The sequence below is a fragment of the Quercus lobata genome, chromosome 10 (assembly GCF_001633185.2).
Source record: "Quercus lobata isolate SW786 chromosome 10, ValleyOak3.0 Primary Assembly, whole genome shotgun sequence".
Taxonomy (NCBI): domain Eukaryota; kingdom Viridiplantae; phylum Streptophyta; class Magnoliopsida; order Fagales; family Fagaceae; genus Quercus; species Quercus lobata.
This window is the reverse complement of record NC_044913.1, coordinates 28,010,329-28,071,276: the sequence shown is the minus strand read 5'-3', so window position 1 is coordinate 28,071,276 and position 60,948 is coordinate 28,010,329. Positions and strand designations below refer to the sequence as shown.

Genomic DNA, 60,948 nt, shown 5'->3' with positions numbered 1-60,948 from the left:
GTAGATGAGAATTGAGGGTGATGATAAATCAAATAATTCTAGCTTTTAAAATCGAAGACATGCAGAAGAAATATGCTATTATCAAGTTAAATAACGCATGGCTGATACCTTGAAGGTGATGGCTTCCTTGTTGTCCTCTACGCTTTTTGATAATGCATGGATATATATTAGCCACCAAGGCTTCGAACAAAACTGACTCAAATGAAAATTTAATTGACATTTTCATTGTCAGTCATCCCTCCTTACCTACCCTCCAGCGTCACGAAATCTGTCTTTACGTGAAAAGTATGAATCATGAATAATTGGTACGTTAAATACCAATAAAAAATTCACGGGAAACTGGAGAATCTCATAGTATATATAAGGGTAAGGATGCATGGGAGTTTTGTAAGTTATTAGCAACTTATTAGCAACTTATTATTCCTATAGCTAGAGAGTGTTCCATCTTGGTGCTAAAAATGGAGGGTTTGTGCCATCATTATAGGTTCTTAATAGTAACACTAGTGGTACTTTCTGGGCTTCGGCAATCTTATTCTTCAACAACCACTCGGAAATTTGAATTTAATGTAAGCTGATATTCAGAAACTCATCATATATCTTCCATCTCAACCAATATTGGCAAGTTTTTTAAGCATTATGGTTTTGTTTTTTTCAGATTGAGTGGAAGAAGGTAACACGTTTGTGCCACACAAAACCACTTCTAACAGTGAACGGGGAGTACCCAGGTCCAACCATTGCTGTCCATGAAGGTGACAATGTTGAAGTGAAGGTTACTAATCGCGTTTCCATGAACACTACCATCCATTGGTGAGCATACTGAATCTAATTATGTTGGGTTTAATTAAGAGCTTAAAAAATGTTACTATTTTTACTTCTTAGCATTAAGTGAGTTTGTTCATCATGAATATTTTCTATTTGAAATTGATTAATTTTATGGTTTAGATTGAATATTATAAACCTAAAGATTTATTTAATTTTAAATAATATAACATTTTATATATTACTAGAGTGCTGATTAAGCACTGATCAGCAGCTTCATGCTTTATTTAAAGGGTAGGTATCTAATTAGAATCTTTTTAATTTTAATTAAGAGTAATACTACATACAAACTATTTTACAATATTTTTATAAACTGCTGATGTGGTAAATTCTTACTAATTCTAATATGAGCTCATTACTAACATCATATTTTTACTTGTAATAGCTATTTAAAAGATACTAAAATCACATCTGCAATTTATAGAAATATTTTAAAATAGCTTATATCATTACTCTTTAATTAATTCTCTATGAACACCATATATTACAGTAATAAATTAAATACACATTCAAAGAAGAGAAAAAGAGAAAAAGGGTCGGGTCTGGTGATTGGTGGGTCTGCAAAGTTTTTTTGTTTTTTTCCCTTAGGTTAAAACTGAATTACAAAGTTTGAGATTAAAACTTAGTAATTGATATGGCTATTGCAAAAACAAAGAAAAGAAAAAAAAAAAAAGTAGCTGCCATGGCATCCTGTAGTTGTCACGTTAGTTTGTGGAAGTGTCGTGCGTACCTCTCTTATTATTTGTAAGGATGTGACTTATGAGGGACAGTCGCGTCTCTATCTCACAGCCTTATGTGTAATAGTGAGAGAGGCGTCAATGCTTCGGAGTACTCAATAACTTTCCTGAGACCCTAACTCACAAACACAATAGCAAGAAGAAAGTTTAGAGAGACAAAATTTGACACTTGCTAATAAGATGGATAATTAGGAAAAAAAAAAAAAAATTATGCCTGATATAGACCAGATGAAAACCAATGAAAACTTGACAACTTAATCAGTTTAAAATATTTGTCAATTTTTATTTTTATTTTTATGTATGTAGCATTGTTCAAAAGAAAGGACTTTGACTCTAAAAGTCTGTTTGGATACCGCTTATTTTACTGAAAACTTAAAATTTATTGCTGAGAACACTGTAGTAAAATAATTTTTAAATTATGAATAGTACCGCGAGACTCAGGATTTACTGCTTATACGCGTTTTTCACAAATTTAACTGGGTTATAAATAGTACCGTGAAACCCAACAAAAAACACAAAACGCAAAATAACTTTTAGACAAATGCACGCTAAGGCAACAAGTAAAAAGCATAGGACTAGTCTCCTTTTTTTTTTTTTTTTGGTCCTCATTCTCTCTTTTTTCTATAGCTTCCTCTTCTGGCAGATTGTATAGTCAAATATATTGTGCCTTCAATAGAAAGACATGTTATAGATTAATAAAGATTACAGAATGCTAACTCTTTACAATTATGTATTATTTATCCATTCTGTTTTTAATTTTAATTTTTTTTTCTATTTATGCACTACCTGTCGCGAATTTGAAATCGAGATATAAAATGATAAGATGGAAGAGCACTCTTATGGTAAATTAGACAATTACATACCCTGTTAGCCTTATCATGCAATATAAAATGGAACCTAGCTATTGCACGCTGACATATATATTGTTGAGTAATACTTCTATTTGTAGTTTTTTTTTTGGTCATGGACAACTTGGCAGAATATGAAAATCACTAAAAGAGAGGAAAAAAAAAGGTGGTAGTCTGAGTGTGATGTTATATAAAAGGTTCTTTCATTTTTATTTCTGTTTTTCTGTTTCTGGCCAGGTATTTAAGAAATAATATTTAGGTGCTCTTCATGTGCCTCTCTTATTTATTTATTTATTTAAGCTAGGCATGTGCTCACTAAAATGTATATATTTAAGTATGTTATAAGTTAATAAAGTTAGGTACACAACTTTTGTCATAACTCTAGCATGATTGATTATGAGTGATTAGCTTGACTCTTGTGTTATATAAAAGGTCCTTTCAATTTTTATTTCTATTTTTCCGTTTTTGGTTAGGTATATAAGAAATACTATTTTATTTAGATGCTCTTCATGTGCCTCCCTTATTTATTTATTTATTCTAAGCTATACATGTGCTCACTAAAATGGATATATTTAAGTATGTTATAAGTTAATAAAGTTAGGGACATAACTTTTGTCATAATTCTAACGTAAATAATTATAAGTGATGCAAAAAAAGTGATAGCCATATGAAAGTAATTGTTCATCACTTATGATGATAATTTCAATAAACTGTGACGAAAATTATTGTCTGAACTATAATAAGTTTAAATTGATTGAAAAAGACACAACACAAGAAATTTCTCTCTCTCTCTCTCTCTCGACTTGTTACTGAGATGATCTGTCTTGTTGCTAATAAAATAGGCATGGAATAAGGCAACTAAGAAGTGCATGGGCAGATGGACCAGCTTACATCACACAGTGCCCTATTAGAGGAGGGCAGTCCTACACATACAACTTCACTGTGATCGATCAAAGAGGCACCCTTCTATGGCATGCACATTATGGCTGGCAACGTGCTTCATTATATGGTGCCTTCATAATCTACCCTCGCATGCCATATCCATTCTCAGTTCCAACCCAATCTGAAGTCCCTATCATATTTGGTAATAATCCCACTAATCTCTTTGACCTCTCAATTAATTTCTTTCTTTCAATTTCATTTTTAGTTTTATAATTTGGATAAAATATGAAAGAATACTGTTAACATGTGCTAGGACGAGTGATATTTTTTATTTTTTATTTTATTTTATCGATATTATTGTTGTATTTTGTTGAATGCATGTATGTTGTCATTTGGTTGTTGACTTGACTTATTTCTTCATTTTGGCAAATCTCTTTTTTTGTATTTGTTATAATTATTAGTACTTTCTCTTCTCTCTCCCTCACATTTTTCTTTATGATTGACATGTGTTTGTCGGATTGACTACGTACAGGGGAATGGTGGAATGGAGATGTGGATGCTGTGGAAAATGAGATGATGTTGTATGGTGGTGGGCCTAATAGTTCAGATGCTTATACCATTAATGGCTTGCCTGGACCTCTTTATCCTTGCTCAAAGAAAGGTAATATTGATAATTGTGAAGCATTCTCGACTTTGGAAAGTAAAAAATTTAAAATTTTTGCATAAATTTTGTTACCAAAAAGATCAAAAGGCTATTTCAAAGCCAATGACCCAATTGGTTTGATGGCATCTCCATAGGTACTTAATACCTAAAGGTTAAGGGGAGGGGAGGAATTCGGGTAACCGAATAGATATTTCTAATCATTTTCGAAAAAATAAAGGCTCTTTAAAAAAAGAAAAGAAAAAAATCAAAACGTGAGATTAGTTTGAACGCCTTGTATGTTTTGTTATGGGATTTTAGGAAAGATGGAAAATATATAAAAAGAAAAAAAAATGAAGATTTTACCATTTATCATCCTTTGATGAGAAAGAAAATTATGTAGAGATAAAGTAGGTAGGGGACCATTTTCTCCTTGTGTCCACAATTTTGCTTTTTATTTTTCTTCACCTAAAATGTTGACAAGGAGATAGAAAATGGTAATGTACCCTTTTAACATTTATCCCTTAACTTGGGATGTTGTCGGCATAAAAAAAAAAAAATAGAGAAAGAAATTTAAAATAATATACAATTATTATGCATTGAATTTTATAATGTATCATGATAACTAATTCAATTATTATTTTTTAATGTAAAATGAATGGATAAAGCAAAAAAGTGTGATGAATTCATTTTTATAAGATGTTATTCTTATTAATTTAATTAACAATATTATTTTTGATATAATTATGGAAAAAAATTCATCATTACGTAATAGGGATGTAATAATAAATTCGCACTAAAATATTTTTTCTACCTTCCACTTTTCATCTCAATAAAAAAAAAAAAAAATCTATATTTATTTTTTATTATTCCACTTTTATATTCTCTCTACAAAATATACATGTTGAAAAACTAAAATTTCATCAAATTCTTCATTTTTTATTTTTTATTTTTATCTTTCCTATTTTTTCTATCCTCTTATATTTTCATCCTCCCAACCAACACAGCTTAGAACAACAAATAAGTACGAAATCATATATTGGAGAAGACATAACTTATGTCTGAAACAATTCATAGAGTTGAGGATGATCTTACATTACATGTTATGTTAAAATTGTGCAGATACTTTCATCCAGACAGTCGAGCGTGGAAAAACCTACTTGTTTAGAATCATCAATGCAGCACTTAATGATGAGCTCTTCTTTGCCATAGCTAATCACACATTGACTGTTGTTGAAGCTGATGCAGTTTATACCAAACCTTTCACAACTAGAGCCATAATGGTTGCTCCTGGACAAACCACTAATGTTTTGGTCACGGCAAATCAAGTTCCAGACTCATCGGGCATGTTTGTAATGGCAGCAAAGCCTTATGTCACTGCCGTTTTCCCCTTTGATAATTCCACCACAGCTGGCTTTCTAAAATACAAAAGTACAAGGACTGAAAAAATTGAGGCCCCAACTTTGCCTACCAACCTTGCATTTCACAATCTTCCTGAAATGAAAGACACAGTCTATGCCACAACATTTTCTAAAATGCTTCGTAGCCTTGCATCTCCTGAGTACCCTTGCAACGTGCCCAAAAAGATTGACAAGCGAGTTATAACAACTGTAAGCCTTAACCTTCAAGATTGTCCTGCAAACAAAACTTGCAAAGCTTTAGGCAAGAGATTCTTTGCTTCAATGAACAATCAATCATTTGTTCGGCCGTTTAAGTCAGTATTGGAAAGCCATTACAAGAACCTCACAAATGTTGAATTTTCGTATGATTTCCCCGAAGAGCCTCCTACTGCTTTTAATTATACCGGCGTAGACCCCCTCACCGAAAACATGAACACAGAGTTTGGTACAAAGCTTTTGGAAGTGCCTTACGGCACAAACATGGAAATTGTGCTGCAGGGTACAAGTTTTCTTAATAAAGAGAACCATCCCATTCATGTCCATGGTCACAATTTCTTTGTCGTTGGCAGTGGGTTTGGGAATTTCGATGTTGCTAAGGATCCAGCAAAATATAATCTTGTTGATCCTCCAGAGAGAAACACAGTGCCAGTTCCAACTGGGGGATGGGCTGCAATTAGACTCAAGGCTGACAATCCAGGAGTTTGGTTCATACATTGCCATCTTGAGGAACATACTTCCTGGGGTCTTGCTATGGTTTTCATTGTCAAAAATGGTATAGGCCAATCTCAGAGCTTGCTTCCTCCACCTAAAGATCTCCCACTCTGCTAAGATTACTATAACTATTAGTCTGGGAATCAGATGCCAAATTTTTGATGATCGAGTTTACAACTTCTCTTAGCTTATCACTATATGTAAATCATAAAAGCGTTTGTCAATCTTTAGTTTAATGGATTAGCATATGAGGTACGTGCAGTGTGTATAAGTGTTTCTTGTGGAATTTTATATATAGTTTGTGAACCTTTACAACTTTGTGTCAACTTAAATGGATAACTAGAATCGGTGAAAATTTTATCAACATTTTGGTGAAAATTTTATCAATGCCCTTTTATATATATATATATATATATATATATCGCAACAGATAGAGGAGGAATGACTCAATCACGTAGTTTGGACTCGTAGAATATAGCACCATTGGGCCGGACTTTCTATTTGATTGTATCTAAAGGCCCAATGAATTGGGATTTTCATGTTGGACTAGGTCATTCCGGACTCAAACCCAAATGGTTTCAACTGGAGTTCGGCCTTTTCTTTAACCAATAATTGGAAAAGGCCAGATCAAGTAATCTTTTTTCTTTTCTTTTTTTTTTTGGATTGCCAGATCAAGTTATCTGTTGCATAAATTCCTTGATGGCAAAATAATTCCCATCTACCATATTATGCTTCGTTTTTATTGTCTTGATATATAAATAATGATGTCTCACTCATGACTCATGATACGATTGAACAAAGATTCGACCAAAAAGAAATAAAGAAGAAAGATTGGACACATGTTTCCGATGATCTCAAGATCGATGGGTGGTTGACATTGACACAACTTGTGTTAACGTATTTCTTAAACTTTATATATGTAAAGCAAAGAACTCGGTGCAGGAGAACATGAGATTGTAGCATGTGACATATTCTTTGAGGAGAATTAAAATACTCTTAAACCACATTTGAGATAAGAACAAATTTAAAAATAGGGATTATTCTTTATTTCTTTTGGTTCAATATTTCAAAACTACGTTTTTAAGAGAATTGAAATACTCCTTATTTTCTTTGATTCAGTTTTTCAAGACTACTATTTGTTTCATTTGATTCAATATCTTCGAACTTTTCCTCTCTCTAATAGAAATCTCTTCACATTTTCATTCACCCTTTTCACTTCTACTCCTTTATATACACATGCCCACAATCCTTCATGCCATCCCATCTCCAATTTGCCCAAACCAAAAACAATGTTTTTTGTCTTCAACCTTTCAATAACACCTACATAACTCCAACAATGCCGTACCATTAGATTCTAATTTGTATGAGTAGGCTGTGACCAAGGAAGGGAGCTTGTGTTTTTTTATTTAGTGATGGTAGCTTACGGTTTTAATGTTGAAGTCAGGCATTATGGATTTTGTGAAGGTTGTAATTCGCTTTAAGTGTTTGGGTGTTTGAGATTTTGGTTTGGGAAAGTCATAAATGTATTTTGTTTTTGAACTAAAGAGAAAGAAAGAAAAAATCTTTTTTATTATTTATGAAGTTAGCTATTTTTTTTTTTTTTAAATTTTGTTTTAGAATTCATAATTTGTCAGTTTCTTTGTAGGTTTTTTACTACTATTTTTTGCGGTATGAGTCATAGTGATAAAAATAAAAATCGATGATGATTTCAAAGTGTTTTACATTTTTTTAAAGGATGTGAAAACCCAACTAAAGGAAATTAAATTTTGATAAATGGAAGTGTTTTTAGCCAATTTCTCTTTGTTTAATCACGTTCTCTTTATGTTGATACATACAAATGATTTCCTTAATTTCATCAAGATAATGAATTGGGTGTTTGAGATTGGGGTCTCTATATTTAGTTATGAGAATAGAGTGATTGATGAAATGTTTGGGAGGTTGCTTAAATTTATGTAATTTTAGGATATAAAAGTATTTTATGCTTTAAATGATTGTTTATAGATTTCAAAATCATTTAATTAGTTTAAAAAATAAAGTATACTTTTAACCGTAAATATAATAATATGTTATAGTGTTATACAATTTTTTTTTTTTAAATAAAATATGAATTAAGAAAATCAAGTTACATAGTATTCAACAATATTATGGGCAAACATAAATGTGGGGCCAGAAAATTTGTGATCCCGACCCACTTTACATTAGGGCCCAAGGCCCGCGTCGAGGAGAGACATCGCCGAAGACATGCAACGAAAATCCAAATGGCTTAGAGATGTAGCCGAGGACGATCCTGTCCTCGGCATCCCAAAACCTAGAAGGAAAGAACGGCACGCCATCAAAGGCAGCCCCCAGAGCGATCCCAGAAGAAAGGGCGAGTACAGTAGGATGCGCACGGGGGTACAGTGTAGGAGCGGTTCAAGAAAAAACTGTCTCCTCCGCATTGAATGCGCCAACAAACGTCCTGGCCGCATTAATGGGGAAATGACCCCTGAACAGTGTGGCTTCGATTACTGCAACTAACAGGAGGTGGGGAAAGGTGGCTGATGGGACAAGCACTCAAGTAGTTACCTGCCTGATCAACAGATGAAAGGTCAGGATCAACTGAGAATGGGTTATATAATGTAAGAATTCCTCCATGAAAAGGGAGGAGGAGAAAAGAAAAAAGAATGAGAGAGAGAGAGAGAGAGAGGTGAATAGCATTATGTATTGTCTCTAGGACCATTGTAACCTAGCATAAAAGAAATAAGAAGAACATTAAACTCCTCGAACGAGAGGCCCGAGGACGAAGTTTCTCGTTTTAGCCTGCGTATCTGTTATTCAACCCATTCATGACCATGTCCGATCGTTGCAGTCCTCGCTAAAACCTAGCTCTTGAACCTGCTTTCTACAAATTTATTGTATTGGACTAGTTGAGCTTGAATCCACTTCTACCACAAAAGAAGTGCGCGAACCCAGTCCCTACAATAAATATTATACAAAAAAATAAGTATTATATATATGTCTTAACATACATAAAAATGATTTCAAATGAAATTGTAAAATATCTACATATCGCACAAAACATCATCTAGTTAGGTTCAATTTCACAAGATGCCAAAAAAAAAAAAAAAATGCATGTGACTAATGATAATAAAGAGTATCTTTAGAAATACTATCTTTAGGTTTCTCAAAAAAAATAAAATAAAATAAAATCTATCTTTAGCATCTTTAGTCTAGAATAATTTAAAAAAAATGAAAAACAAAAAAGAAGAAGAAGTAAGGTGTTATCATTGTTAATTTATAAAAAGGATAAAGAAAAATGTTATCATGTGCTTTTATAGAGGCTTCTTTTTCTTTCTATGTCTTATTTTATCTGCAAGGTTTTAGTAATTTGTGAGTTCCAGTTAACTCAACAGGTAAAATCTCTAATGTTTGAATAAGAGATCTGGGGTTTAATCACCACTTACACAAAAAACTTATTAGTGTTTTGGTATGATAATATAGAGATATCATCAAGAACGAACGTTATAGATTAAAAATCTCAAAAAAAAAAAAAAAAGTTTTAGTAATTTGCCTATGAGATTTTCGGTTATGGACTTAGTTATCTTTAGGGAACATGTGGCTACTAGTTGGCACCCAAATTCGTTTAGTTTAATACTGCTGGGAAAAAAAGGAAGGTAATCATTTGTTGGCCATGATTTAACTTTATACAGCTCTTTACTCTTGTACCTTTTTCTTCTTTTCTTTTTAGGAGATGCCTAATCCTGCAGGTTCTTCTTTTAATAATGCCCGATTGATTATCTATGCATTCCTTTTCTAATGTCAAAAACGCCACGGGCCAATTTGATTTTGTATTCCTTTTTAGATAAATAAATTGTCAATATATGCATAAGCAGGGTTGCCAAATTCCATCATTGAGAGAAAGAAGCATGTTTAGGATAAAGTTTTCTTCCATAGGGATAAGGAGGAATTTATAACAATACACTATGTGGTGATTTATAAGATAATTCATATTATTTAAAAGATAAACTTATTAAAATAGTAATGTAATTAAACATACAAGTAAATAATCATTCTCTCCACATTTTCACAGTAGGTTTGAGGAATTTTCTGATTTAACGGTAGATTCTATCATTTACGAAATTATGTTACCACACAACCACAATACCTTGGTATTAAGCTAAAAAGTTTGGAAACTAACTGGAGAATTTATTTGGTTTATTGGTAATCTACGAGTACAAGGAGTTGTTACAGGCCAAGATGCATGTTAGGCCAGCCCAATCCAATTGAAAAATCTTGTTTGTGAATTGTGGTAGAGTACAGAGTTTCGGGCTTGGTGAATTTTCCTGGGTCAGGCCGAAATTTTGGGTGTTATTTACAACTTCTCTCTGGCTAAAGAAATTTCATATGGATTGTCTTTTAAAGAAACTTCATAGGCGTGGACTAGGCCTCGTCCTGACTGGCCCACTTCTCACCAAGGCTGGGCTCAGGTTGTTAGTTTCCTTGGGTCGGGCGTTCGTGTGAGATCTATTTTCCATTTGTATAACTCTAACAAACAAAAGATTTCAAAATTTGGAATCTAATAATGTGATGATAATACACAGAAACAAAGAATAGTAATAAGTGAATTAAACTAAAAACTTATAGCAAATCAGTCGAGAGTATTGTGGCTCAATGACATTATATAATCTTTTATATGAGGAGAATCATGATTTGAATTTCCTTTCTCCACTTGTAACAATTAAATAATAATAATAATAATAATAATAGAAGCAAAACTTATGCTAAACCCACACATCACTTTGGCCATTTTCAATACTGGCGCTTTCATGAAGAACAATATGTAATTTCCAGCAACCCAAAGCAAGTAGATATGGAATTAGGATTTCATCTTTGGGTGTCAAGACATGAATTAAAACTTTAACCATTCAGAAGAAATACACTAATAGTATATTCAATATTAACAAAGTATAAATATAAGAAACTATACAAAATAACAGTTTCTTAATACATTTCAAGCACATCTAAATCCTAAAAGTCATTTATGATTAATATTGATTTCGCAGTCGTTTCTCTTTTAATGTATAAAATTAAAGATTCCATTAGAAAAAAACATTTGATTTTATTGGAAACCTAGTTGTAAACTTCTAATAATACCATGTGTGTTTAGAGAATGATTATTAGTTTTTTGAAAGTAAGTTAGTTTTTAGCATTTTATCTCACATTATACAAATAATTTACTAAAAAAAAGCAATTCCCATTATCTATATTTAATCACGTAACTCATTAAATTTTCAGAGACATAACATGATTTATTTTCCAAAAGATTGGAAAGTCCTTAAAAGACTTAATTACCATGAAGATAATGGAAATAATTGGAATAAATTAATGCAACAATAAATATTAATTATAATATTAAACCAAGACATGACCAAAAAAAAAAAAAAAAAGATGTCTACTTACATACCAACATAAATCTGAGCGGTTGCCTTTTGTTGCATGATTGAAGACCATTCCACTTGCTTTGTTATATACTAATGATTTCTATAGGTTGTATTGGATTTCATAGACTCGACGTCCATTGAGACAATTATTGGATTAATTAATTTAATTGTGATTACCAAGTTTTCTTTTGCTACAAACGATTCTTCCTCCAATCAATTGATTCTATCTTTGTGAGGATGCCATTGTTATCTAATCACACCAATTACATCGAGCAATATTTGATGGTTGGAACTTTTTGATTCACCATAGAGTCTTAAGACTAAAATACACTTTTAGTTTGTAAAGTTTAAGATTATTTATATTTTGACGCTTCATGTTTGATTTCCTAATAAATTGTAAACCACATTCCTAAAATTTGGAGTCATTTTGATTTTGCTCCAATCCCTAACATTTCAAAATTTTGGCCCCAAGAGGGGTGGCCCAATGGTGTGAGATCCCGCGTGCATGCATGTGGTCCCTCGTTCGAGTCGTGGCGGGTACCATGTGGGGGGTGGGTTCCTAGCATGCATTGCGCCTCATCCGTTGGCTCTCTTAAGGTGCTAGGGTGAGGTTTGTGACACTCCGGTCACAGTAGTTATGACTCAATTCAATATTCCCTAATAGGGGGTGCCTCTATTAGGTCATGCCCTATGGGATAAGTCACATACGGTCGCCCCCCCTTCTTGTTCAAAAAAAGAAAAAAAAAAACATTTCAAAATTTTGATCCACTCCTCTAGCAATAGGTGTTCGTTTTGATTGGCAGCCCCTCTCGGTAGAAAAAAAAACTTAGTTGACCGTTAAGTGACACACAAGTCAGCCATGTGCTAATTGCTTCAATAAAATCGCAACACCTGAATTTTATGGTTGATGTAATTAAATAATCTAAAATATTTTAAAATTATAAAAAAAAAAATCCTAAAATTTATTATACAATTTTAATTTCCTTTTTTGTTTTCAACATTTTCTCAATTAACAGTGATGAACAAGCTTAATTGTTTTTCTTCCCTAAAAAAGTATACAAGTCTTCAAGGTTCAGAGACAATTTTTTTAGAAAAGCAACAAAAAAAGAAAATTTTCATTCATAAAAAGCACAAATATCAGGAGTAGAAAAAAAAAAAAAAAAATTCTTCAAAAATTTGTAAATCTTACTCTAATTTCACCACCTATAAGCTCTGATTCTCTTCCACACTTCCACCTCCACTAAAGGGTCACCAAATAGTCCACATCCTGGCCTAATAGTCTGCCAAAAATAATGTTTGACGCAAAATGAATTATTTTTCATTATGATTACATTTTGTATTTCCCAAACTCTACTGAAACCGAAGTAAGAGTCTGCAGAAGTATGTATGATTATTTTTTCCCCTGACTCAGAATGTATTTCTTTTTCACGAAAAAGTATTCAACTTTCAACCTAGTATTACATGCATTCAGGCTAGACCGCAAGAGCTTTCAACTTTCAAGTCAATGCTTTAAGCCTTTAAGGCTTAACCATGCTTGATGTAACTGATCATTTACGTGGGCCAACTCTCTCATGTGCATGAACACAGTCACAGAACAGTGGACCGACCTTCTTGACTATTGATATGTTCAAATTTATTTTATTAATAATAGTATATTAATTGAATTCACACCCATTGTTGAATGCTTCCAGTAGGACCAGTACTTCTTGTCAACTGAAAACTTGGCTCAGCACTAAACCAATTTAATTACCAATTATGACAGTATTAACACGAATTTATTATATATAATAAAGAATTTCACGTGTTTTACACAATTTATGCTGGCCTGGCTAGGAATTAAAAGTATCAGAGAAAGAGAGTGTGAGAGAGACAGGCTGGCTTTTCTTCAAGAGTGGCCGTAGGTCTTTTTATTTTTTATTTTTTGACAGAGTCGTAGGTCTTTTTGAACCAGTAGCAGCTTTAAAGACTGGAACGCGTGCAAAGCCATCCATAGCTCGAAGTTCGGCGCATATATATATATTGTTGCACTTGACAATTATTTATTTATTTATACCTTTTGTGTTGCGGGGTTAAAAAAAATCTTATATTTTATGGGTTTGTTTAAATACTACTTATTTATAAAAAATTAAAAATTTATTACTGAAAATACTATAGTAAAATATTTTTTATTGCGGAACAGTGCCATGGGAACAGTGCCACGCGTTTTTCATCACTTGGCTGGTCCATGAACAGTGTCATAGGACCAGCCAAGTGAAACGCAAACGCAAATGCATGTAGAAAATTAGCTACGCAAACGCACATTATATCTCAAGAGATTATATGTAACATAACATGCGTCTTATAATAATAGAATTTAATATTTCATATGGAAGTTCTATACAATACGTCTTAATATCATATGATTTTCTTGATTTACTTCTAAACTTATTATAGACTTTTATTTTGGTATTTATTCATAGCATAGATAGCTAAACACTCCTTATCGTGTTTTGGTATGATGATATAGAATCGCAATTCTATAAGATCCTATGATTTAGGTCACGATACTATTTCGATCTTGCATTACGAACAATCCTAGCATGATCTGGATCGATTTTAAGTTGAAGATAGTAGAATCTTACAATTTTGTGACCTTGGATTACTATCTTGACAACCATGCTTCTCATAGAAGTGCATATAGCAAAACTCTCTCTCTCTCTCTCTCTCTCTCTCTCTCTCTCTCTCTCTCTCTCTCTCTCTCAGATACACATACCCATAGTCCCTTATGCTATCCCCAATCTCATTTTCCCAGCCTTCCTCTCTTGGCCCTTCTCCCCAACTTTGTTCTCCTCTATTGCCCTCTCCTTTGATTCCCCTACCTCCACCACCGAGAAACTCCACTCCATGATTTGCCTCCTCGATTCTCAATTCCACCTTGATAGTTTCTCTCACCACAAAGACCTCCTTTCTCAACTCTTATTGCTTCACCATGCTGACATGGCACTCTCCACTCCTCTCTCCTTAAAGCCTAATCCGACTTCTCTGACTCACTCCAATCCATTTACTCTCAATCTCTCAAGCGCTCCAACCTCCACTCCACCTCTCACCTCCTCAGCCACTACCTATGTACTCTCTGCCTCTCAAAAAAGCCTTGTGACATTGCCTATGTCAAATGACCCTAAAAAGTGATTTTGGAAACTATGTGTAGGATTGTGTTTTATGCAAACATTAATTTGAAAGGTGTTGGTAGGAAATGCAAATGAATAGTGTGTAAGAATATTATGCTTTTGATCTAGTGCAAAATGAGATTTTTTTGAGCTAATCTTGCTAAACTAAAAAAAAAAAAAAAAGAAGTTAACAAGTGCCCTAAGGACATTGGTTTAAAAATTATTTTTAGAAACAATTTAAGGGAAAATAATAAAGCAATTAATTTTTCTTACAGTTTTTTATATTTCTCATGAAAGTGGTGTTAAAATTTTACTAATAAAGTTTATTAACAATTATCCTAAAGACATGTGTTAACATCAACCCTTAGAAAAAAAAAAATACACACACACACAAAGCAATGCCAGGATGACCTGTAGGGAATACCAGCCATAATACAAATGAGAGGCATGCGTCATCTGAAAGAGGCAATATAGGAGAAATTATAAGGTTCTCATGGTAAATAAGTGATGTAGTCCACCATTTTAGTAAAAGATTCACACTTGTTTAAGATTGTGGAATTTTAAATAAAAACTAAATACTGACTTAACAATTTTAAATAATTAGGTATCTTTTACTGAAATGGTAGATAAATAACGTAGTCCATCCCAAAGACGGTATAATTTCTAGAGCCCATCAAAATAAGATAAAGATTCACTTCCAAATTCCAATAGCTGTCAAGTCCTTTTGTCAACTTTGTTGTTAATTACAATACGCATCTTCCCTAACTTTGTTGTTAATTGTACGCATCTTCCCTAACTTTGTTGTTAATTACAATACGCATCTTCCCTTTTTTAAAAAAAAAAAAAATTTATAACACGCATATATATATATATATATTCAGGTAATAATATTATTATATCAATTATGCATTAAAAAAAAAATTATGCAAAAAGTCCCTTGCATATATAAACTAAAAGATTGGGTAAATGGGGAGTGAGCCTGGAGAACAGTCAAAAAGTGATATGTATACTTTCTAATTTCTACGCATCAAAGTTTCAACACTCACCACAAATTGTTAGTGGGACCCATTACCAAGGAATACAAAAGAAACTCCATAGCATAATTTAAAATATACTATATGAATTTGGAATTTTAAGATCTTTATTAAAATAAATAAATATAAAAAGCCTAACATATATCTTATACAGTTATACTCTCACAGCGTTGAATTCAATAATTCATACCTCGAGAGGGTGATTTCTTTCTTCAACTTCGAGATCCAGAGGGACTGAGCCCGCACAACAGTCAAAAAGTGACATGTCTAACACTGAATGCCTAGTCCCTCTTTTGCCCCAAAAAAATATGCCTGGGAGGTTTTCAAATCACAGAACATTCATATCAGTTTTTTAAAAATATTTAGTTAAATTAATTTAAAAAACTTTATTTTTACTAGTTTAATTATTTATTATTTATATATATATTAACCTTAATATTTTATCAATATTAAAATTTAATATATTAAAGATAGAGGTTCATTCCATGTAAAGATGAGACTATTTTAAAAAAGAAATTTAGTTAATTTAGTAAGCTTGATACATGTTTATTTTAGTTGAATTTAGATAAATTTTTACTAAAATATTAAATTGGTAAAATTGATGTAATTAACCCATTAAAAACTTAGTTTGTTGGCTAATGGGTATAGATGAGAATGACATGACCTCGATGTCTGCCATTGGCTACTTTAATTTCCCGGCATGGCATGGTATAGGTAGCTAAGCCCTCTAATTTTAACAATTATTCATCTCCGGTACTGGTAAGCAGAATTAGCTGGCTCACAAGAGAGCATGTCACATTATATTTCTTGCCAGCCAACTAACTAATATTAATATCGTCATCTGCCAAGAGCTTTAAGCAAAAGAGAATGTTATTGAATGCCCATAAAAGTATTTGTTAATAAATTATTTTAAGAAAAGTTTTAAAATAAGATAAAAAAAATGTAATTAATATTTTGATATATTTTTTTTAGGGATAAAATCATTTTTCGTCCTTACATTTTTACGCGATTTCCACTTTGATTCCTAACCTTTTTTTTTCACCGTTTTTAGTCTCTATCCTGAAAAACGCATCTCATTTTTATCCCTGCCGTTACATCAAAGACGGAAATTACACAGGTGGCAAATGGCAAAGTTAAGATCATTAAAATAATAATAAATTTTTTTATTTTAACATTAAAAAATGCCACATCAGCATTTAAGTAAAAAAAATTAATTTATTAATTTTAACTAAATAAAAAAATTAAAAACAAAAATAAAAACAAAAAATTACATTAATTGAGATCTGAAAGTGACTTGAATAAGAACAATAAGAACATAAATCCAAATGTAAGAACACACAATTAAAATCCAAAAATCACAAACCCAAAAACAAAAACACAAAAACAAAAACAACAGATCTTCCTTGTCAACCAAACACAAAAGCAACAAACACAAAACACAAACCCAGCCTGGTTCGGCACAAAACACAAACACAAAACACTCTTGAACCACCTGAGGCCGCTCGTTGATCTGCTTGGCCAGCTTAAACACAAATCATGGAAGCAGCAGCAGCAAACATCAACTAAGCGCAAATCGAAACCACCAACAACACCCACAGCGACATCGGCACCACCGACAAAGATTGTTTTGGTGGCGAAGAGGAAACCACCAACCGACGTAGTCGCCGCCGCAGCCGATTCTAACAACAATAACAGCATCGTTGTCTATGGCGTCGATAGCAGCAACCAGAATGGCAACGACAATGGCGAATCGGGTGGCAGGCCGCGGAAGAGGAAGTCGCGATGGGCTGACGATAAGCCCAAGCCCCTGCCAACTTCACTGCCGATTCAGCTCCCTGATTTCATGAAAGAACTCACTGATGTGAGGGATTACTTAGTGCCTCAGAGCTTGGCCCCTATCCTCGAAAGCTTGTTTGACGAATATGGGGATGTGGGTGCTGAGACCAATTTATCTTCTAGGGTAAAGATGAATTGGCGGGATTGCTGGGTTTGTGTTTGTATTCTTAGTGATTTTTGGGTTTGTGTTTGTTGTTTTTGTGTTTGGTTGACAAGAAAAATCAGTTGCTGGGTTTGTGTTTTGTGTTTGTTGCTTTTGTGTTTGGTTGACAAGGAAGATCTGTTGTTTTTGTTTTTGTGTTTGTGTTTCTGGGTTTGTGATTTTTGAATTTTAATTTTGTGTTCTTAGATCTGAGTTTATGTTCTTATTGTTCTTGTCCAAGCCACCCTCAGATCTCAATTAATGTAATTTTTTGTTTTTATTTATGTTTTTAATTTTTTTATTTAGTTAAAATTAATAAATTAATTTTTTTTATTTAAATGCTGACGTGGCATTTTTTAATGTTAAAATAAAAAAATTTATTATTATTTTAATGATCTTAACTTTGCCATTTGCCACCTGTGCAATTTCTTTCTCTGATGTAACGGCAGAGACAAAAACGAGACGCGTTTTTCAGGATAGAGACTAAAAGCGGTGAAAAAAAAGTTAGGGACCAAAATGAGAATTGCGTGAAAATATAGGGACGAAAAAGGGTTTTATTCCTTTTTTTTATTTCTTATTAAAGTGATGTTAATTTTTTTTTTTAAATTTATAAATGGTTTATTAACAAAAGTCAAGTTAACATGTGTTTTTGGGATAATTATTAATAAATTTAACACAATTTTTATGGAAAATATAAAAAAATGTTAGAATAATTAATTGTTTTATCATTTTCCCATAAAATGTTTCTAAAAATAGTTCTAAACCAACACCCTTAGGGCATTCGTTAACATTTTCCTATTAACAATTGTTTTAAGGAAACCCGTTAACCGTACCAACAAAGCAAATCACATTTCTCCAATTATGTGTGTGTATATATGCACACATTATTGCGCACCCTTAATACGAGAGTCACTTTACAAATATAAGTACTTGTAGGGTACTGAGGATAAGAGTTGAGGTGTGTATAGTTAAGCCATGATTGATACTATAATGATTTCATGATTTTACAATGCTTCTTTCATGGGGAGGAGTTCGCCATTCAGATCAATATGAAGTCTCTTTTCAGCAAGTGTGGTTTATCATTATTATTATTATTATTATTATCTTCTGCAACTCTGCTTGAATAAACGATTAAATGATTGGAGTCTAGAGGAGATAATAAAACTAAATAGAATTTTGTGTAATACAAGAGCAAGTTTATTTTAACACAATTTTACAACAAATCTTAGATAGTTAATTGTTATTGATTCTAATTTGAACCTACCATTGAATTTTTTTGTTTTTGTTTTTTTGTTCACTAATAACAGCTAATAAAAACCTGTCAATTCGAATTTGTTATAAAAATATTATGAACATAACATTTCTCAATAAATAAACTTAACATGAAGTAAACAATCTCTTTTATGGGTAATCTATACTACTATTTAAAGGGCGTCCAAGCTGTTTACGCCGTGAACTCTAAGTTTTGGATATCTCAAAATATCTCTTCCATGTGCTCGCTTATAGACTTTTAATTAAATGGAATAATTCAAAAAATAAAAACTCACAATTTAAAACCTCCCACTAAACCCAAGTTCTTTGTAGTTTACAATCTCCTTATCTTTTATCCTTTTTAAAATTTAAAAAGATGCACCCTATTTTCCTCTTCATCTCTTATCATTTTTTAAATTTAAATAGACAAACTATTTGTTTTCTTGCTTCTTCTATGTTCTCTTTTATTTTGAACAACAAAATCTCTAGGCATTCAGCAAACTTAAATTCGCCACAAATTTTTAGTACACGAAAAGAGATAAATGAATGGAAAATTATGATACTAAACAAAAAAAAGGCCCTATTGCACTCGCAAAACGCATGTGATGAAGCTAGTTTAACATTAAAAATATTAATATGAGATGCATTTTATTGTCTGATTTTGTTAAAAGAATTTATTGTCTGAATTGATCTAGGGTATGATATATGTGTATTATGTGTATACACAATACATGTGTAGTTACCTATGTTTATATATATATATATATATATATATATTTGTCCCCTCAACTCAAATCTTGGCTTTGCCACTCAATGCAGTTTTCTCTATATGGTTCCAAGGGACACGATGATTACTCTACAAGTATAAGTACTTGTAGGGTGTAAAGGGTAAGAGTTGAGGTGTGTATAGTTAAGCGATGATTGATACTACAATGATTTCATGATTTTACGATGCTTCTTTCATGGGGAGGAGTTTGCCATTCAGATCAATATGAAGTCTCTTTTCAGCAAGTGTGGTTTATTATTATTATTATTATTATTATCATCATCATCATCTGCAACTATGCTTGAATAAATGATTAAATGATTGGAGTTTAGAGGAGATAATAAAACTTCATAGAATTTTGTGTAATACAAGAGCAAGTTTATTTTAACTATGAAATTCTATTAAGTTTTATTATCTCCTCTAAACTCCAATCATTTAATCGTCTATTCAAGTATAGTTGTAGATAATAATAATAATAATGATAAACCACACTTGCTGAAAAGAGACTTCATATTGATCTGAATGGTGAACTCCTCCCCATGAAAGAAGCATCGTAAAATCATGAAATCATTATAGTATCAATCATGGCTTAACTATACACACCTCAATCATTGCCTTCTACACCCTACAAGTACTTATACTTGTAAAGTGACTATCGCGTCAAGAGAATGATATAGAGAAGATTGCATCGAGTGGCAAAGCCAAGATTTGAGTTGGGGGGACATATATATATATATAAACATAGGTAACTACACATGTATTGTATATATACATAATACACACCCAAGATCAATTCAGACAATAAATTCTTTAAAAAAAACATCAGACAATAAAATGCCACTCATATTAATATTTTTAATGTTAAACTAGCTCATCACATGCATTTCGCGAGTGCGATGAGGCCTTTTTTTTTTTTTTTTGTTGATTTAGTATCATAATTTTCCATTCATTTATCTCTTTTCGTGTACTGAAAATCTGTGGCAAATTTAATTTTGCTGAATGCCTAGAGATTTTGTTGTTCAAAATAAAAGAGAACATAGAAGAAGCAAGAAAACAAATAGCTTGTCTATTTAAATTTAAAAAATGATAAGAGATGAAGAGGAAAATAGAGTGCATCTATTTAAATTTTAAAAAGGATAAAAGATAAGGAGATTGTAAGCTACAGAGAACTTGTGTTTAGTGGGAGGTTTTAAATTGTGAGCTTTTATTTTATGAATTATCCCATTTAATTGAAAAATCTATAAGTGAGCAGGGAGGAGATATTTTGAGATATCCAAAACTTAGAGTTCATGGTGTAAATGGCTTGGATGCCCTTTAAATAGTAGTATAGATTGCCCATAAAAGAGATCGTTTACTTTATGTTGAGTGTATTTATTAAGAAATATTATGTTCACAATATTTTTATAACAAATTCTAATTGACAGGTTTTTATTGGTTTGTTATTAGTGGGCAAAAAAAAAAAAAAAATCAATGGTTAGTTCAAATTAAAACCAATACCGATTAAATACCTAAGATTTTTTGTAAAAATGCATTGTAAAAATGTTGTTGACGTAACACTTTTTTTATTTATTAAAATATTTTATATATGAATAAACCGAGTTATATTTTTTCATATTCAAAATTCCACTTATAATTCTCATGTAATGCTTTTCACCAATATAGACTCTCTGGTCCTTTTTTTCTCCTTCACAATTTTTTCTTCTTAAACTTTTTTTTTTTTTTTTTTTGTCTTTACTTATCTGCCAAGAAAAAAAAAAAGGAAAAGTAAAGGAATGGTAGAATACTGAAACTTTATCACTTTCATAGTCCAATATAGTTAACATGTTGGAGAAGAAAAAAAAGGTGAAACAATCCAAACAGACCTTTCCCCTAATACAGAAGAGTGGAGTGTTAATTATTTTTAGAATTTGGCAACATTTTCATTTTCAGAAAAATCGAGTATAACAAATTTGGTTATGTGTACTAACTAACTACATTGCACAAAGTATGACAATATAGTAGAGTGAAGGAAATAAAAGAGAATGCAAGCAAATCTCACCAAACACCAATGGAAACACCACTAATAGAGATTGGATTTGAATGTGGCTTCTCAAGTTTCCATAAACTTTCTCTCACTCACAAGGTCTATGTTTATGGGTGAAGAAAGTGTTTACAAACTCTCAATCAAAACAATGAAGGAGATGGAAAAGAGAGGATAGATTGGTTTTCTCAAAACAAAGGTTCTTTCTTTTCCTACACTCAAAGATGAGTCTTTTGGATATCTCTCTTATGATTTCTAGGGTTTGTATCACCCTTATCAGAAGCCTTTTCCATGCGTCACAGCCATGTGCTAGCAAATGTGCATTGAACAAGTGCAGTCTAGAATTTGTAATTTTTTTTTCACAAAATAGTCGCTTTTAAGTACAAAATGTGGTCATTATATGTATTAATTTTAGTAGTGATTTGATGGATGATTTCACTTCGTAGATTAGGGGTGAGGTTTTGGAAATGCCTTTTAAGAGGACTTTTTGTAGAAAATGCAACTAACAATAAAAGAAATAAGTAAAGAAAATTTAAAGTCATCAAGTATATATCAGGGCTAAATTCCAAATTATGTTCAATGCCATTGGATCTCAAGAAAGCAAATTAGATTGCAAACAAATTAATTCAAAGCCTAATTCATATAAACAGTTAATGGTTCGGAAGTTCACAGTAAATAGATTTAAGGGGTAATTACATTAAACTCACCTGTGGTTTGGCCCAAAATCACTTTGTCTACCCGTGATTTAAAAAATGTTACTTTACCCACCTGAGGTATGTTCTGTTTATTTTCCGTAACCCTCCTTTATTAAAATCAAGGGTAAATAGGTATTTTTGCTCAAATTTTATGTCTCTCTCCTCCCAAAAAAAAAAAAAAAGCATAAAAATGCAAGAGAAACAAGATCAAAAGGGAGGGTTTTGTGAAAATTAATATTTGATTTGGTGGGTTCACTTTGCAAATTTCTCCTCTCTTCGCCTTTGCAGTGGCGGGTTCACAGTGGTTTGGGGGTTTTAGTTAGGATCGGTGTTAGAGGATTTCGGTTTTGTTGTGGGTCGACTTTGGAGGTTTATGGGTTTTGGTTCTGTGGCTTTTGTTTTGAATCACTAGTTCCAGGTTTGGTTTTGGCTTGAATCACTGGTTTTAGGTTTTGGTTTGAATCACTGGGGGTTTTGGTTTGAATCACTGATTCTAGGTTTATTGGTGGCGGATGGTTACAAAGTTCTGGGTTTGTGTATTGATAAAGATGCTGTTGTTTTGTTGATGGGTTTGCGGCTTTTGTTGATGGTCCGTGGTCAGTGGTCTGTGGATAGTGGTTCTGGGTTTGTGGATTTTACTGATGGTCAATCATCTGTGATTGTTTTTCATTGGGTTTAATTCAAATTTTTTTTTTTTTTTTTTTTTTTCAGTGAGCAAAGTCGTGTTCTTCATTTTTTTTTTTTAAATCTTCTTCTAATCCGAATCAAAGAAAGCCAGAAGAGGAAGAGAGAGACTCAGGGAAAGGGATGAGTGACTATAGGGACGGAGTCAGAACTTTGAATTAGGGGGCGGTTTTACTATTGGTTGTATGCAGCGGTTTTACTGTTGGTTGTGTGCGACGGTTTCAATCTCTGATTCTGCTACTTAGTTGCTGAGAATTTTTTTTTTTTTTTTTTTTTTTTTTGTGGGTAAGACCAAAATTATTTTTGTTTAGAATTTTTTTAAAGGCAGGGTTATTTATTTTGGATAAAAATAGTTAATTTTTAGTTTTACTGGTAATTTTATTGTTGAACTATTTTTTTAAGGCTTGTACATTTTGTTTTAGATTTTAGATCTATAAATTTTTTTATGGTCATTAAAATGAGGAAAATGCTAGAGCTACAAGATTTTTTTTTTTTTTTTTTAAATTACTAATGTGATAAATGATTACTAGTAAGTAAAAAAATGATGTGAGTGGTGTGCCCGTATGCAAACCAATAAGAATTTGCTACCATAACAGTTTGTAAAGATGTTATAAAAAAGTTTGTGAGTATAACATTACTCTTAAAAGAATCAATGATATTGCTAAAGGGAAACAAAATGTAATTTTATAGAACAAAATTGCTAAAATTAGTACACACACATATATAATAATATTTAAAAAAAAAAAAAATTAGGGGGGCAAACCCCCACAGTCCAAGTGTGGTTTCGTCCCTATGTCCCTGAGTGAATAGAATATCACCACTGTTGCTTTCGATTGCCTTTTCTCACCTCCATCATCATCAATGTATTCAAAACTATGATGTACTACGCTTCTTCGTTCAATAGAGCTTAGTACAGCTTTCCATTTGATTTATGAATTTCATCAATATTGTATTGTTCAGTTATTTGTGTAAGTTGATTTGGGTTTTATTTTTTTGGGTATGTTCTTCATGTTCAAGATTTATGTGAATTGAGAGACAGACCAATGCCATTTTTTTATTTTGTTTATTTATTTATTTTTTTTTGCATTTTTGTGCTAGTTTTTGTTTTGGGAGGAGAGAGGCATAAAATTTGAGCAAAAATACCTATTTACCCCTGATTTTAACATAGGTGGGTTACGGAAAACAAACGGAACATATCTCAGGTGGATAAAGTAATACTTTTTAAATCACGGGTAGACAAAGTGATTTCGGGCCAAACCACAAGTGTGTTTAGTGTAATTAGCCCTAGATTTAATCTTAGATTATCACACTAACATCAAATTGGTTCAAATAAACATATTCCAAATCAAATGAGCTCAACAACGGAGAACTTGAATCAAATTTCAATAAATTTGTACAAACAAGATTAAAGTGTGTAGCAGGATTACAAGCAAACACATATAAGCATGAACACCTCTTAAAACTCTAACAATTATGAGATAATCTACTAAGTAAGTACTATTACTACAATAGAATGATTTCTAAGTATGTTAGTAGTGAGTATTGTCTTCTCTTGAAAGTGAGCCTTCTATTTATACTTTAGACTCAATAGTTTTAACGGTTGTTCCTTACATGTATCTTCCTTTCCTTGAGTTTCCACGATTACTAATTAGTTTTTTTTTTTTTTTTGGGTTTCACGTGTCTCTCCCTCCTTGGGCTTGAATGCCACTTATCACAAGGTCAGATAATGATCTGTAAGTGCATAAACTTGCTTCGAACCCACATCTCTTTGTGTGCTCTTTTTAGTTTTTAATATCATGGGTTAATAACTACTATGGACAATTGCGATATATGCTCCCACATCACTTTCAATGTTCCTGTGTTTCTACCATTTTAATTCTCCTATCCCTATCTTGTCACTTGTCACGTTTATAACAACAAAAATAAAAATTAATAATGCAAACAGTCATACCACGAGAGTTATAGTGTAATTTGCCCTCCTGCTTTCAACTAAGTAAAAATAATTTTTAACTCAAATGCATTATTTTGTAACCATTTTCCTATTGAATCTACCGAAAAACTTAGCTTGCACGCGAAAAGGAACCAGAATTGAGAAAGGCACCTGTAAATTACTTGCATTTTATGCATCGTAAACAAAACTTTAATTTCCCCATGAATGATTTGTTCATGATACTATTACAGTATTACTAATCCCCAACAACTTTAGAGGTACCACAATAAACCTTTAGATCTAACCAGCACTGTAACTAGCTAGAATACAGCCAAAGTCACCCAGCCCCACCACTCTTTTTGGCCCCTTTGCTCCGATTCCAGCACCCACAAGGTCACCACTACCAACACCTTTATATCACACCCTCACACAACATCATAAAAGTAAAAGCAAAAGCAATAACCCACACACAACATACCGCAGTTTCCTCTCTCTCTTTCTCACGCTAACACAACAAACAAAGATCCTTCCTTTGTACCAAAAAAATAATGTCCTCCAACCCACCTTTCTTTACTTTCTTCTTAGTTTTCTTCCTCTCAATTCTCTTGCCCACTTTTCTGGGTCTTCCCAACCCGGACCCGGCTTCAATCCAATCATTCCTCCCAAACCCATCTCCACAAGCAACAATTCCTGCATTCCCTGAACAATCCAATGTAGTTGGGTGCCCATTAGACCTCCCAGATGAGCTTTTCCATGGCATAAACACTGCTTGTAGTGCCACCGATGGTCAGCTCCATCATAGCCGATGCTGTCCTGTACTTGCTGCTTGGCTCTACTCAGCTTACTCTTCCACAGCCCTTGGAAGAGCAAGTAGAGTTAGCAGCACAGCCAATAGCACCACCCCATCCTATGACATGCCACTTCTGCCTGATGATTCAGAAACATGTGTGGAGGACTTGGGAAAAGCACTCAAGGGGAGAGGGATTGAGTTAACAAGACCCAATGAGACTTGTGACTTGGTGTACTGTTATTGTGGAATAAGGTTACACCCATTGAGTTGTCCTGAAGCTTTTTCAGTGAACCAGCAAGGGAAGCTTGTTGGGGATGAGAATGTGAAGAGGTTAGAGAAAGATTGCTTGAGTAGTAGCACCAATGTGAATGAATTCCCAGGTCTTGGTGGGTGCTCCAAGTGCTTGAATAGTCTCTATCTGGTAAGTGCTTCTTTTCTCTAATTGGTTAGTTGTTTCATAACATTCTCTCTTTTTCTTTTTCTTTTTTTTGGTTCCATCTTGTTTGTTTTGATTTGTACTTCAATGGCTGAAGAGAATGAACTCTTTTTCTGGGTTAGGACTTAGGAGTCTTTCTCAATGTTTGGTATTTGGGAAAGTTTGTCCTGCTTTTTCTTCATTTTGATTACTGTGTCAAACTCTAGCCTTTAGGTGTAATTATTCAAGACGCGCCATGAGAGCGAGTCTATTGCTTGTCGGGCTCGGTAACAAAAAGAAGAATTTGATGATGGACCAATACTACCTTATCTAAAACCTAGGAGCTGCCAAAATAGATTAATTTTATAAGATAAAGAAAGAGAATCAAAGTTTGGCCTATATTTCTATATCTAGAATATAGAAATAATAAATACCTCAAATTATAGTCTCATAAAATATAACCCCGAATTGTTTTGTATCTCATTTCATTTTCAATGTAATTTCCTATTAAAAAAAAAAAAAAAAAAAATCACAATGTGATGAGAAAACAAAAGTATGAAAAAAGAGTAGTTTTTTACACGCGCTAAAACGCGAGTAGGAATGCATCTATAATTTAGGCCTACTGTTATTTTAACCGTTGTTTATCGGATTACCCGCGAGTTTCTCACTTTTTGTTTTTTTTGTTTTTTTCATAATCAAAAACTGTAGACAGTAACGCTGGACACAACTCGTACGCCTCAATCACATTGTGGCATTTTATATGTCCATAGACACGCATGCATCAATTATCTTTTTTTTTGGTTGAAACATGTTTCAATAATTATACATTGGATACTATGTTTAATGGTTTTAATTGGTCCAAAACCAGTTTAAACTTCATTCATTATAAATAACATGTTCTGTGCAATCTTAACAGTGTGTATCCTTGTACGATTTTATTTTTAACAGTTTATTTGTACAGTGCATCATTTGTCATACCAAATATGGACTTTGGAACTAAAGGCAAACTCATGAGATCTTATCCACAACATATGTCGTAGCCTATTACACATCTTTTTCACTGTTTTGCTGACAGTAGGTGACAAAAACGTTGCAATCTAGTGTTTGATTTGTACTTCTAATGGTTTTATTTATTTATTTTTAAAATTTTTAATTGGCAAATTAATCTGGTTGTTAATTACAAGTTCACTAAGCTTTTCAATATGCATTTTGTTTATTTATCCTGTCAATTTTTTTTTTTTTTAAAATTAATCTAATTGTTTGTTAGTTTAATCATTTTTAATTATTAGTTTGAATTGCAAGATAGATTTGTACATAATTAAGAAATTCCCAATTTCTAATTGTTTCTAATCAATTTTTGGCATATTGCAATGACATTGTTAAAAATTTTTAGCTAGTTTCTACAATTTAATCCTGGTCTCCAAAGTACAGCATCAACATTCTTAGTTTCTTACATACTCATTGTTTTTTCTGTTCTTAAATACTTGTTGGTTAGATGACTTAATTCACTGTAAGAATAGGCTTTTATAAAGAACTGAATCTGCAGCTTTAAAATAGATTGTGATGTTGCACCTACTAAATTTTGGTCATTTAGAACTTCATTCACCAAACATCTGTTTGTCCAATCAGTGGTCATAAATGATGTTTTCTAATTAAAACAATAATTTTATGTAGCTTAACAAGAAGAAAACTTTCAATTCAAGCAAATCAGAGGACAGGACCACCAAAATGCACAACAAAGATTGTCAACTAATGGGTATGACATGGCTCCTTGCCAAGAATCGAACGGCATACATTCACACAGTTTCAGCAGTCTTACGAGCTATCATGTTGAGCAAAGATGGTTCCGATCCCCAGTCGTGCACTCTCAACAGCGATGGAATGCCTCTAGCCGTTGATTCGTATGAAATCTCCAGTCATTCATCATCAAACACCCTTAGAGCACCCATTTTCAGCATGTTATCACTTTGTTTGCTATATATGTTTTGCATTGTATTGTCCACCCATTTTTACTAGAGCTGTAGATTAGAAGCTTCCACTGGAAAGTTTTAACTGCTACATTTTGTAGTTCTTGTACTCTATTCTGTTCCTGGTAATTAATATGACATGCCCAGTTTCTACTTTGTGTCTGTTGGTGTAATGTAGTGTAGGTAAATTGGAATGTGTTGGTTTTTGTTTTGGGGTTTTCTGAGGATAGAAGATAAGGCTTTCCGTCCATATTTGAAAGAAAATCTTGAAGTGGGCCTCCAATAACATGTGCTATAGAGACTACTGCTTTGCTTTGGAGAGACCAATTGTTCGTAAATGGTTAACTTGTTTGGTGTCATTATTTTGGGACAGTTGTGTGTCACGGGAAAATTTATGGAATGTCAACGTCTCCCATACAAATACAAGTCACAACAACGGACGGATCTTTATCTTCTAAGGTTTTTATATGCAGAAGATGAAGGATTGGGTTATTGGCAAATTGGCTGCCAACTGGCCAGGACAAACAAAAATGTTCTATATCATAAGAAGTTTAAAACGATGTTCTATATCATTCGAATTTTTCACGCATGTTACGGTAGAGTGATACCATAATCTATAGGATTATTTATTTATTTTATTTTTTTAAATTTATTTATTTATTTATAGATACGGTAGAATTTAAACTAATGACGTTCACTTCATGATAACTTCTCTTATTATCAGGTTAAGACACTTACCACCTGCTTCCAACTTTTCTCCACCAAAGAAAAAAAGAGAACAATTTTTTTTTTAATATTTTTAATTCTTGTCTAATTTTGTATCATGTGTCAAGGGTAGTAAATGAATCAAGTTTTGTTGAGTATTAAATGTTTAAGCTCAGCTCGACAATAAATATAAAATGTTCAAGTTTGGCTTGAGCTTGAACCAAGCTTATAAACTATGTTTGAGTTTGAACTTGTCAAAAAGTCTAAAAGCTTGAGCTTGGTTTAATTCATTAATCAAGTTGAGCTCAAGCTCGAACTCAAACTACATATCAAGCTTTGAGTTGAAGATCCAATATAGGTATATTATCAAGCTCATTTGGTTTGAAAATGTGATCTCTACTCCCAATTAATTAAATGCTTAGTAAAATATGAGTTTATTTTTCAAGATCAAATCAAATTTATTACCAAGCCTATAAAGCAGTTTAAGCTCGTATTATTATTTTTATTGAGCTCTATTGTTCACAACATTGTTAATGAAGGTTTTTTTTTTTATTTTTTTTTTTTTTTGCTATTGTTGTTGTTGTTCTCCTAAAATTAAGGCTCAAGCTTGACTCATATATAAACAAACAAACAAACATGAATGAGTTTTTATCGAGTCAAATCCGATTTTTTTACAAACAACTTGATTCATTTATAACCCTAACCCGTCCAATTTATTTTTCTTAACTATGGTGTTAAGTGACCTATTTATAATTTTCAGCATGAAAGCCAACACAATAACCTCACTCACCTAGGTAAGACTACTTCATCATTATTACCACTGTTGAATATTTTTGTGGAAATATGGAATACAAATTTAATTTATATAATCTAAAAGCTAAAGTGTAGTATTTAATATTGCTACGTTCCTGTTGAGCCACACTAGTAGACATCATTACCATTCTTTTTCCTGAATTTCTCATATAATTTTAAAATACTTTTCCTAAATTTTAAAATACTCTTAAAAGGAAAATGATTCACAGCCCTATCTCCACAATAAAGTCCAATCTTTATAGCTTTAAAAATTCAAAGGACCTGAAATTATAGTCATTAATATCAACATCAGTTATTTTTAAACTTTTTTTTATGTTCATAATTTGATTAAGGTTCTTTTCTGGAAATCCTCTTAAAAAAAGTTTTCAGGTGTTTATGTTAGATATGGTGTTCATTTTATTGGTTGTAATTTAAATGCCACAGATGACCTCTATGTGAAATGGCACCTTCTACTTTGGTTGTAAGAATAAGGTGGAAGAGAGTGAAATCGTGGATTCATGATCTAGTATACTAAAAAGGGCCTGGAAAGTTTCTAAAAAAGGGGGGTCTGGAATTTAATTAAGGTTTGATATAAATCAAAGTCTCTATTCACAAGATTTTAATTGAACATTTATTTTCCTTGGCTTTAATTCAATCCGGATCTCCAACCTTTGTTGTTCTTGTTGTTTATTATAAAGTTTATGAAATTGAAAAAAAAAAAAACGTGTGAGAAGTTTTTACATATTCATCTATTATTTATTTATTTTTTTTTGAAAAAGTTCATCTACTTAATTTAGGTGTTTATAACTATAGAATTAAATAATAATTCATGCAAAACCTACTTAATTTCATGGATGGTAGTTATATAAACAATGAAATTTATGAATAAAATAATTAAAACAATTATCTTTCTACTCCTAAAAAAGTCACAAATTTTATTTTTAATTTTTTTACATGTCCATGGAAATTCATTAAAAAAAACTTTTTTTTTTGCTGAAAAAAAAAAAAAAAAAAAACTTTGACACACCACTAACCTAACCACTAAATACATTAAAATTTTAAAAATAAGGCCATTATTACTTCAATTACAACCAAATCATTAATTGATTAAGACCAAACTAGATAAATTTCTTTGTATTCCCTTGAAAAATCAGAAAAAAAAAAAAAAAAAAAAAAAAACCCTTTCACATGCTACTAACATAACCACATATATAACTATTTTGATGAGTTTTATGTCTAATTCTTATTGATAACCATACCATACAAATTACAACTAGTAAGAGATTGTACTTTACAACAATAGAGACAGAGCTTCCAACTACAAGATATTGGGAAAACAAATTTTCCTTATGTATAAGGTATGTATACTAAGATGAATGAAGATCATTGCAAATTTTAGATATACTTAGTTATGTATATCGTTGAATTTTTATTATGCCACTTCCATTCTAACAATAGTTTCACTCAATCGGGTCCAACTAATGACTATATTATCAGTTTCAAAAACGAGCTACAATCTCATCAAGCAACTTTCGAATAAAAATGAGAATTGGAAAGTAAGAGTCAGACTTTGTTGAATGTGGGAAGCTGTCAACGAAAAAATCTTGAACTAATCAATTCGAACATGGTTCTTATAGATGAACAAGTTAGATTTGAATTAAGAATCTATTTTGTCATATATTCTTTAAGATATTGACACCTTAAAAACTAAAATTGTGACTAACAAATTACTTCTTTAACTAGCAGGATGATACTATACATGCTACAATTCAAAAAACCAATGTTGAGAATTTTCAGCCACAACTACAAAAAGGACAATTATATTCAGTGTCCATCCTTCAAGTAGATATATACTTACAAGCAAAAAGATAGTTATCGGCCTATAAGTAAAGAGAGAAAAATAAACTTTCTACACACAATAGTTATTGAGGAGTTAAAAGAGGCTGAAGTTAGTATCTCTCGGCATAAATTTGAATTTATTGATTGCAAACAATTGTGGAACGCTTTGACAATAACAAAAATTTGACAAGTAGCCTAAAAAGTCTCAAATTTATTTTAAAATAAATTATGTTTCAAATTACTTAATGAACTATATTTGTTGCAGACATCATTGGAAAGATGGTGTTGGACTACTAGAAAATAATGTTCATGTTCAAGGATCGACTGTCCCAATGAGAAATATAAGTATCATAAATCCAGAGTGAACTTTATAATGCACATATGGATTTGTTGTATAATACTACTTCAAAGTTCAAAGTCTTTATGGCTTACATATTTGTTTGCCTTAGAGAAATCAAAATAAGAATTACTCTCTAAGGACTAACACCAAATGAAATTAAGGAAAATTTTTATGCCAACAATCCAGGACCCTTTGTCATAATAGTGACATTTACTATTGTGAAAACATTTAGAGGTAATAATTTTTTTTTAAAACATATCTATTAATTTAGATAATTAACATATTTTTATTAAGTACAGGATTTCTCATCTACAAGTGCAACGAAAGTGTATATCAATTTAGAAATACCTGAAATTGCAACCTTGATTGATAGATGTTTATATATATATATATATATATATATATTTCCCATACCATACTTTTACTCTAATTGATTATTTTTTAAAATAATCCTAATACATTAATTTAGTACAATAACAATTAATCTTCATATCAAATAATTGTTAGCTATGTTTTAATTTTAATCTTCTATCATGAAAGAAATGTAGAAAATACTCAAATTGAAGGAATTCCTCTACAATTCAAGGAAGAAATATCGCATGAAAAAAAGATCACAAAAAATAGAAGGACAATCAAGCAAATAATATCCTTGGAATGGGAGTCAGATGATCAGATACTCAACATTTTTTTTTCCAATAATATTATACCAATAATATATTTAGTTCCATTAATATATATAAATATATATATATATATATATAGTTTTCAATAAGCTTAACAAAAATGTAATTTTTTTTTCTTTTATATTGTTGGAAATTGTATTCACATGCCTTGCAATAATAGAAAATATTGAAACAAACTTTGGATGGTACTTTATTGGATGTGCAAGGTGCAACAAAAAAGTAAAATCTTAAAATAATTTTTGGTGCAGCAATTGCAAAAGTAACTTTGATTTTCAAATTCCAAGGTAAAATATAAATTACATAAAGTCACGTGGGATCCAATTAAAATAGGGGATAAAAACCCATGATACACATCTTAAATCATAATTCACACATTATATTAAAAGAATTTAACTCAATTGGTAAGTATTAATTTCATAATTTTTTTAACAGAGTTATCCATAGTTCAAATGAATTAAATCCCCTACTCCCTACTAAAAAAAAAAGTAAGAATACTGTTTTAGAGGAGGAAACGTGAAATAATGCTATGAACTACGTCACATTTGTCCTTTTTTTGAGGTTTTGTTTTTCTTCCATTCAAGTATGAGTATTGGATTTCTTTGAATGTTTTTTTTATAAAAAGAGGATATGTTATTTAAAAAAAATATTTGCATGTTTATAATGATAGCGTGTTAAGCCTAACACCAAAAAGTTTAGAGATTTGTTTATTGTTTTTGGAGTCTCACATCGATTAAAAAAGACATAATTCTTATTGAGAATATTAGTCTCACGTTAATAAGAAAAATAGAAAATAGGTAAGGATGCGTGATAGTTCATATAAATAGGATTTTGGTGCAGCTTTTTATCGGGTATGTGAGATGGAAGACAAAGTTTTGTATAAAGTTTTAATGTGACAGCATCTTTTTGTATATTGAGGTTTGTGTTCGTTTATGTTGTGAGCTTTAAGAACACTTGTGACTATTTTTATTTTTATTTTTTTATAGAGATAATTACAATATGCTGCTAGTCCCGTAACTTGAACATTTCCCCCCCTAAACTCCCAAGCACTTCTGACTATGATTGCAAAAAAAAAAAAAAAAAAAAATATCACCATTGCTTTACCATTGTGCACCATTAACACAATAATCACTCTACAAGTGTAAGTGCTTGTGGGGTGTAAGGGGAAAAGATTAGGGTTCAAATATTTAGGAGAGAATTTTATGCACATATATACTTAGATAAAGCTAAAATAGAATTTTTATCTTATAAAAAAAAGAAAAATATCATGACTGCTTTTAAATTGCCAATCTCAAACTTTAAACTTTGGATTCCAAACAAAAAATAATCAAAACTAAATAACTTAACAACACACATTCATTTCATTTTAAAGAAAATCAAACAATGTTTAAATCCCACTCTCAACAGTGTTTATGTTTTTATCTAAAAAAAAAATCAAACAATTAAAAAACATGTTTGATATTCCTAGACACATCACACACCCTATCATGCAATGTACATGGCCCAAATGGTATCTTGCTATTCCGGCCCGGTCCTTGGGTGTGGGAATAGAGATACCAAACTGCTTTCAAATTTGTGTTTTATATGCTTCCCTGTGGTATTCTTTTATGAGAGATGCTACGTCTATAATATTTTTATAATATTTTTACAACAAATTATAGGTAATTAGTTGTTATTGGTTCAAATTTGAAATTAATATTAAGATTACTTTTTTGCTCTAACAATAACAACCAGTAACAACCTGTCACTTAAGGATTTTTTGTAAAAATGTTGTAGACATATCATTTCTCTTCTTTTATTGTTTTGTATATTTTTGTGGGCTTGTTTTAATTGACTCAGTAATCAATATACGAGTGTTTTGGCTAAATGTTGCCCAAATCAGAGTTTATAGGGCTACATATCTAATGTCTACCGTTCAAAGTTTTTTGTTGTTGTTGTTGTTGTTGTTATTGAAAAAGGAGAGATGTGAAGTTCGGCACTAAGGCAGCAGAATTGTTCAAAAAAAGCGACACCCCCTATGCTGCTTTTGCAAGAGAGAGTACACTTTTTTGAGTTCCTTAACTACACAAATATAAATGTCACTTTCTCCTTCAACTCATCGCTTCCTATTTCCCTTATTTCTTGAGCTAGCATCTATTTTCTTCAAGTTATACGAGCTGTTTTGGCTGCCACTTCATACTTGCTAGCATGATGTCTTGGAGCTCGACTTGTTACGGCCTAGATAAATATATGGGTTGTCCGCAACCAAGATAAATTTCTATACATCACACTCTCATTATATATTTGTACACATATTTACTTGGTGTTACATGATACATTTATTAGTATGACTTTAATGGTATATACTAACGTATTTCTTTGACACTTATTCGAATATGTAAAGCCTCATGGTTTAAATTACCTACTCATGAGAATGTTCTTTCTCACTAGTTTGCTCATTATATATTTCTATATATCTTAAAAGGTTGCTAGCCGCATCTATTGGCATAAATTAAATGCCATGCATATTAACTTGGACATTGACAATTTATATCCATTTCAATTGATAAATATATTTGTTTATTGCTAAATATATTTTCTTATTTCAATTTCACATGCCTCATGGCCTAATATATATCCTCCAATTTATTTATAAACCATAACTTAAATTATTTACGAATGAGGGAATTATTATTCTCATTAATTCATTATTTTTATATTTCATTATATTATATTTTTGCTTAGGAGAAAATACAATGGTAGTGGTCAGTAGGTGACCCATTAGCGTGAATACTATCCCAAAAAGAACCCAAGTCTAACCACTAGCCTATCTAAGCATGATGCGTGTTACCGTCAGTCCGTCACATAAAGAACCCAAGCATAGGCAATCTCATTTTCAGAAAAAAAAAGAAGAAGAAGTAATCTCTTTAATAATATTCTTGCTAGAGGATATGGTCACTAAAAATATTAAGCTGTACTCCCTTTTTTTTGGGGAGGGGATGGGATTGGAAAGGAGGGGAACATGATCCTCTCCATTATGTCCAAATCACACATATAATTATATTTTTCTATATCTAATAATGTACAAATTGTCACATTATTTAAAATTTTAAATTGCTGATGGATTTTTTTTTTTTTTTTTCCCTTTATACTATTATTGGATAAGTAACTCATTAAAACAAAGCATATTAAATATTTATTTACCAAAAATATAACCCCCATATATATATTTATTTATTTATTCTAGCCTTGGGAGAATTAGAGACATGTACACTACGTTTATATTATTTTTTTTAGAAGGAAATAAAATTGTAAATTTGTGGTTAGGAGTTAGAGATCCTTACTGTATTTATCATCTGTGAAAAATAATATATCTCTTTTGTTTAGATTATTGTTATATTTTTCTTATATTGACTAGTATAATTTTAGAAATGTAAAATGATATTTATTATTTAAATAATTTAAAGTTCAATTAATTTGTATTATATGTTTCCTTGTTTTCTAAAAGGGTAAATTGTAAATTACACCCTTAAAGTTTAGAGTATTTAGATTTTACATTCTGAAATTTCAGAATTTAGATTTTACATTCTGAAATTTCAGAATTTAGATTTTACCTCTTGAAATTTGGAGGTGTTTGGATTTTTCTAACATTTCAAACTTTAGTGGTGTAAAATCCAAATCTCTCTCTCTCTCTCTCTCTCTCTCTGTGAGAAACATATAATACAAATTAATTAAATTTTAGGAGTGTAATTTCTAATTTATTCAACAAAATACCGCAATCTAAAATGTTAAAAATCTTAATTTTGATCAACATGATTTAAAATATAGTTCAGAGTTTACAAACTAAATGAATAAAAAAAAATGTTTTAACCAATGTAAAGACTAACTTGATGTAGATATATTTATATATAAGAAAATACATATATAAAATTATGTTACACAAATACTATATATATATAATATTTTTTTAATAGTTATAATTTCAGTAAGACTAATGATATAGTAGATTTCATAACTTTTGAGGTAGTAATTTGTAATTGGTGTACAAGAACAATGATGTTAGTGAAAGTCCTTCAAAAATGATATTGTACTAATTACATTTAGCAACTTAATAAATTTTTTTAAAAATTATGAAATTTGTTATGTATCTAATATTGTTGATATTCGGTTATACTCAATAAATTGTAACAAAAAGTTAAGAAATTATGGGCTAGAACAGAATTTCTGTTGTTCTATAAGAACCAAGCTGTTGTCGCGAAAGCTTCCAAGTCTTGCACTGGTTTAGTATCCATTATCAGCCAAAGCAAATCAAGGTACCTTGGGGAGTGTACTCAAGCCTTGGAATTTTTAATTAGACATCTCATTTGGAAACAAGATGGTCAATTGAGTTAGAAGGCTTAGCGTGTAAACTTTTAAATATGGGTTTTGATATGAATTTTTTTTAATGACTTTGGGTATAACCGTATAAGGGCTTGATGTATGTAGGTAAAAGGATACCATATGGTTTTGGGCGGTGGCAGCCTAGTTGGCACGTGGTAGTACAAACCTAACATCACTTTGGATCGTGGCTTTAGAGAAACATCTGAGCATGTGCTGGTGGTACGTGCTTAATTCGGTCCCATTCTAATAAGCCCAATAAAAATTGACTATCAACCCGCATATTAGCCTGCAATTGCATGATTTGATAACACCAATTACACATCAATTTGTAGCTAGGCATGCATTTTAGCATGCTATTTATAACAATGATTAATAGTTTGTTAATTTGATTTCATGGGAAATATTTTAGATGGTTTTAAATCCTACCAACAAAAGAATTTGGTGGAATCTAATGAGTTGATATCTTCTAAAAAATCGAAAGATTTATTGGAATAATCTGATCAAGTGAGGGAAAAAAAGATTATGAAGAGTAAAGCCTCATGGTAGTTATCTATAAACTTGTTTCAAATGATTCAATATATTTATCTCATGAGCAATGGCTAAAGATTCTACAAGTTTTACTACATTGAGCTTATAATGTTAATGTACTGGCGCTTTTTAATTTAAAAAAGCTCTGGTATATGTGTATTTATACTAGCGGTTTTGAAACCGCCCCTATAGGGTACTTACGGAAATATGAATACAACCTATACCAGTACTTTTAAACTGCTGTAATAGGTATTGCCTATGCCAGAGCTTTTCAAAAGCGCTGGTATAGGTTTTCAATGGAAATAGTAATAGGTTCTGCCTATGACAACGCTTTCAAAAGTGCCGGTATAGGTCTTCAATGGATATAAAAATTAGCCCTACCAGCGCTTTTAAAACGCCATAATAGGGTAATCAACAAAACTATTGAAATACCCTATTCTAGCAGTTTAGAAAGTGCTGCTATAGGTTTTTTGTTTTATATATGTGGGGCCTGAAATTTGAAATCCCGGCCCACTTCACATTAAGGGCCCAAAACCTAAGCCAAGGAGCCCTACTACCGAGGACGTATGATGAAAGCTCCTTAATGGCCCAAGAGTGTGGCCGATGATGATCTCACGCTCAACACCTCGCAAAGCGCCTGAAGAAAAGGACAAACCCAGTACAAGAGCAGTACAGAAGAGAAAGCTGCCAACACCATAATGTGGAGCCCAATGCCTGACGAGCCTATACTCCATACCACGCTATCCAGCTTTTCCCAATCACTATGACGTATGGATTGATAGGACGAGTAAATACTCCAAACCAGGAAAAACTGACACGTAGATGAAGAACGGGAGGTAAATACTAGTATAAAAGGGAAAGAGAGCGAGGTGGGAGGGGGGGCTGGAGAAAAGGGAGGAAGAATGGTGAGAATGTAATGCTCCTCGGACTAATTTCGAGAAGCCAAACCTTTCGAATCACATCAATGTAAGGCTCAGCTATACAGTCCAAGCCTACCTTTGTATGAGTTCTCATGAAACCAGGATCAGACCCCTGCCCAGCGCCCAAGGGCAAGCCTTTCCAAACCCACTCTCTACAAATCGTATTATTCGGGCCCTTTACATGCGAGCCCAACGTTACCCTTGGGTCGTTAAAAATCGTGTCCCTACAATATATATATATATATATATATATATATATATATTTATTTATTTATTTAGGCACCTGTAATACATATTTTCCAAGCACATGTAATGTAATCAAAATACAATATCAAATAACGAATACAATAATAGTGTAAACCAATAAACCAAATATATTTAATTACACCATATTAATAACTATATATCAAATAATACATCCCAATTCAAATCCTCTAGATCTCATTTTCTCATCCAAATTAATACATCCCAAATGTTTAGAATGTTATGAACAAAATAATACATTCCAATGGTGAATATGTATCAACGTTTGAAACTTTATAATGCATTGAGTGGGACAAAATAAAAACCACCAGCTGCATATCTCCTAATGCGAATCCCCAAATGATAAATTTACAAAAATTGGAGAATATTCATCCGCATCATCACCACTCTAAAATATAATAAACCAGGATAGCTTCATATCTTTGCATACTCTATGGGCTTCCCTTTTTTTTTTCCACAACATGGTCATTAAATTCATTAAAATAGTGATTATGGTGTTTCTACACATTTAAGTTTACTTTCCATCATCTTTGAATTATAGCTACCCATAGTTGTGTATGATATATAATTGTTCATGTGAGGGAGAGCAATATATATGACATTATGTAACTACAAATTTAAGAAGTAGAGTTCTTACAACGCTTCTTCAAATCAGCCTTGTGGCTCCTCCACACCTTCTTAAGCTGATACAAAGTCCACTTCCTTTGTCTCCTAGGTTTGATGCAAACTGTAGGTATGGTCCATCGTTTCTAAAATCAACAACTGAGTTAGCGCATTTCACAATTCAACACAGTAACATACTTATATAAAACTTAGTACAATTAAGCATAGAGCCCAAGTAGTTGTGTTGTCTCGTCTAACACCTGAATGACCTCCCAACATTGGTTTTTATATTGTTGTGGCACTAAATGCCATTGAGCATAATCCATTGGGCACATATATGGCATTCGTGCCATAGAGTCCAACCACCTTGACCAAATTCCTGCAAGTTTTCCAATCGGATGGCACGCTTTATTTAATTGTAAGATGAGTCTTTCTTCACTGATAGAGGATTGTCATCTTTCTTCCTCAATTGGAGAGGTTCCCAGTCTTTCTTGCTCTTCTCTCGATCCTCCTTGTGAAAAGCATTCCCCAACATCGACCAAATCAAAATGCCACTTTCTCCCCATTCCTATGTTCAAGAATTTAACAATACACAAATAAGAATTATTTTCTTCTTTCCAAATCTTCAAGAATATGCACGAAAATAATCTAAGCAAGAGAAAGCACATACTAGTTATCTCCCAATTGCCTTCCCTTGAAGAAGATGAACAACTACAACAAAGAGCACAATTCACAAGAGAAAAATTTAGTTTAAAAACTTTTTAAGCTTTGATTGGGTTTTCACTTAGCATAACTAGTTTGCACCTTAAAGATTCTACTTCACTTACAAATTTTACTACACTTACATTTTGTTTCCCCAACCTATTTATAGCTAAACAAACACCAATATAGAACCCACAATAATCAAGCGTATTCAAACTATCAAATTAATATAATACAATAAAAAATTTCTAACTATAATACAAGACATTCCAAATGTCTAGAATGTTATATCAAAGTTGCAAACTAAAAATAAAAAATAAAAAACCACAAGCTTGATGATTGATTTTGCATAGTAGGACTAGGAACAACACAATTAACACTCCTAATATAAAATACAACACCTTATATCTCCCTACAAGCCACCCGCTTGCTCCAAATTAACAACCCACCACAGCAGAATATATGAATTTACTCAGACAGAATACAATAAATTGACAACAAATTGAACAATAATATGACAAAATTCACAAAACAAGCAACACTCCCAATATAAAATATACCACATTTTCTCTCCTTGCAAGCCACCCGCTTGCTCCAAATCAACAACCCACCATAGCAGTAATGTTGACAAATAATTATAGACTAGATGGGTAATAAAAAGTAGATTTTACTCACCCTTTAGCTATCTACTGATTTGCTAATGGAAAGAAGAGTGATGTAGAGTGATGCATCAAAAGAGTAATGGCATAGAAATAAGGAACCAAGTCAACAAACAGTTAGGCATATGTTGCCGAAAAAATACTCATATATAAATGGTTCATTCTAATACTTTAATTTAGTAGCTTTCCTTCTTTGCCATTTGAATTTACAGCTTATTAACTTTGTTAATTACCTTTCACAACCTTAGGGTGCTATTAGCATTTTTCATTCTATAACTAAATTGCTTTAGACATACATAGTTTTTAAATTAAGGAACTTATGTCTTGATTTTTAAATGCATCCAAAAATAACAAGACATCATTTATTAGATCATTTTTATAGACACCTTTATACCCATTAGTTAAGCATAATAGTTATCTAGTTGATCGAGCAAGAGAAATTTAACACGAACACACACACACACAATGCATGCACACATGACAAACAAAATTTAGTGCTTAATTATTTCTATATAAAAAAAATCCAACAAAAAAAAAATAATAATAAAAAGAAATTCAATGCAAAAGTTAGCAACCTTCATTACAAAAGAAATATATGCAAAAATCACAAACCGAACCATTATATCTTGCCAAGAACAATCACAAATTATTGTATATATCATTGCTACTATTAAAGATCACTCTTAAGAACCTAGGATTTATTTGTTCCTTAGTATGCTTTTAATAAAAAAATAAAAAGGCTTAAAGATGCTAACTACATCCTATGAACTTCCATTCATTTTTGCTTCCAAATAAAGGAATATATTCATCATTGAGCTACAATACAATGGGGACAAAAAAGAAGACAAGTTTAACAAGGCTGCCGAGACAATCTCTTGTATGTTCAAGATGCCTTTGTGGCAAGGTTTTACTTTCTTTTGTCCTTGATGCAAAAATGCTTTATGAGCTAACTGAAACAAGAATGACTATTTGATGACACCAAGAAGATGCTACTTTTCTTAGCACCAGCTCCATGAAAAGCAAGCTTGGCATAATCAAATCTATGTAAAGTGATTACAAGTACTAATTGTGCAACAATGGTGGTCTGGGTGCTATCACAGAAACAAGTTATTAACATTTAGCACAACTCTGTACCTAAACTAATCCAAAGCATTAACACTAGCCTCAATCTGGAACAGTAGGACATCATTAAAAACAAATTAATTAATAGCAAACATCAAGTAAACTCAGATATTTGGTAATACAAGAGTATATATTGTCAAAATAATAATAACAAAAATAATACAAGAGTATATATGCTCAGCCAATTGGTTGCTAGTGCACCATATTCTCAAAAGTTGACAAATGAAACTTAAGACCACCACCCAAAAAAAAAAAGAGGGAACTTTGAAGTTATAACAACATATTTATATACCAATAATGAAATTCCAAAACCCATTTCATGAAACCCCAAAATATAGAGAAAAAAATACATTAAACCCAACTACATTTCCTCCAAAATAGAGCAAACTTTAACCAAAATCAAAAATAAAAAGCCACAAAATCAACTAAACTTTAACCAAAACCAAAACTAAAACCCACAAAATCAACCAAGAATTACACAAAAATATACACATAACCCAAACCAAACTTCAACCAAAATCAAAACTAAAAAACCAGAAATTTAACAACAAATATATATACAAAAATTGCTACAAAATAGAAGTGAGAGCTAGAGAGACTTACCTTGCTTTGGGTAGGGTTTGTGGTTTTGGGTAGTATTTTTGTGTTTGAAATTTTGGAAAAGAAATGGTGGGTTTTGAGTAAAGAAAAAGAGAGGAGGAGGGGAAGTGGGTTAAGGAAGATCCATGAGAGAGAGAGAGAGAGAGAAAGGGAGAGGGAGAGAAAATATGGGTGAGAGGAAAATATCTGAAATAAAGAAGTGGGGGACAAAAATGAGAGGCCAAAGTGGTGGGAAGCTGAAAAAAATAAGTGGGAAGTCTGAAAATTTCTAAGTGGTGTGAGGGACTTATTGTGACGAAAATAACACTTATTGCAGCAACAGAAACTGCTGTAATACGTTTTAAACTTATTATGGCGATGTCTTCACTTATTGCAACGACTTTAAACTGCCACAATAAGTCATGAAATTTTCAATTTTTTTTTTTGAAAATTTTGAAAGCCCGGTTTTTTACTTCAGACCTATAACAGCGTTTTAAAACCACCGCAATAGGTGTAAAGACCGTCGTAATAGGCTTTTAGGAATTTTTTTTCCTACATTAAAAGTAATAAAATATAATTTAATACTAAAAATTAATAAAATATAATTTAATAATTAATAAAAATATAAGATGAAACTTGAGGACCAAAATTATAAAATATAATTTAATAATCATTAAAATGACTGAAATACCCCTAAGACTAAAAAAAGGGCAAGATACCCCCATAAACTTAAAAAATAACTGAAACACCTCTACCACCCAAAAAATGACTGAAATACCCCCTGCAACATGAAAAATAACCAAAATACCCTTGAAGCATACAAAGATACCAAAATACCCTTGAAACCTCAAAAAAGACCGAAATTAATAAAATATAATTTAATAATCCTTGAAAATGACTGAAATACCCCTAAGACTAAAAAAAGGTCAACTTACCTGATAAACTTAAAAATGACTGAAACATCCCTACAACCCAAAAAATGGCTGAAATACTCCCGAAACATGAAAAAGAACCAATATACCTTTGAAGCCTAGAAAAAGACCAAAATACCATTGAAATCTAAAAAAAAAGACAAAAAAACACTGAAACCTAAAAATGACTAAAAACACCCCCTTAGCCTAAAATGATGACCAATATACCCCCAACGGCTAAAAATGAATCAAATACCCACTAGGCATTAAAAAATCTAAAAACAACCAAATACCCCCTAAGCATTACAAAATTTTACACACATACATCCTAAGCCTAAAACCTGACCGAAATGCCCTGGAAACTTAAAAAATTAATAAAACACTCAAGTCATTTTTAATGTTTAAAGGGTATTTGTTCATTTCTTTAGGTTTTGGGGGGTATTTCGGTCATTTTTTAAGGTTTCAGGGGTGTATTCGTCTTTTTTAGGTATCGGGTGTGTTTTGGATATTTTTTGTGTTTACGGGGGCATTTTGGTCATTTTTTCGATTTATGGGGGTATTTTGGCTGTATTCAAGTAATTGAGGGTATTTTGGTCTTTTTTAGGCATGGGGGGTACTTTGGTTATTTTCGATGTTTTGGGGTACGTTGGTCAGTTTTTAGGTTTTGGGGGTTATTTCTGTCATTTTCTAGGTTTCGGGGGTGTATCGGTCTCGTTTTAGGTATCGGGTGTGTTTTGGACATTTTCTGTGTTTACGGGGGCAATTTGGTCATTTTTTGCACTTTATGGGGCATTTTGGTCTTATTCAAGTAATCGAGGGTATTTTGATCTTTTTCAGGCATGGGGGTAATTTGTTCATTTTCGATGTTTTGGGGATATTTTAGTCAGTTTTTAGGTTTTTGGGGTTATTTTGGTAATTTTTTAGGTTTCGAGGGGGTATAGGTCCTTTTTAGGTATTAGGGGTGTTTTGGACTTTTTTTGTGTTTACGGGGGCATTTTATTCTTTTTTTTTTCTTTTCGATTTATGGGGGTATTAAGGTCGTATTTAAGTAATCGAGGGTATTTTGGTCTTTTTTAGGCATGGGGGTACTTTGGTCATTTTCTATGTTTTAGGGTGTGCTTTGGTAAGTTTTTAGGTTTTTGGGGTTATTTTAGTCATTTTTTTAGGTTTCAGAGGTGTATCCGTCTTTTTCTAGGTATTAGGGGTGTTTTGGACATTTTTTGTGTTTACGAGGGCATTTTGGTAACTTTCTAGATTTATGGGGGTATTTTGGTCTTATTTAAGTAATCGAGTGTATTTTGGTCTGTTTCAAGCACAAGGGGTATGTTGGTCATTTTCGATGTTTTGGGGGGTATTTTGGTCATTTTTTTAGATTTTTAGAGTGTATTGGTCTTTTTTTAGGTATCAGGGGTGTTTTGGACATTTTTCGCGTTTATGGGAGCATCTTGGTCACTTTTTCGATTTATGAGGATAATTTGGTCTTATTCAAGTAATCGAGGGTATTTTGGTCTTTTTCGGTGTTTTGGGAGGTACTTTGGTCATTGCTCAAGTTTTAGGGGGGCATTGGTCATTTATTAGGAGAAATTCCTATTCCAACGCTTTTAAAAGTGTTTGGATACGAATTCCCCAGAAGGGAATGTAGTAACCTTATTCCAGCGCTTCTAGTGCCTTGGTATAGGTGTACCCTATTCCAACGCTTTAATAAGCCGGGATAGGTCTCCCCCAAAAGGGAATTGATTAACCTTATTCCAATGCTTTTAGAGCGTTGGTATAGGTTACCCCTATTTCAACACTTCATAAAGCGTCGAGACAGGTCTTCCCCAGAAGGGAATGGAGTAACCCTATTCCAGTATTTTCAAAAGCACAGGGATAGGTCTCCTTATAAAGGAATGGAATAACCCTATTATAGCGCTTATAGAGTGCTAGAATAGGGTTATAAAATGCTGCAATAGGGCCTCATATACTAGCGGTTTTGGAAACCGCTGCTATAGGCCTCATATTGCAATGATTTATGAAGCGTCGGTTTTGAGTTGCCATAATAAGGTGTCCTATACAAGTGGTTTCTAAAAGTGCTACTATAGCTTAATCTATTACAATGATTTTGAAAAGCGTCGGGAAAAAAACACTGATGCAAGACGATTTTTTTGTAGTGCTACTATCAATGATAAGGATTACAATCAGTAGTAATCAACCCTCACAATTCAACTTCACACACTAAACACAAACAAAACCTCTCACAAATACAAACTAACTTATAGATCTCACATACAAAAACTCACACAATCCAATAACACCAAAATGCCTAATAACTCTATCACACTTAAATAGAGAAACACTTAGGCTACCCTTTTAGCTGTGCATTTTGATTGTTTTTAGGGTTTGTGTTGTTTCTAAAATTACTTGCTCATAGCTAAAATAAAAAATAATTTTGGAGTAGTCTCTCAACTACAATCTTTAGCGTTCTTGACGGGGATGGGTGTACAACTATGGCTCATCCGGATCCCTTACTCTCGTAGGCTTGGGCCCAGCAGATAGAGTGTTACTATGATCACACCCAAGTGGAAGACGCTAACTCAAGTCGCCCCCCTCTACCCATTTTCTTGTTATCAAAAAAATAAATAAATAAATAAATACATGATAAGTAGGAAGCTATCAGACTAGCAAATGAGTTGAACGACATAAGGGTGACAAGGATAAAGACAAAAAAAAAAAAAAATGCAAAATGATTTACGCCCTTTATAAGTGTAATATGTTTTCAGTTATTTGGTGTGATTTTCTATTGATTACTTAACAGTTTTGTCACCTAAACATCGAAAAACATTTAAAAAAAAAAAAATCTTCTTGTAAAAGAAAAAAAGAAAAGTGGAACTTGATTTTTCTCAATAAAAATACAATGGACTTCACTTTTGGTTTATGGGGGGAAAAAAGGAAAGAGAAAAATACCTCTACATTAGTTACAAGAAGAAAATGGTGGTATAAAGATCAAACACATCTTTACAACAAAGATCACTTATAAAAATCACAATAATTCATAAATAACTTGCAGATATATAAGGATTGAGATCCAGTACTATTGCATTGTGTTACTATCAAATTATCAATGATTAAGACTAAAAGTTAAAAAGTTCACTTTTAATCTTAACTCTTAAATAAAATAAAATAAAAATTCCCAGTGAATCAGTGTACGTGTCTGTTGATGCACTAAACAGAAGTCATGTCGAAGAATTATAGAAACTGCTAGTAGTTTACCAATGGAATCCTCTGGTGTAATAAGTAATGGCAGGTAAAATATTTTATTGACAATAAAGATACTATATAAATTAAGTAATGTTATGTATCACTGTTCTTAAAAAAGTAATTTACTATGTTATTTGAGTGACACTAAAAATATTTGTTGTCATATTATTTTCTAAGCTTTTGCAATAATTTTTTTTTGGGTACTTTTAGCCTTTTTGCCACAAATTTTACAAAAGAGACTATAAATTAATGAGTCAATTTTTGAATTCAATTCATAACTAGAAAATAATTAATGAAATCTATTTATGGCTCTCACTTCATGATGATTGCCTTTTACAATCAAATTAAGATATCAATTGTTTTTTTTATATAGTAGAGTTTTGAACCCATTATTTGATAATAAGTGACTTTACTAGTTGAACTAACTTGAACCTACAAAATAAAATTGTTGAAGTTGGGCTTGGGAGTGAGAGAATTGAACCTTCAATATATCCATTGAAAACACTAAAAGATGTTGAAATTGAAAAACCTTTCAAATGTTGGTAAGCATTTTTATGACAAGATTAGTAGTTATTTTAACATTTCTCCAAAGATTTCAATCATCATAATTTTATGGGTCTGGGTAACAGATGCTTTTAGAGCATTCGATAACGGACCATTTTAAAAATGTTTTGTGCCACTTTTATAGGAAATTTAAAAACTTTAAAAAAAACCAGTTACTTTTTTTTCCCAAAAATTTTTTAAACTAATATTCTTAAGATATTTGTGAAATTTTTTCTAATTTTATAAACAACAATACAAGAGTCGTTTTTCAAGAAAATCTCACATATCAATATGAGGCCAAAAAGAATCTCATATCATTACTATGCTGGTTTCTTATTATTGTTATGCATTCTCTATTAAAAAAAAAAAGAAGATAAATGTTAGAAATACTATTATTTATTATATATATATTTATTTACAAATTGACGGGTTACTAATAATAAAAAAATTTAATATATATTTATCATGTTTTTAAAAACCACCTATTACACTTGTTGGCACATTGTTTTGTAAATAAGTCCTGCACGTATTTCAAAAACTAAAGCACACTGAAGTGGAAGTTACAGGGAGAGCTTCACTTTAGTGCTTCAAGGTCTACCTTAACATTCTATGCCTTCTTGAAAAGGCAATGATTTTCCCGTGAGCTCCTCAAATCCTGTTTTGTATGATGTTAACTCATGTTTATCTTGAGGTGCAAGTGGCCTTCAAAACTTTCTATTGTTTGACCGACGGCTATGATGCAGCCATTTGTATTAAAGAAAGGTAAGGATGGTGGTTTTTCATCTTGAGTGGCCTCACATCACACGTGTTAGACGTTGGTCTTCTATACTTTATGATGGCCTATGCATGTACCGTAGATTACACAAATCCAAGAGGTCCAATTCCCTTTGCAGCACTATAAAATCCCTGCCCAAGAGTCCCATCTCAGTATCCTAGCGACTCTCAATTAACTTTTTTCTCTGTGTTTCCTCTGTCTCTAAGCTTTTTTTTTTGCTTTTATCATGGCTGCCTCTGTTGATCCTCTTGTTGTGGGCAGAGTTATTGGTGACGTTGTAGACATGTTTGTTCCCACTGTGAACATGGCTGCCTACTTTGGCTCTAAGCATGTGACAAACGGATGTGATATCAAACCCTCAATAGCAGTCAATCCTCCAAAAGTGACACTCACTGGTCATTCTGACGAGCTATATGCTCTGGTCTGTTTTCTCTAACACTCTCAGTGTGACTGCGTTTGTGTGGGAGAGCTTTAAGCTTGCATGCATGAGTCTTTATATATGATATTATGATATCTTTACCTTCATAAAGAAGGATCGAATCATCTTCCTTGTGCCTTGTGGTACAGTCATAATCTAACATTTTAATGATGGTTGTTTCGACAGGTGATGACAGATCCTGATGCTCCTAGCCCTAGTGAGCCCAACATGCGAGAATGGGTCCACTGGTCAGTCAGTCACTTCTTCAATTTTGACTTTTGTAGCTATGTGCTTTGTTTCATTCTTTATTTTGCCCAAATGTCTTAATGCAATTGTGTTTTCAGGATCGTTCTGAACATTCCTGGTGGAACAAACCCAAGTCGAGGTAATTAAAGACCAAGACCAAAAGTTATTGTTTTCATTTAAATTTTTTTTTTTTAATGTTCACTTTTACTCTTTTTTTCTCTCTCAGGGTCCAAATAGAGTCCTTGTACTTCAAGTTTCTTTTATAGTTAGCTCTTTCCCGCAAAAAATGCATGCAAGCTGATTCAAGTTTCATTTGACTAATATTTTAAAACCAAAGTATTTAAGTTGATACAACATTTTTACTTATTTATTTTTTTTAATAATTTGCTTTGCTTGAGTTTTAGTGTTTCAAAAGATTCTTTGATAGAATGATAATATATGGTTGGTGGTGCAGCCACAGTGTTAAGCAGTGTCACTGACAACCAGATCAGTTGGCCATTCTTTCATTATAGGTCACAAAGAATCTTTGATACCACTTTTTTTTTCTGGCAAAATCAATCATGCATGCATTTGGTTTCAGATTTTCAAAAAATCGAAAACATCAAGGTTACATTACATCATGATGATGCACGCCCATATTCTTGAAAAAAAATGCCTGCACCAATTGCATATCAACAACTGCCACTAGCCGCAAAAATTTCCTAAAATTAGCCCAAATTTTCACACCATGTTTGATGATGATACTCTGTCCACGTGGTGCAAATCTTTTTGTGAACATTCAGCTTTCTCTTTCTAACAAATATCTTAATCTTTGAACCAAATTTGTTTTATTTTCATATTTTGTCCTTGTATACAATTGCATGCATGATTATTGTATACACGTGTTTGGCACATATTCAAGCTTTGTTGTATTGACACGTATGGTGACACGTGTTACAGTCACCTCATTGACATGGTAGCAACCTAGTTTTCAATGACCCCCAAATGGCAATTCTCTAGATTGTCCACGTGGTGTACATGTATAAGCCCACTTGGCAAATTTCAAAATTGGAGTCAGCTAAATATTGCAAATTTTTTAGTTGCACCGAAAATAAAAACTTAAAAACTCGTTACATATCAGTTTGCACATGTGTACTACAACTGAAAGCACAAAATCGTGTCTTCAATGTACATTTTCAGTTGTTTGCAGACCTATGTGTTTGAACGAACACACCAGTGTACAACAATTGAAAACATGAGTTGAAAACACAAAATTGTGTCTTCAATGCATAGTTTCAATTGTTTGCAGACCTATGTATACGGACAACAAACAGATGTGTACAACAATCATTATCCAAACAAAAATATCAAAACCAGGGTTTGTGGACTTAGTTGAAGCGGGATGTGGACGTTTTTTCAGGGAAGGAAATACTGCCTTATGTAGGGCCTCGACCTCCAATTGGAATTCACCGCTACATATTGGTGTTGTTTCGCCAGAAGTCTCCACTAGGACTCGTGGACCAGCCACCCTCGCGTGCAAACTTCAACACTCGCTTCTTTGCAGCACAGCTCGATTTGGGTTTACCGGTTGCCACTGTGTACTTCAACTCTCAGAAAGAGCCAGCGAGCAAGAGACGTTGAACACTTTGCATATATATACATATATGTTGGCGTAGAGTGAAGTGAAGTAACTCATAAAACAATGAAAAGTGTGTCAAACACTTGTCTTTATATTAATGTTTTTCTTAATGAATTATGCTTTAGCTCTTTCTCTCTTGGTTTTGTGGTTTTGGGTGTATGAAGAGAGAGTCCTATATATTATCCAAGTCTTTCTTTTCTTTCCCGTTAATATTATAAGTTGAAAAAATAAAATTTATGTTTTTGTGTTTCTTTGTGTTGAAATATTGATGACCATTTTTTTTTTTTTTTGCTTATGTTTGATTTGAAATTATTGGGCCGGAGAGGGCAATGTTTATTTAATTATGGGGCTCGATCCATTGTTAAGTTGAAGGGAGTAACTAAGAGGAGAAAAAAAGATGTTTATGTTGCGGAAATGAAGAACTAGAAAGAAAGCCTTCTGATTGTGTTTTCATAAATTAGTTCCTAAAGTCCTTTTTAAGATAGGAAAAAGAAAACCTAGATATATGATGTTCCCAATCTTCTTGTTAAACTCATGAAAAAAAACAAAAAGAAAAAGATGATGAAGATATATATATATATTATCTGAAAATAAGTTTTAAAAATATGATCTATTCATACTGAATTCTCCCAAAATATAAGTTTCAGAAATCATTTATTATAGCATGTTTATGAACTGTATTTTATTTTATAAATTTTGAAACATATATAAAGCCGTTTTTTAGTTTATAGATTTTATTGTGTCTATGGATTTGCCCCTTTAACAAGTGATGAAAACAAGGAGAAGAATCGCCGTTAAAGGGTTCCAGCTCAACCAGTATGCTTTTAATTTTTATTTTTAAACCAATATATATGTCGTAGTGTTGGCAAGATTGTTATGTAAGAATACACTATAAATAGTGATGGGGTTGCTAGTAATAAACAAAACCATATATGCAACTGAAAAACAAATTAATAATAATAACATGTCATTTAATTTCTTGGATTGACCTATTATTACTTGCGATAATTTGCACTTGAGTTTGCATTATTTTAATTTCAACAAACACCAGAGTTAATTAGTTTTCTTGCAATCAAATTCTAGGCATAGAATTAATGTAGATAAGATCTAGCAACGCGATCATTAGCTCCTTTTGAATAAAACCCACTAGGTTTATGTTCATTATTGGAGCCATACACAATCCTCAGTATCTTTTTTGCGGTCCTATCGATCAAATGCGACTGAGTTTTCATCTCTAGCAAGTATGTTCCCTTTGATCTTTCCCTCAACACCTTTAACTGGGGAATCACATGACCTTCATCTTTGTAACCTGCATGTTCAAGCTTATTCCTTAGTTCTGAAAAGCAATTTGTAAACTTTGTCACAATTAGTCCATAGTCCATACCATATGCCATATGGTGTCACTTTCTCCTTTGCATGCTCATATAGGTATGCTCGAATAATTGCACCTTGGATTAATTCTAGCCTTGAAAGGCCTGCAACAAGCTGAAAATATACACATCCATTGCTAGAATAATGATATAATGATTTTTGGACAAGGAGTATTTTATTATGATATCAAAGTAAGTACTGTGAACTCAACTCCTATCTCTGCGCTCTACCAAACTATCTCTCAAATCAAAAAAGGGTTGGGTTTATAATTATATTACACTTGGTGTAACTTTTATCAATGTTACATTACTCAATAACTATATATCATATGTGGATTTTGACAAATCCACCTTTAAATATTTTGAATTGCATTACCTTATACCTTATATGCATGCGAAATATAAAAATAACCAGGGATTAATTATTATCTCATATATAAAATGTTTAAACTTCAATTTTTTAATTTAAAATTAGGCAAAAAAAATTATAGATTTTAAGGTAAATTACATTATTGATAACAAATTTGGCATGTACATTAAAAATATATAGAATATATATAATCCAATGATAGGATTTTTATAATATTAATCCAATAAAAAATTTATTTGGTGACTGTGGGGCCAGAGAGTTTGTGACCCTAGCCCATTTCATGTTAAGGCTCAAGGCCTGCGCCGAGGAGATATAGGGCTGAGGACGCACCATGAGAGTCAAGGACGGCCTAAGGAAATGGCCGAAGACGAGCTCCTGCTCAGCATGCCATAAATGCCCCTAAAAGGAAGAGTGATCACAGTGCGGAAACAGCACAAATAAAAGGCTGTCAGTACTGCAATAAAGCATTCTATACCTGACAGGACCATACTCTTCAGCTTTTGCAACCTCCCCCTAACCATTCTAGGTATGAGCTGATGGGACAAGTCTTAAGCCCTAGGAAATTGAGCTTACACGTGGACGCTGGTAAAAGGGTAAATGCCCGTATAAAAGGATAAGAGAGGCAGTGAGAGAAAGGGGGGGGAGGGGGGGACAACCCGTCCTCCCAGCCATGGTATCCTAGAAACAAGGAGAATAAGAAGAACGTAGAGCTCCCCAGACTCCTTGGACGAGATTCACTGACCTGAGCCAACCCGAACTACTGTCCGGTGATCAAGGCCTAACTTTTCAAACCCACGCTCTACAAATGATATTATTTGGGCCCTCTTTACGTACGAGCCCAATATTATCTTGGGGTCGTTATGAATCGAGTCCCTACAATTGGCGCCGTCTGTGGGGAAGGCTTGTGTGTTAGCACAGGCGGTGGGCGTAAAGTTCCACTAGAGGCTACGTTTCTTCACTAGGGGCTGCTCTTCATAGTGTCAGCAGTACGGATGGTTCTAGGGGTTTGGCCGAGGAGCTAACCCCCCCTAAACTAAGGTCCCACGCCATAGCCGAGGGGTTAATTCCCCCAACTACTTAAAAAATCAAGTTTTGGACAGAACCAAAGTATTGCATGGTTCTCGGACTCAAACCTGTGGGGAAACCAACTACTTAAAAAATCAAGTTTTAGACAGAACCAATGTATTGCATGGTCCTCGGACTTAAACCTATGGGGAAACCAACTACTTAAAAAATCAAGTTTTGAACAGAACCAAGGTATTGCATGGTCCTCGGACTCAAACCTATGGGGAAATCAACTACTTAAAAAATCAAGTTTTGGACAGAACCAAGGTATTGCATGGTCCTCGGACTCAAACTTATGGGGAAACCAACTACTTAAAAAATCAAGTTTTGGACAGAATCAAGGTATTGCATGGTCCTCGGACTCAAACCTGTGGGGAAACCAACTACTTAAAAAATCAAGTTTTGGACATAACCAAGGTATTGCATGGTCCTCGGACTCAAACCTATGGGGAAATCAACTACTTAAGAAGAATGTTAGGTTACTCCGACCTACAGGAAGATCATTTACTAAAAGTCGGATTAAGTTCTAGGCATAATGAAGATCCCGATCTGTCCTCAGAGCCTCAGCTCTAGGGGAATTGATGCAAACGAGCGTTTGAGCTTGGCATGATCGTACCTCGGTCCTTGGACTGGATACCAAAAAAGGACCAAGGCTACAAAAGCCATTAGGAAGGCGACGAAACACTCTAAGTACTTGGCGGCCCACATGGACGGTCCACCTTTGAACCACCCATCCTCGGATGGTTACCTCCTACACCGCACCGAGTATTCAGCTATCATCTCGGCTGTTTTGGGGTATGTACAGCTTTCTCAGGTCGGCATTGTTGTGCCGAACAGCTTTATTAAGTTCATAATAATATCTTTTTCTTAGCAAGGGTTTCGACCCTAAGTATCGTTTTTTCAGGTCGGCATTATTGTGCCGAACAGCTCTATTAAGTTCACAATAACATCTTTTTCTTAGTTAGAGTTTCGACCCTAAGTATCGTTTTTTCAGGTCGGCATTGTTGTGCCGAACAGCTCTATTAAGTTCATAATAACATCTTTTTCTTAGCAAGGGTTTCGACCCTAAGTATCGTTTTTTCAGGTCGGCATTGTTGTGCCGAACAACTCTATTAAGTTCATAATAACATCTTTTTCTTAGCAAGGGTTTCGACCCTAAGTATCTTTTTTTCAGGTCGGCATTATTAAGTTCGTAATAACGTCTTTTTCTTAACATCTTTTCCTTAGCAGGGGTTTCAGCCCTAAGTATTGTTTTTTTTTTAGGACGGCATTATCAAGCCGAATAGCCCGATAAGTACAAAATTACATCTTCCTCTCAAACAAAGGTTTTTTCCCTAAATATCATTTGTTCAAGTAGGCATTATTGTGCCGGATAGTTTCAATAAGCACAGAGCAAGGTCTTTTTATTAACTGGGATTTCGGCCCTAAGCATCGTTCAGGATATAAAAATAAAAAAGAAGTCATATGGTAGTACGTCTATTCACGGCATAACCATTTCAGAAAGAAGATGTAGAATATACAAAATAAAGCAATGTTGACTTTTATTAACATAAAGAGGTATTACAGCGTACAATGAAGGGCTTAAACAAGCCTATACAGAAAACGAATTGCAAAAACAATAAATAAATAAATAAATAAAAACAAAACAAAACAAACAAACAACCAGAAGTTTTTTTAAGCTCTGCTCCGAAGTCTTTCCAAATTCTGCCCCAGTAGCACCCATATTGAGAGGAGGACCTCCCTTGGTGGAAGAGGAGAAGAAGAGGAAGAAAGAAAAGCACCAGGATGGATCTGGTGAAGGGAAAGAAGAAGAAGGGGAGGCAAAAGGAGGTACCAGTGAAGGAAGAGAGGAAGAAGCATGGATACTTTGTCCATGCGTCAGTCTTGACTCCTAACACGCTGGTGCCATGTTAGCTATGCTCATAAGAGAGCGACTGGTACTGATAATGGGTGACCCCAGCTCAGTCGCACCAAAAGTTTAACGCAACGAGCCCCTACTTCGGATTTTGGCTGAAGGGAGGATGAGAGGTATCTTGAGTCTCTGTCATCCCTGCCCTGACCGAGCCATTTTGAGTTTCAGAAGAACATGGCATTTCTGGGAAGGATATGGTCTCTTCATTCCCGTTCCTATCTCGAACGTATCACAATTCAAGGTGTAAGCGAGCAGATAAGGGAAACTCTGGGGGAGGCTAAGGGTTTCAGGTTTTAAAAGGATTAAAAGGTCTCTGTGTAAGAGAAGTAACCTCTTGCTTTTCTTCTTATATGAAGGGCAAAACGGGAGGCATTTAATCTATCCAAATTTCCAAGAAAATCTGTAAACGAGAATATACACACTCCACTTCCCCACGCCGTCAATAACCGTTGGATTTAAATGGTCTCGTAAAGGGAAATCATTAAAGACACGTCTCGAATACTGAAACGGCAGGAGCGCATCGTGAATGAATTCAGAGGAATGTCTCGTAGTCCGGCATGTTTCCTAGATAGATGAAGAGACACCCGCATTGATGAAAGGCAAATCTAAGCAGATCGCAATAAAGATGTGGCATCACCAAAACCCTCATCTCCGACTAAGAGGTCGGACAGCAGGATTTTGAGGGGTTATTGTGGGGCCAGAGAGTTTGTGACCCCAGCCCATTTCAGGTTAAGGCCCAAGGCCTGCGCCGAAGAGGTACAGGGCCGAGGACACACCATGAGAGTCAAAGACGGCCTAAGGAAATGGCCGAAGACGAGCTCCTGCTCAGTATGCCATAAATGCCCCTAAAAGGAAGAGTGATCATAGTGCGGAAACAGCATAAATAAAAGGTTGCCAGTACTGTAATAAAGCATTCTGCACCTGACAGGACCATACTCTTCAGCTTTTGCAACCTCCCCCCAACCACTCTAGGTATGGGCTGACGGGACAAGTCTTTAGTCCTAGGAAATTGAGCTTACACGTGGACGCTGGTAAGAGGGTAAATGCTCGTATAAAAGGATAAGAGAGGCAGTGAGAGAAAAAGGGGGGGGGGGGACAACCCGTCCTCCCAGCCATGGTATCCTAGAAACAAGGAGAATAAGAAGAACGTAGAGCTCCCCGGACTCCTTGGACGAGATTCACTGACCGGAGCCAACCCGAACTATTGTCTGGTGACCAAGGCCTAGCTTTTCAAACCCACGCTCTACAAATGATATTATTTGGGCCCTCTTTACGTACGAGCCCAATATTATCTTGGGGTCGTTACGAATCGAGTCCCTCCAGTGACTTATACCAAATATAAAATTACAAATTTCATTTGTCAAGTTTTATCATTTCTTAGCAATAAAATAATAGTTTATTCTATAAAAACAATGGTAGTATATAACTATGTAAATATACACACACATTTGCATAGAAGTAACAAATTGTTATTATTAACTATTTTGTAGAACATTACTAGGGATCGATAATCATGTTTAAATCTTGGTTACCCTTTTGGAAGTAGGGTCTTGGAGTTCTGGAATTGTTTCTGCGTAGCTGGTGAGTCCAACATAAGGAATAAGGAAAGATGCAAGGAGGAAATTAAGGGTCTGTTTGGTTGGGAGGATGGAAAAGTGAGAGGATAGAAAATAGAGGGAGAATGGAAAAATGGGATGATAGAAAAGTTTTTAGCTTTCCTCATTTGTATTTGGTTGAGAGGGTGAAAAAGTGGAGAGATGGAAAATTTTTTGGTTTGGTTGAAAATAAGGTTTGTATAAATTTACCATCATGTCCCTCTTAAACAAAACAAAAAGTAATACATTATACTTTTTTTAAAAATTGTGTATAGATGAAAGTGGACATTTCAAAAAATAGTTTAAGAAATCATCCAAAAGTTTTTCTTAAAAAAAAAATTTAAAAAGAAGGAAAAGAAGAAGAACCCACCACGTCCTAACAAAACCAAAGAAAGAAAAAAGAAAAAAGTAAAAAACAAAAACAATAACAAAAGGCCAGCATTTTCAGAGAAAGGAAAAGTCAAAAGAAAAAAAGAAAAAGAAAAAAAGCCAGAAACGTTAAAAGAGGTGGGGGTAATTTTGTCCAAATACTTTTTCTACTTTTCACTCCAATTTTCTCTTCAATTTAGAGAGATTGTATTTTGAAAAAGGAGGAGAGAAAACTTGTGGACCCTACGACTTTTCTCTCCCCACCTTCCCCCTCTTAGCTAAACACTCTTTCCACTAATTTTTTCTCCTATTTTCCACTATTTTTTTTCCAACCTCCCTAAAATCCACCAAATCAAACATACCCTAAGTCTATTGGCATAACGATTAAAAGGTGGGGAGGGGACAACGGTATCCCAAATGTACTATCAACCACTTTTGCAAATGACGCTTTACTTTAATCCAATAATGGTCTTGGAATTTCATGTAACACAGGATATGAAATAGGTTTAAGACGAGCATTCAGGGTGGTGATTAAATCACGTAATTCAAATTCAAAACCATTTAATGTACAAATATTAAAATCTAAAGGGAAGAGTGGTCTTCCTACTACAATGAGTTCATCAAATAATGATTTGCCTTGCATAAAAACTGAGTGTCAAACATATCACCTTGTTTAAGACCTTGGAGTTGCATGTGAATTTGGAATATATATCTGAGTATTAGAGGGGCAGAAGCAAGTGATCAAGATTCGAGGAGGGTCCAGATTTGATGAGAGGGGTGAGACCAATAACGAGATTGAGGATTTTATCAGACAAAGATGAAATTAGAAGACTCATAAGAAGTTGGCCTTGGCAGGTTGAAGATATGAAGTCAGTGTTGGTACCAAAGGGAGACTCATAATTAAGAAGTTGGTCTTGGCAAGTCGAAGATGTGAAGTTAGTGGTGGTAGTACCAAAATTTTCTCCACACAAATTGTAGAATGAGGACATGGGTTAGAGCCATCAAAGTCAAGAAGATCTTGACTTCTAAGGTAAGGGATGAATTATGTTTTACAATAGAGAGAGTTGTTTGTGAGTTTGATGGATAAGAGCTTATGGGCAATGGGTAGTGAGAGAAGAAAAGGATGGGTGGTCGAGAGTTTAAGTGGGTTGACTATAGAGGAAGGAGCGGAGGGAGAATTGGCTGCCATGGGTGCCGAGTGGCTCTGATACAAATTGAACAAAATTTGGTGACAAACTTAGATGTAATTACTCTCACTAAATAAATTAACATGGCTACATATTTTGAAAACCTCACCGTTGAGTTGCATATTTTTTATGTCCTTAACATACACATCAAATTTCATGCCAATTATATAGTATTTACTATTTGATCCACAAACTTATTTTTTATGCATAATTTTAGACTAAAAAAACTTGAAATTTAAGTATCTAATTGATAACATAGCTATTGATTTTTGATATTTGATAAATTTTGCAAGCATAAATGATATATGAGAAAATGTAATACAATGGTAAATTTGTCAAAATTCACATCTAATAAGTTGTAACAATTGACTAGCCAAACTTTGTTCTTAATAAAATATCACTTGCCAGATTGGACTATTATGTTCATAGCTAATATTATTTTTTCATCTTTCAAGTTTTTTGTCCCTAAATCTTAAAAGGTCTTCTCTTTCATCTTTAAACTAAACTATTGAAAACATTACACTTTCTTTTAAAGAGCCTCCCCCAAAATATTTTAAGCTGAAGTAGGAACAATTTTTTTTTTCAATAATTTAGGGATAAAACAAGGTCATTCAAAAGTTTAAGAATAGAAAGTATAATTTTTTCAATGTTTAAAAACAAATAAATTTTAGAATTTAGAATTTAGAGACGAGAATCAAAATCCGTGTAAACTTTAGAGGCTAAAAGAATATGTTACCCTATGTTCATTGTATTTATAGGTACAAGACAAGATTTAGATGGATATATAAAGTGCTAAGATTTAGATAGATATGTAAAAGTGCTAATTATTGTTTTACATTTTCACACAAAATGTTCATATTTTTACACATGATGTTAAAAAGTGTGAATACTGTTGGAATTGAAAACAAAAAATAACCCATACAAAAGCAAGAATTAAAAAGTGCTAAAGAGTCAAACACAAATTTAAATACAAAAATAAGATTTTGCTAGAGAGAGAGAGAGAGTAGCACGTACCAGAAATTTATGTAAAGCAAATTGAAGAGATTAGAGGAATTGGCGGCCACGCGAAGCTTGGCAGGCAAACAGTTGCTGATTTTACCTCAATTTCATTGCCTCTCCAACCTTGAGCTTTACTTTAGAACTGATTTGGGGATCTTAAAGCAATTTGAGTTAAAGTCTAAATTAAAAGCAACATGTTTGGTTGTGACTTGTGAGTGAAATCTCATAAAGCGGAAGTCACTATTTCAAATCTAGGCCAAAATCTATTTATTAAAAAATAAATAAAAGGGTAGGAGAAAATACTTGTGCCCTTTATTTTGTGAAAGAGAGAGATGCTTCCTAGGTTGAACCCAATACTAGTGATCGTTGGAGTTCATGAGTTGTGGTTCGTAACTGAGAGTAAATGCGTAATACCTATTTGGTTAAACAGTAATACATTCTAATGACTTAGAAAGACGAAAACTAGGAATAAAAATACTGGTTTCAACCCCTAAGAGGTCAGTGGAGATGTGTCTCATACTGACTGTGTGATTGCAACTTCTTCTTCTTTCTTTTTTTTTTGATAAGCTGATTGTAACTTCCTAGTTCACCATATATTCGTGCCGCTGGCATTTCTCGCAACTACCAGCTTAGCCATTGCTAACATGGCCAATGTATACAGCTCGTGACTTATGGAACAGTCTCAAAACAAACCGCTTTGAGGGCTAACAATTTGTCAAAGTCATCATAAAAGCAACCATGATAAATGACACGTAATTATAGCAACTAGCAAAGAAAGCTGCAAGTGTTTTTAATAGGAGGCATAAGCTTGATATGGTGTAATGAAATTGAAGATGTAGACGACAAAGTAACAAACACATAATAGAAAGGCAACTGAACCATAATTCGTGCATATGCGACGTCCATTTCAGCTTGTGTCTGTGAAAGAGATTGAACAGAAGCTAGCAAAAAATAGTGCAACAAATGGTTAATTACAGAAACTTATCAGTGTCTTAATATTACACCCCATAGCTTGAATAAGATATCCGATATCAAACTTAGGTTTTTGGATCCTTACAGAACAAGTGTATAGTTATCATTAGTGATTCAGCTCAAGATCGAACAGACAATGAGATAGAGATAGGGTGCAAGAAACTGTTCACTTGACAAGGGTGGCATGGAAATCACACACCGAATGAAAAACCAGTACACCTTGGAGCAATTATCCAGCTGCATATCAAAAGCGGACTGTCAGTGAGATTTCTTCATATCTATTGAACAGAAAATGATGATGATCAATGTAACGGGTTAAGTTCAAGGAGGCCATGTATTTGTTGGGCTTCCACCCACGTATCATAGTGTTCACTTACAGATAACCAAGAGAGAGAGGAAATATTTGCGCACATTTCTCGTGGTAGCCGAGACATGACAAGGCATACTAACTGAGTTTGGCATCAAAGATGTTAAACATTTTTCATGATAACCAAGGCAAGACAAATATTAAGAATTCCAAAAGATGTGCAAATTGGTTCATGACAAGCTCATGGAGCAAAAACTGTCTTTGCAAAAAGATTAAAGATTCTAAATGGCATTAAAATCCTAATATCTTAACATGGCCAAGAATGATTCTTGACTTCAAAGTCCAATTTTCTTAATGAAAAGAAACCATTTTGGTGAAGGGTCCATGCTAATTGTCCAAATGAACAAGTGAGCATAACCAAGTTTTCAAATAAATAACAAATGTCCTTATAAGACCCACATTTGGACACAATGCAAGATCACACTAGTGGAAAGTCAAGGTCAAAGAAACCTTTGGAATGCACAAACAAAAATGGTTTTTGACACCAAAAGCTCAAGGTCATCCAGACTCAAGTGACAAATATACTCGAAAACAAGGATTTGTTTCATTCAGTAAAACATCAAGCACATGGTGAGACCGAAGGACTACTGTGCATTATCTTGGGTTCACATTTGACCACGTATCAATCGAGAGCAAGCAACCACTGCAAAACTCTTTAAAAAGCTTAAAATGGCCTCATTGACGCAATACATCATACACATGGTGGGAAAGCAATGTAACCCATAATTCATGCCACCTTTGAAGTTATGACAAGGACCCATGATTTCGA

General features: G+C 33.1%; 3 protein-coding genes across 3 annotated transcripts; all 3 read left to right on the top strand.

Annotated features, from left to right (window-relative positions):
* The first annotated feature begins 398 nt into the window (after positions 1–398).
* Positions 399–6,352, top strand: LOC115962989 (laccase-1). The gene is made up of 5 exons (XM_031081872.1): positions 399–566; positions 656–807; positions 3,247–3,488; positions 3,819–3,947; positions 5,049–6,352. The coding sequence occupies exons 1-5, from the start codon at positions 459–461 to the stop codon at positions 6,152–6,154; spliced, it is 1,737 nt and encodes a 578-aa protein (XP_030937732.1). The 5' UTR covers positions 399–458; the 3' UTR covers positions 6,155–6,352.
* A 19,020-nt stretch (positions 6,353–25,372) lies between these two features.
* Positions 25,373–28,295, top strand: LOC115965888 (uncharacterized GPI-anchored protein At4g28100). Its single transcript, XM_031085181.1, has 2 exons — positions 25,373–26,172; positions 27,841–28,295. Exons 1-2 carry the CDS (start codon positions 25,510–25,512, stop codon positions 28,180–28,182), a joined length of 1,005 nt encoding a protein of 334 aa, XP_030941041.1. The 5' UTR covers positions 25,373–25,509; the 3' UTR covers positions 28,183–28,295.
* Positions 28,296–47,863: 19,568 nt separating this feature from the next.
* LOC115965996 (protein MOTHER of FT and TFL1) lies at positions 47,864–50,195 on the top strand. Its single transcript, XM_031085330.1, has 4 exons — positions 47,864–48,112; positions 48,296–48,357; positions 48,454–48,494; positions 49,755–50,195. The coding sequence occupies exons 1-4, from the start codon at positions 47,918–47,920 to the stop codon at positions 49,973–49,975; spliced, it is 519 nt and encodes a 172-aa protein (XP_030941190.1). The 5' UTR covers positions 47,864–47,917; the 3' UTR covers positions 49,976–50,195.
* The last annotated feature ends 10,753 nt before the right edge of the window (positions 50,196–60,948 follow it).

What these genes read in the sequence shown, in the direction of transcription:
- LOC115962989 (XM_031081872.1), top strand. Translation starts at nt 459, where the DNA reads ATGGAGGGTTTGTGCCATCATTATAGGTTCTTAATAGTAACACTAGTG. An exon ending in ATGAACACTACCATCCATTG is followed by an intron (nt 808 to 3,246) that starts GTGAGCATACTG and finishes CTAATAAAATAG; the next exon opens with GCATGGAATAAGGCAACTAA. An exon ending in TGAAGTCCCTATCATATTTG is followed by an intron (nt 3,489 to 3,818) that starts GTAATAATCCCA and finishes GACTACGTACAG; the next exon opens with GGGAATGGTGGAATGGAGAT.
- LOC115965888 (XM_031085181.1), top strand. Translation starts at nt 25,510, where the DNA reads ATGTCCTCCAACCCACCTTTCTTTACTTTCTTCTTAGTTTTCTTCCTC. An exon ending in GCTTGAATAGTCTCTATCTG is followed by an intron (nt 26,173 to 27,840) that starts GTAAGTGCTTCT and finishes AATTTTATGTAG; the next exon opens with CTTAACAAGAAGAAAACTTT.
- LOC115965996 (XM_031085330.1), top strand. Translation starts at nt 47,918, where the DNA reads ATGGCTGCCTCTGTTGATCCTCTTGTTGTGGGCAGAGTTATTGGTGAC. An exon ending in CTGACGAGCTATATGCTCTG is followed by an intron (nt 48,113 to 48,295) that starts GTCTGTTTTCTC and finishes TTGTTTCGACAG; the next exon opens with GTGATGACAGATCCTGATGC. An exon ending in ATGCGAGAATGGGTCCACTG is followed by an intron (nt 48,358 to 48,453) that starts GTCAGTCAGTCA and finishes TTGTGTTTTCAG; the next exon opens with GATCGTTCTGAACATTCCTG.